General features: G+C 44.8%; 2 protein-coding genes across 2 annotated transcripts; both read left to right on the top strand.

Annotated features, from left to right (window-relative positions):
• Positions 1-2,884: 2,884 nt before the first annotated feature.
• emilin1a (elastin microfibril interfacer 1a) lies at positions 2,885-18,104 on the top strand. The gene is made up of 11 exons (XM_083643167.1): positions 2,885-2,970; positions 5,753-5,961; positions 6,430-6,529; positions 7,092-7,200; positions 7,773-7,943; positions 10,192-11,478; positions 13,455-13,869; positions 15,078-15,203; positions 15,353-15,370; positions 15,475-15,609; positions 16,308-18,104. Exons 1-11 carry the CDS (start codon positions 2,897-2,899, stop codon positions 16,625-16,627), a joined length of 2,964 nt encoding a protein of 987 aa, XP_083499293.1. The 5' UTR covers positions 2,885-2,896; the 3' UTR covers positions 16,628-18,104.
• A 1,614-nt stretch (positions 18,105-19,718) lies between these two features.
• ankef1a (ankyrin repeat and EF-hand domain containing 1a) lies at positions 19,719-32,748 on the top strand (the record flags this gene model as incomplete). The annotated part of the gene is made up of 10 exons (XM_083642970.1): positions 19,719-19,908; positions 20,383-20,544; positions 23,067-23,266; positions 23,719-23,868; positions 24,609-24,732; positions 27,005-27,830; positions 28,397-28,623; positions 29,828-29,988; positions 31,559-31,711; positions 32,584-32,748. The coding sequence occupies 10 exons, from the start codon at positions 19,719-19,721 to the stop codon at positions 32,746-32,748; spliced, it is 2,358 nt and encodes a 785-aa protein (XP_083499096.1).
• Positions 32,749-71,557: the final 38,809 nt, after the last annotated feature.

The following is a 71,557-nucleotide window of genomic DNA, read 5'->3' on the forward strand; positions in this document are numbered from 1 at the left end:
GCGAGTTTGCCCGGAAGGGAAACCAAATCATTATGGGGTTCATAGTTGAGTGTAACACCGCCAGTATCCGCCATCAAAGACATTTATTCGGGTCAGGAGTCGTGAAGATGACTTAATTGACAAAAATGCCATTTCCTCCGCTTTCTGGTCAGAGACTGCTGTTTTTGGTGAAAACGACCTACTGTACATTCAGGTGTCGATAACTAAAGAACGGAACTTTTTTTCCCTATGAAAGTAGAGACTCTCTTCCTTCTTTTGGGATATTCAATCTTTACGTAGTCATAGAAGAAAATATTCTGTGGGTCTTGGAAGATTAATGAAAATTATCAAAAACCCTGGAGGTGGCTAGTGACTTATTCTCAAAACATCTGGCGAGGAATGAGTTAAATGAGGAAATGGCATTTCCTTGAGTGGCACTCCCCGTACTGTTTTGTATTGTATTGTATGTGACCGATCGCTAATAACAGTGGATACGTGCTGGTCACGTCACGTCCGCGTCGACGCTGCAGAGTCACATTTTTGACGAGCTGCACGTCCTCTTCCGCCGAGCTGCGCCGAGGGGTGCGCCGCAGCTGGCTGGCCTATCGGCGCATAAATCAGCTTTTAGTTTCTTAGTTAAAAGTGGACTTTTTGGGGGCGCTCACCTGGTAGAGCGCATACCATAAAGGCTTAGTCCCTCCTGGGGCAGGCCCGGGTTCAAATCCGACCCAGGGCCCTTTGCTGCATGTCATCCTCTCTCTCTCTCTCTATATTTCCTGTCAATGGCCTGTCCGTGTCAATAAAGATGAAAAATGCCCCACGTTTTTTTTTTTTTTTTAACTTTTTGGAGGTTTTCACCCAACAACAGCGATCTGCGAGTCTCTGTTTTCCTGTCTTATCTGTATACTGTATGTGCACATGTATATTTGATATAAAGATAGAAACAGGGAGACACACAGAAAGAGAGGAAGTGCCAGAGACATATACTCATTTCAATAAGAATATTGAATGTATGAATTGTTGTGCTTCTGAAACACAGTCATGCCAAAAAAAAGAGAGAGACTGACAGACATGCAGGCAGAGAGAGAGAGAGAGAGAGAGGTAAGTCGCTGATTGACTTTCCAGCATGAAGGAACTCCTTGTGCGCTCCAACTCTTGAGTCCTGAAGCCTCCACAGTTCTGCTCAGCCGGGTCTCACAGTGACACTAATTGGCCGTAATAAGCAGCAGGGAAACAGTGGTGGAGGGGATTCTGCAGTAATTCAGCGATATGAAAATGATGATGGAAGGCGACTGTCTTGTCCAGGCTAAGACAAGAGGACGCCTGTGTCCTCACGTCTATCTGGAGTGTTATCAAGGAGGTAACTCTGGGGGTCAAGGGGGGTCGGGAGGATGAGGACAAATAGAGCAGCACGCAGACTCTCTCTCTCTGTGTGTGTGTGTGTGTGTGTGTGTGTGTGTGTGTGTGTGTGTGTGTGTCCTTGTACCTCTGCCCCTTTGATTTTCAGATTTAGATCTTCAGAGTCAGGCCATTTTTTGTCAGGTGAAACATTTTTGTCCGGCCTTCACTTCTTCTTCAAAGGGTTTAGGGTTTAGAGTTCAGATTAGTATTCGGATAAGGTAACAGTAAGGTTAAGGTGAAGGGTTAATTTAGGGTTAGGAATCTGGTTTAGGGTTACGTTAGAAGTAGGATTAGGTGTGGGTAAGGGTTAAAGTTAAGGTACATTTAGGGTTAAGGGTTAGAATAAGGATTACATTCACGCAAGGGAAATGGTTATGGATATACATACATAGTGTTGACAGTTAAACACTACTTGTTTATCCGTTTCCTTTAGCTGAATGTAATCCTATTTCTCAAACTAATCCTTAACATGCCAGTAATTCCTTACAAAGACTCTGGTTTCCAGTCTCTAAGTGTAGTTTATTGTCGGTCGAGTAAACAGAAGGAACAGTGACATGAAATCAAACATATTTGAGAATCTAAAATTTTTATTTGAAATGGAAGAGTGTGTGTGTGTGTGTCAAATTTGGCCACCGGTATGTAAGGGGTTAAGGAATGAATGTTATCGATGTAAGGTCCTCTTGAGAATCATTGACTGTAATATACGGACAACACATCTCCACTTCCTACCGCTATGCAAAAGTGAAGCCAAAATGTCTATTTTCAGCGAGCTGCCATCTTGCTTATGTGATGTCAATTGGGACCTGAGTCTGCGCAGTGTAGCCCCTCAGCCGTGCCGCCGTCTGACGGAGGTTTGAGAGTGGCTGTCACAGCTGTCAATCAGCCCTTTTTATATCATCAAATAACTCACTAAAAACAAACTTATCAGAAAAATGAGAACTTGATCATACATCAGCGTGATAAGCACTAGCTAAAATGTCAGAAACCAGCTTTGGGAAAAATGTATTCAGAATCAGAATCAGAATCAGAAAGACTTTAATGATCCCCGGGGGGGAAATTGGGAAGTCATTTGACATGTACTTAGATTTTTTTTTGTTATTTTTGTTATGTCCCATAAGCTAACATGGAGGGACTTATGACCTATACTGGGACCGGCCACAAAGGGGCGATCGAGATGTTTTGGCTTTACTTTTTTGGAGCTGTCATGACATCCATATTTTACACAGTCTATGTTGAGAATATACTGTAAGTACAAAGATGTGCGTGCGTGTGTGTGTGGGCTGCTACCGTATGTTTGTGTCCACGTCTGACTCTCAACTTACAGCTAAACTGCCAATAGCAATACACTGACTCATCTGTCATTGCCCTCTCTCTGTACTGTGTGCGTGTGTGTGTGTGTGTGTGTGTGTGTGTGTGTGTGTGTGTGTGTGTGTGTGTGTGTGTGCGCGCGCATGCATGTGTGTGATTTGCCAGGAATTGGTGTGCTTATGTGGTAACACGCACCGTTAGCTGTGTGATGGAGGACGGGGTGGAGACGTACGTCAAGCCGGACTACCACCGCTGTGCCTGGGGCCAGTGTCCTAGAGTGGCGTGAGTATCTCTCTTTCTCTTTCTCTCTCCCTCTCCCTCCCCTCTCTCTCTCTCTCTCTCTTGTCCTCTCTTCTATAGTACTTCGAACGTCCACACTGACTCACTCTATCTTTCGCTCGAATCCAATCTGAACCCCGACTTCTTCCCTCCAACTTTCTGTCTTCAGATAGGCAGAAGTTGATATTCTCCATTCTCCCTCCCTCCCCTCTCCTTTTCTTTGACCTCTTTTCCTTCTCTCTCTCTCTCACTCTCCTTCCTCTCCTCCTCCTTTCTGGGCCATGGTTCTGGGTGGGCTGCTGTACGGCACAACATCCTCCCGACTGCCTCTCCAGAACAGAAGCATTCATCTTAAACCTTGGCATGGTCACAGACACACCTACTCTGGTGGAGCTGCAGTTTGCCGTGTCATTAAAGTACCGGAACACATTTAGATTGATTGATTTGCCCAAAAGTGTATCGTGCGGGAAGGAGAGATTAATCAAACGCTCCCACGCACGTTTTCTTTGTTTTGTTCTTTCTTTTGAAGTCCTCGCCATCCTGTTTGACCCGTCAGGTCTGGCTGCCTGATCCCCGTGCCCGCCTACAGCAGAGCAGAGCAGAGCAGAGCAGAGCAGAGCAGAGCGGGGGCCTTGGCCTAAGCCTAGGATATGCTAAGAATGAAGCCCACGGGTTCCAGGCACCGCAGTCTAGCCGTGCTGCCCTGTAAAAACAACTTCTTCTTCTTCTTCTCCTCTCTCTCGCTCTCTCTCTCTCTCTCTCTCTGTCTCTCGCTCTTTCTTTATGACTGTCTGTCTTCCCTTATTTCTCCAACTCCAGCTTTACCCCAGCAGCTCCGCCTCCCGCTTCTCCCTCTCCTCTCTCTCCTCCCTCTCCTCTCTCTCCTCTCTCCATGCCTTGTTTTCGTTCCCCCCCTCTCTCTCTCTCTGAGAGTACGTCGGCTCCCCTTTTCTCACGCTCTCAGCACCGAGCGGCGAGCTGGAAGCCAAAGTCTTTTCTATGGCACAGAGAAAGGTCCACGGTGCCTACAGAGATGTTTGCGGGCTGGCATGATGGAGCGTCAGCAACCTGCTGAAGGTTCACAGGCGAAGCTTGTTAACGTGCCCGTGTGACGCTGCTGCCATAATAAATCTTCACGGAGCCTTTCCGGCCTAGCTCTATTCATTACATTGTTACTGTGAGACATCAGTCTCTTCGGGCCACAGAGCCGAATAACAGGACAAAGTTGCAGAAGCCTTTGCCAAATAAAACAGTCGTGTTTTTGATAGAAGAGTTAGTTCTGTGGATAATTCCTCTTAAAATAAGATTTAGTGCTGGCATGGCTTTTGGAAACTGGACCAGGAATGACATTTTAAAGTATAAGCAGCGCTCGCAATCTCACCCGTAGATGATCCCATAGATCAGTGGATGATTTTCAACTATTTCCCAACATCTACTGCAGATTCACTGCACAGTATACCGACAGTATACAAGGCTGTTATTCAGTATGTTTCAGGGAACACTAGGCGTCCTTCAATCAATCCCTAACAACAACATAGGCTACTGAACAGTTTCAATGTAACGCTATAGTGCCATTTAGTTATCACAATAAATCCCCAAATCTTCTTAGATGGGGGTGCCACGGAAATATCTTAGTCATTCACAGAATGGCAACCTACGCTGTATCCATCACTGTACTGTATAACTATACAGCATGGCAATGAGCAATGACCCTGTCAGGGTTAAGGGTCTTCCCACTGGGGCCACCCATGTTACAAAATATCTTCATGGTACTACAGAAACCACAAACGCTACGGATTAGCCTCCGTAAAGCTGTATAAAGATCGGCGCGGCCTGGGGTCCTTCAGGCTAGAGCGAGGTGCTCGCCGCAGGCGAATGACGTGCAGCGCACAGGCCTCCTAGAGGCGTCCTCTTTGTCTATGGTGCGGCATAGTAGGATTGCCTTTTGGAGGTCTGGTGAGACGAAGGAGGAGCGTGGCCGGGAGAAACCCACAGAGCCTTAGCCCTCCATGCACCGAAGGGTCTTTCAATGCTGCAGTGTAGCACTAGCTCTATTGCAGCGGATTGGGCATGATCAACCCTTCCGCGGGCAACGCTGCAGACAGAGTAGGAAGGCTGATCCGTGAGCGGCTGCTTCTGGGACGCGAGTCGGGGTCTTAATCGGCCTCGGCTGGGTCTACTGGGCGAGGGTGTATGATGTTCGATAGACCCGAAACACCTTACGACCCCAGGTAACATCACTGATGACGCGTCCCAGCGCATGCTGAAGCATTGTATTTTGAACTGTATATAAGGTGTTTTGGTAAAGAGCACCCACCAAATGCTACATGTTATCTAATTACCTCCGGTACCTGCTGTTCCTGGAATGATCTGTTCTTTTTGATAACTGTATCACTCCATCTTGCCACAGTGGATAATTTGTTTTAATTTAGCAAGAACATGGGCAGATAAATGAATGTTTGTGAGCAATTGTTTTTGCAGCAAACGTACAAAACAAACTGCTCAGCACACCAATTGTACAGTGTGCAAGTGTCAGTAATACGTAATAACAGACAATTTCAATTGTGTTGAGTGCTACAAAATTCCCCTTACGTTGACATTTATAGTCGCAGCATCAGTTTCAGCAACTTCAGCTATAAACAGTCCTAACTACTACTCTTACTTTATCATAAAATCAACCTCTGTTATATATTATTGGTATTTTCCTCTGTGTGTGCATTGCATTGCATTGAGGGATCGGTCATCAGTCTATCAGCAATCAGTCATCTTGCCATTTCACCCCCAGTTACCGGACATACAGGAGGCCAAGGTATAAGGTAGCCTACAAGATGGTGACAGAGATGGAGTGGAAGTGTTGCCACGGTTACTCGGGCGAGGACTGCTTCGACGGGCCTAAGGTGGTGACGGACACTCGGGTAAACACAGGGAGGCCACGCATCACGCAGACCGGCTACAACCCCGGCGGCGGACAGAGGGGCGGAGACAGTAGAGATGGTATGAAGGCTGAAGAAAATGCTGTGCGTTCAGTTTTACATACATAATCGAGATGCGCTTAATTTAGCGTGTGGAAACACGGATCACTATGGATCACGTTCAAGATCAAGTAAATTATGTTGTTGTTTTTGTTTGTTTTTTCACAAGTGCTCTGAATGAGCCTAGGTCTGCCTTGTGACTCCTTCATTCCTTATGAATGAATGAATGGATGGATGAATGAATTAACGGACGGGACAATTTCTTGACCTACCATTCCATGCAAAATGATACATTTAAATATAGTGCATATTTAACAGCCATAATAGTATCGTATGGTTGCTTTTTCTATCGACCTCTTTAATTGGGTGTAGCTGCTTTACCACTTTGATACTGTGACTGGAGAGAAACTAGGAGGTATGTTAAGAGAGTAAAAACAAAGTTGTAATGTCCTCATTCATAATGGCGATGCTGACAGTGTGCTGTTTGCAGGTGACAGTGAGAAGATAAGACAACTGGAGGAGAAGCTCCGGGGTCTCACCAAAGACCTGCACACCATGCAGTCCACCGTGGATGGCCTGAACCAGAGACTGTACGTGCACATTTCCTTCATTACATCATCTGCCTGTCATGTTTCTCAATGGGTGCGTTTACTCGCACACTAAAATCCTATCATCATTCAGGAAACCCATTATGCTAGCTGGGTTGTATTGATCTACTGAAGGATGTATATACCATCTACTGAAGGATGTATATACAGTACCATCTACTGGAGGATGTATATGCCACTTCCTGTTTAATGTTGATTTGTATGGTCTGGCTGAGGTCAGTTTCCACAAGAGAATATTCTGTTTATTCATGTATACAGGGAGAGGGAGATGTATATAAATAGATCTTGTTCAGCTGTATTCCTGAATTCTGCATAAAAACACTTTGTCAGTGTGTCTTGCGACTTTAACTGTGTACTGTACGTCAAAGCAGGATAGATATTGGGTAAATCTTTTATATTTCAAATGCCCTCCAAAGCCTTTTCCCTGTGTTTAAGATAGGCCTACATTTTGTGGCCACATATGATTAACCACATCCCCATTTGAGGTAAAAACACTTAAGGCTATGCTCCTTCACTCCCTCTCAACTCTCCCCCCTCTGTTTAGGCCTGGTCTAAACGGAGCTGGCGTCCCTGCAGACGCAGCCCAGCCACAGATGAAGGAAACCATCCACAACATCCAGACCAGACTGGACCAGCTGTACAACAGGACTCAGGTAAACTGTCTGTCTGTCTCTGTCTGTCTGTCTGTCTGTCTGTCTGTCTGTCTGTCTGTCTGTCTGTCTGTCTGGATACTTATATTTTAACCCTTTGAACTCTGATTTCTCTTTACAATTCCCCTTCCAAGTTAGAAAAAAGATCATACTGTACCACAATATTATATACATAGTCTGCATCTGCTAGTTTCATTAAAGATATATCGCACATAATTGAGTGAATATTCGATCCCAAGATGTACATTTTTATGGCTGCACCATGACATCAAATGGAAAAAATCTAGATTCCTTGTGCATCATTTTAAACACATTTCCATGTAATTCAACCTGACATATTGAAACCTTGGGATCTTGACTAGAATGTAAAAGAAAGTTATGTGCGTTTGAACTTTGAACAAAGCTTGGCCGCACAACATGTGTTTGTTTGTAATGATGGTCCCACACTGGACCGTAGGGTTTGCAGAAAAACACAATTAGACCATATTCATTCAATCATTCATTCATTCATTCATGCATTCATTCATTCGTTCGCTCGCTCGCTCGCTCACTCGCTCACTCACTCACTCATTCAGGTCCATGACCAGAACCTGCTGCACATCAACAACCACCTGGTGAATGGGAATGGAGGGGGGAATGAGTTGGATGGAGTAGCCAGGGGAGGAGGGAACCAGCTGAATACTCTGAAGGAAGAGATCCTGACGGAGCTGGAGAGAAGAGTGTCTCTGTCCTGCTCCACCTGCCAGGTGAGCCTCAATATCTCAGATAGACTTTTCACTAGTGTTGTTGCTTTATTGTGTTGTACCCAGCGTGACAGAGAGACCAGTAGAGATGCAGCGTGACAGAGAGACCAGTAGAGATGCAGCGTGACAGAGAGACCAGTAGAGACGCAGCGTGACAGAGAGACCAGTAGAGATGCAGCGTGACAGAGAGACCAGTAGAGATGCAGCGTGACAGAGAGACCAGTAGAGACGCAGTGTGACAGAGAGACCAGTAGAGACGCAGTGTGACAGAGAGACCAGTAGAGATGCAGCGTGACAGAGAGACCAGTAGAGACGCAGCGTGACAGAGAGACCAGTAGAGACGCAGCGTGACAGAGAGACCAGTAGAGACGCAGCGTGACAGAGAGACCAGTAGAGATGCAGCGTGACAGAGAGACCAGTAGAGACGCAGCGTGACAGAGAGACCAGTAGAGACGCAGTGTGACAGAGAGACCAGTAGAGACGCAGTGTGACAGAGAGACCAGTAGAGACGCAGCGTGACAGAGAGACCAGTAGAGATGCAGCGTGACAGAGAGACCAGTAGAGACGCAGCGTGACAGAGAGACCAGTAGAGACGCAGTGTGACAGAGAGACCAGTAGAGACGCAGCGTGACAGAGAGACCAGTAGAGACGCAGCGTGACAGAGAGACCAGTAGAGACGCAGCGTGACAGATAGACCAGTAGAGACTCAGCGTGACAGAGAGACCAGTAGAGAGTGAGCTGGATTCAAACCAGGGTCAGGCAAAAAAAGAAGAAGCCCCGGTGATTAGGAGGAGTATACGCTCTGTTGCATCTCACTCTATTCACATTTTATTTGCTGAGTTGTCAAATTATTCATGTGTACCATGTGGGCCACCATAAGTGATTTGCGGGAGCCTTAAGACCAGGGGGGATTATTTCCAGTGCGTTCTGGATGAGAAAAAGTGAGCATTTCTGATCAGAAAACAAGCCAGGCAGCCTGAAGCCATAGAAAATGTTGGCAACACGACACCAGCAGTAGAAGCAAATGCCAAACCACTGCATAAAAAGAAGAAGAAGAAACAATCAGTATTCCACCCAACAATTGGGTGGAACATGGACAGCACTGTTCTGTGTTTAAGGCCTGCTGCTAGTTTCCAGCAATGGGAAAGAAGTGTGAGACAAATTTTTGCGGTACAAATGGAAAAAAATAATAACCTGGCCAGGCAGCTGGATTTGCGTGAGATCATCAGATCACGATCACATGACAAATCCATCTTGTCACGCTCCAATCTATTGGTTTGAATCTGAACCACCAGTGGTTCGCACCAATCAGCGTCCAGAGGCAGCTACGGGTGGAATTTGGCGTGACGCCAGAGAGAACGAGCCTGTGATAGACGTGATAGACAGATGGTTCATCCAATCACTTATTTCCTGCCCTATGAAAAGGTTGCCCGAGTGACTCGTTCCCAGATACTTATGTGAAAACAAACTATCTGGCACCATCACATTATGAAAAAATGCCATTTGAAAGAAAATTGTATTTCTTACACTGATTCAGAACGACCAATTTGCTGGTACATGCAATTTGCTGGTGTGTGCCTTAGTCCACTGGGCCACAACAACACCCTAACTTCTTAAGACAAAGATGGCAAGGTACAGTTCATTTTCAAATCAAACAAGTCAGTTGTAAAGAACGAGAGCACACACCCAATGTTCCTGGTAGCTGCTGGCTGACTGGGATCAACTCATAAAGAGTGGGAATGGGAATGTGAGGCTTTCCAAATCAAACAATTGAGGAAGTTGTCAAAAATCTTGGCATGAGGAAGCTGACAAATCAATAACTAATTGATGAGTGCTATATTATTGGCAAATAAATCCCAATCCTCCTCTGCATCCTACATCGACACATGCAAACGTTCCATGAATCAGAGCATTATAGTTGGAGGCCAAAGTGTTGGAACGGTGAGATTAAAGGGACATGCCATGTAGGAACTATTTTCTATTTTCGACCGAACTACACCCGCTAGCTACTAGCTAGTGGGTCATGATTTCTGGAAAGAGACATTGCTGTTGAGTTTTTCAAATGTATTCTTTTGGTGCTTTGACCACCACAAGCCGAGTGCCATTCAGTTCCATTGTATTCGAGAGAAGGGAGAGAATATGTCCAAAACCCAGCAGGCAACTAACACAAACCATGTATTTAGTATTTTAGGGTGAGCTGTTCCTTTAAGTTCTTCTACATGGATTTACCACTAACCCGTGTTCCCTCCAGGCAGGTGTGGAGGACCTGAGGCGTCAGCAGCAGGAGGACAGGGACAGGATCCGAGCTCTGGAGAAGCTTCTCAGCTCCATGGACCAGAACCTGAGACAGAGCCTGGAGATCACCCGCAGGGAGACAGAGCGCTCGCAGGCCTGCTGCAACACCGTCACCGAGCTGGAGAAGAGGCTGGCCACCCTGGAGGTCCACGTCACCTCCACAGCTAACAGTTATGACGTCATCAAAGGGCGCCTGGATAAGGAGCTGGCCGGGACAGGCGGTGGAGGAGGAGGGAAGGGAAGAGTGACAGAGGACAGGTTGAATGGCAGACTGAGAGAAGTGGAGAAGAGGTTGAACAACACGGTGAGGAAGACGGAGCAGAGGTGCACCAACACCGGGAACAACGTGAAGGACAACGTGCAGAGAGAGGTCACTCAGATACGCAACATGGTGATCAGTCGACTGGACGACCATGGCTTCAAGATTGGTAAGATAGAGCTGGACGTGGCTGTTCTTGGAGACACGGTCACGGACCACAGCAGACGTCTAGGCCAGCTGGAGAATATAACAACCTTCATGGACAAAAGACTAACGGCGACCACAAAACTGTGCGCTGAGGCCTGCGGGCCCAACGGAAATAACCGTAAGACCGAAGACACAGTCAAAACCATAGAGTGGAGGGTCGTGGCCAACGAAGAGGACATCCAGAAGTTTGACACCAGGTTAAAGGACCTGTCCGTGTCAGGAGACTCGCTGATTGACAGAGTCATCGACTTGGCAGAAGATATCAAAAAGATAAAGGCTGTGACCGGAGAGGACGGCGAGCACTTCAACCGGATTGTCACGGAGGTTGAAACATTGGGTCGCGATGTTGATGATTGCTATGTTTGCAGCACCGTAGAAGAAGACCTGCGGTCATTCACCAACACCACCAACAGTGCCCTCGGCAGGTGCCAAGGCGAACTGACGGATCTGCGGAGAAGAATGGACTCGGAGGAGTCCACTTGCTCTCAGGTGTGCTCCAACCTTCAAGAGGAGGTGGGGAGACTCAGAGAGGAAGTGGAGGAGTGTACCGGACAGTGTAAAACCAACATAAACGATCTGAAGAAACGGCTGGAAGGTCATGGTGTCCACAGTGGAAGATTGGGAGGAGAACTGAAGTCCCTCCAAGGAGAGCTGGCTGGGGTCATGGTCACGTTCAACTCCATTAATGACACATTGAAGGGCCTGGGAAGGACCGTCCAGAGACATGGGGACAGTCTGACTGATCTGACCAACACCAATGATGACATCATGACTGAGGTAAGATCGTGTGAATGATGCTGCTAGTAATACTACTATTGCTCCTGCTACTACGCCTAATCAAAATCTATTTTGTGTATCACTTTTGAAAACCTTTACAGTTCACTTTGCAATTTAAGGAAGGCCTTTCTGATTTTCAACTCGTTTTGTATAATTACAATCTCTGTAATATAAAGTAGATGGACAGTGCTTACCTTGTGTATATTTTCTGCATCGAGTAATCCACGTTTGACTGCCTGCAGAAACTCCGCCGCCGCCAGCTGGTATGGGTCATTAAGTAAGGGATCATGTATAGACCAAATCACCGTGACGTCACCATGTAAACAAATTTACTTCCGGGTACCACTTGGGGAAGGCGGCAGGTTTAAATGTGCGTGTTGTCAAATAAATGCTGTCAAACCCTCTCGTTGTTTTCGGCCGACTACTTTCAATTTAAATGGTTAAACGGTTGGTAAACATGCTTGTCCGACGTATCTAGCCTTTCTTCTGTGTTTGTTTTATGTAGTGTTAGCTAGCTAATAACGTTTGTTTGTCTGTCAAACTCGCTGTTTTTTTACGTTACAGACAGAGTAACCTCGCGTCACCAGGCTCTTCTCGGCGAGAAAGAGCCTGGTACAGACAGAGCTACTGACGCCACGTCAATTTAATTTAGCTTCAAGTCTACTCTAGTCTGGTCCAACAGGTAAATTAGCTAGTCTGGTCTCCACTAACGTTAGTGAAAGTGTTGTTATGAATGATATTAAACAACAACACAACACGGACGAACCATTTTTGTCTTCTTTGTCTGTTTTTGTCTTCAACACGTCAGTTTGTGCCGTCCACCGCCATTATAATGTGTGGACCTCAGGGGTACCCGGAAGTAAATGTAAACATCCCGCTGATTTGGTCTATACTGAGCCGGTGATTACTGTGGAAATAATGACCGACAGGTGAGATTGAGCCCGACGCGCAGCGGAGGGCTTAATCATTCACCTGAAGGTCATTATTTCCAGTAATCACCGGCTCAGTATACATTATCCCGCTTAGAACACGGCCTACAACTAAATCATTCAATAATCTTACAAAAATAATTATTCAAATAGATTTTTTAATAGCGTTTTCAACACAAAGTGGTTTCATTCGTAATTGGCACACAAGACACCACAGCTGCAACTGGTTGGCCTAATTAGTAGTGTCTGCAGACAAAATGCTCTTATCAACTGATTAATCCAGGTGTGGCAGAGCAGCGGTCGGTTGTCGAGAAATAATGACCGGTGAATATTGTTGATTGACCAATCAGAATCGAGTATTCGAGAGAGCCGTGTTCTAACGCTCGTTAAGGCTCTCGGAGATGTGCGCATACAGAGAAAATAAAAAGAAACAATAACAGCTGCCTTCGAGCAACATCTGTTCACTTCCTGTACACAGAATGATGCGTTTTGCATCATGCTGGACACGGAAGTGCTGTAATAAACTGCAGAGCTCTCGGTGCAGGAAAACATGAAGACAAGGTAAAGGCTGCCCAGCTGCATGACTGACATTGTAATGATACAAAGCGGGTGGAAAATCGGCAAAGCCTCCCTTTAACTAAACAGACAAAATCATTACCTCTGTGATGATGATGATGATGATGATGCTGAAAACAGTAGACGGTAAAGAAGAATGCCTTTATAGTACTTAAAAAACATTTAAAAACCAACATGATATTAATCATGTTATGCATATTTATCTTGGCTGCAATGTTTTCATACAATGTTATTATAGTTATGAAAATATTTGAACATATTACATACACTTTACTATGCTTGACGGACATGGACTGGATAATAGTGCTTACATAGTTTTATATCTATGAGAAATCAGACAAAAACAAATAGTAACAATGATGGAAAATATGTTTTCATTATAGAAGTTATACATTATGTCAGAATGAATACCGTACTTTACATTCTAAATGCATGCATTTACAAGCATCTAAAATCCATGTTGCCTTAAAGGTGGACAAGGTGCAGAATGAGCTGACGGAGCATGTTGATGACTCTAAGCTTCGATTCGGCGGCCTGGACAAAGAGCTCCAAATCATCACAAGCAACTATGTGACGGAGGTGGGCGAGTGCCGGCGGGCCAGCGACGGCCTGGAGAAGAGACTCTCCAAGATGGAGGGGGTGTGCGGACGCCTGGACTCCTTCTCCGACAGCCTGCAGAGGATCAAGGAGGGCCTGAACCGCCATGTGTCCGGGCTGTGGAACTGCGTTAATGGACTCAACGTCACGGTAGCGTCTCACGGCGACGTTATCGACAATATCCAGAATGTGCAGCTGGAGAACGTCCACGCCAAGATACACAGGCTGAACTCTTCCATCCTGAACTTGGCCGAAGAGTTCTACAGTTTCACAGAGCAAGACTTCACGGGTGAGTCACAGTGGACGGACAGAGGGCATGGGATCCCACTTTAGGACAAGAGATATCGCTCAATGGAAAGGAGGAAAGGTCAGAGGTCGAGGAAAACATAGTCCAAAGAAAGAATCCAGCCTGTCTTTCATGATAAACCATCTTCCTGAGTAGCATTCATTTAAAGAGACAGTTCACCCCAACATTAACATTCTGACATAATCTACTCACCCTTATGACAGTTGAAACACAGGTGAAGTTTGTTCATATTATAACACATAGGAAGGTTACCAGGCCAGCACAACTCGAGATAAAACCAGTCACCATTGACTTCAGTAGGCCTACTGAAGTACTAAGTAAGCCAGGTACTTCTCGAGTTGTGCTGGCAACGTTCCCTATGTGTTAAATGTGTAACCTGCATCCCCCACCACAGCTGGGGATTGAACCGGGAACCTCGGGATGGGAGGCGGACGCTCTAGCGAGGAGGCTAAAGCCCATAGAGACAGTCCGCATGTCTGGGAACGCCCACAAAATGTTAAACGGCTGGCGTGCGAGTGGGGTAAAACCGCCCATATATCTCATGGGCTGACTCACCAAAAGACGGTGCTGCTGCTCTAAACTACAGGTTTGGGGGTTCTAGAGCAGAACACAAGACGTCTGCTCAGATGTGCGTTTACTGCGGTGGTTAAATCCCCGATCGTGTCTGCCTGGGCTGAGCTATCAGCTAAATTCTAACTTGCTGAATGGATAGAACGGGGGTTTTTACCCCACCCTGACCACGCCCCCAGCCAGGCTGAGCCAGCTAAACCAGCGTCTATGACGAGACGTGGCCTCAACCTATGAGCTCTAACATCTGTTGCCAGAGCATCTCTTGAGGTCTCGGAGAGTGAGGTTTTACTTTCAGCACAGCGCTACCTACTGGCCACGTTACACTCAACCCCCTAAAGCTGTGTTTCAACTGGCATGAGGGGGAGTAGATGATGACAGAATTTTCTTGTTTTGGGTGAACTGTTCCTTTAAGTGGCTGTTAAGTCCATGTGTCTGAATGAGGAGTTTGAGTGCATTGTGAGGGTGAAGGGCACATCCTAAGTCACAGCAGCTTAAATCTCTTTGATTTCCTGACTTGCTGTTTATGATTTTGGCCTACTTTAGTGGGTATCCTTCACGCTGCTAAATAGGACTCGGGTGTTTCCCAGCTGTGCTGTCTCACCAAACATTTTGATTCCCAGGTCCGCCAGGTCTAACCGGCCCACGTGGAGAGAGAGGCGAGCGCGGTCCCCAGGGTCTGAAGGGGCTCCCAGGGATAGGAGGCCCTCAAGGCAGAGAGGGCAAGCAGGGACCAGTAGGACCCCCAGGTAAAGACATTGTTTTATTTAATTACAATCTCATTTACAAGCGTTATCTCTGATCTACAGTACGAAAGGAAAAATAAATAAACAGGAAAGAGTTATTTTTTCAGGATAAAAAAAACCTCAACCTTCTTATCTTTCATCTCATATTTCAGGTCTCAGAGGCGAGCAGGGTACGTGTTGTTATTACTAAACCAAAAGATGAAAGCAGTGATTACTGTTTAATCTCGGCTGCCTTTATTTCAAAGTAACTTCTGCTTTCCTTCCCCACCATTAGGTCCTGCAGGGTCAGATGCCGACGTGCCGCGCCTTTCTTTCTCTGCCGCTCTCACTCGGCCCATGGGCAGCGCAGGAACCATCGTCTTCAACGAGGTGTTTGTCAATGAAGATAACGTCTACGATCCAAAAACAGGTGAGTTTTTACAGTAGTCCCAATGAAATCGCTACATGTGCTTTTGTGTGTGTAAGTCCACTTGATCTCAAGGGTCTCGTAATATAAGTGCTTTTCTGACCACCTCGATGAAATGTGACCCAGAAAAACTTTGTCCATATAAAATCTATGAATGATTAAAAATAATGTCTTTTCCATGCTTACAGTATTACTTCTGAATGGGGTCCAACAGGCTTAGATTGGTGAGACCTCAATCCCAAATTCCATTGGATAAGCCATCGGATAGAGACACTTAACTACAGCCTGGGTATTTTTATAATCCAGAGATGTATTATGTGGAGTTGAAGACTCACAAGTTATTTGTGTTCGGGGAACTTGAGGAATGATCCTCCAAAGAAATGTTGGTTTTGCTACATATTACGGCTGCCAGATAAAATCCTCTATATCCACTAAGTCAATTTTAAATGAACCAAAGGAATCCTTTTTCTTTGTTTTTGAATCATAATTTTTCAGATTGATGACCATGAAATTGCACAATGTGTTTGAATGGGGATCATTGATCCAAGGGTCGTGAAAGTTACTCAGCAGACAAGGATCCAAGCCAACATATTTTTCCCTTCATGAGAAAAACACCTAAACTAGAATGATGAGTTTTTTCCATGCAACAGCAAACATAGTGTAAAACACTAACGTCCTCCTGATCTGTATCTACCCGCCAGGATATTTCACAGCCCCAGTCAGTGGAAAGTACTTCTTCAGTGCCACGCTGACTGGCCACAAGAACGTGAAGATCGAGGCGGTGCTGTCCAAGTCCAACACCGGTGTGGCCCGAGGAGACTCAGCCGGTTATCAGCCTGAAGGCCTGGAGAAGCCCATGGCAGAGGCCAAACAGACTCCTGGAGCTCTGGCCGTCTTCAACATCATCCTGCCCATGGAAGTAGGCGACACGGTCTGCATCGACCTCGTCACCGGCAAGCTGGCCCACTCCTCCGAACCCTTGACCATCTTCAGTGGGATGCTTCTGTACGAGACCATCTGATCGCATGTAGTCACGTTACGATTGGTCCATCTGGTGTGAGACTTTCGGCACGAGAGCCTCCGATTGGTCTGTAAAAGACAGAACTGTTGACCGGCCAGCTGGAGAAACAGAACGTGTTTTCTCTGAGAGCAAGACTGGATGAATTCAGTAAGAAGCAAGAGACTTCATATTTTACTTTTCGTGCTAAGAAGGAAAACATTTGTCTCTTTTCAGCCACAGTGATTTGTTTTGCGTTTCACAGCTTTAAAGAAGAGATTAATTGGTGCAAAGAGACATTTTATCCTTTGACATTTGAAGAAATGCCACCATTGCAGGGTTATCGTATAATTCACCCATTTTCTGCCACACTATAAACTTGAATGTTGTAGTAATTATTGCAAGGTACCTTCAGGTCTCACTTATATTAAGCATAAAAGTGTTTGGAAGGATCATAAAATAATGAGGATGTTTGTTTTGTTTTGCCTTATAATACACCCACAACATACTGTATGGAATGAATGGAGGTTATCGCACACTTTGGTTTTATATGTGTACTTTTCTAATGTAGCCTCATTTCATGTTACTCACAGTTTCATTCTGAAAGCACATTCTGTTGACCACAAGCAAATTGCCAGAAACGTAATGCGGACTGAAGCCAAGTTCCTTGCAGTGGGAGGGCGGAGAGGAAGGAAACGCAGTCCAAACCACTATTCTTTCAAGAAAATGCACAATGAAAGTCAATGGCAGTCAAAGATAAACCACAGGATTTTATAAATCATACAACAACAAAAAGGTCATTTTAGGACGTTCCATTAGCTGTGCTCAGGAACAGGGAGGAGGAGGAAACGGGATCGGTTTCAGATTCAAACCAGGGTCATCTAAACGTGGTGGAGGATCAAGCATGTCAAGATATGAAGCTTTTACTATCGGTTTGTCTGATGGGAATTCATAGTTAGAGCTACAGATAAGTATTGAAGCACATACCCGGCCTACACATACCCCCTTGTTCCTGTGCTAAGGAACACACATTCTCTCTCTCTCAAGCAAACACACACACACCCCTAGACACACAAACACACGGAGGTCTAATTAAAATGCTTCAAACATACCTGCTATTTGCATGATCTGCAGTTTATATATATTCTTCAATTGATTTGAAAAGGATCATTGCATATTTTATGCTTTGTATCGCTCTGTTGATGCAGCAGTTTGGGCCATAATATTGCATTATATTCATATTTGACTGTGCCAGAGAGACAACCTCTTTCCCCCCATTGGCTTATTATCTTATTGTCCTTCAACCTTGAACCTTGTTCAGTGTGGGAATGCAATTTTGTACTACTTTTCTGTTTGTTGTACAACTTCAAAAGAATGTAAATATTGTTAATCAGTTTTGCCCTAATAAGATTTTTACGACTTACCACTTCACATTTCTGGTCAGGTACTGTATGTGTTTTGTATGTTTTGCCACGTGTGCCTCAAATACAGATACCAAGTTTTACACAATTGATGTCAGCAGTCTCGGTTTCATTTGGATTTTATGCCTCTGTCATGTGAATATTTGCCACTTATTGGAACTATGTAGCATGTTTGTGACATTTAACAAATACACACAGTGGCTGGATTGCCTTTCAGTAGAAGATTTCAGAGAGTTAAAAAACATATCTTGTGCTGCACTGCAGTGACATCTTGTGTCCAGTGTTATTATCCCACCTTGCTGTGAGGCAGAGCCTTGAAGATTTTAAGATGACCTGTGAACGGCAGGGTATCAAATTTGTCTTCCCTTCGTTGTACATTCATTACTTGTCAATGGGAATTACGGGCCTCTTGATAACCCGCTCTCAATAGCTGTCACTCCAATGTCACTCAGGCAAACAAAGTCATCCCCAAGACCATGTAAGTTGATCTGGCACTGCCGGTCAAGGGCGAACAACTGGTAATTCTACCTACTTAAGAATATAAAGAGCACATAATGAGATAGGCTGTTGCTACACAGACTAGCATCTAGTGTACATATGGGAATTGTGAGTTGAACTTGGACGACCCAGCTAAGTGGTAAATATATGACTAGGAAAGTTGGGATTTTTTTATGATACCCATCCACATTGGCAAAATGTGCCTGCCCTGATGTTAAAATTATTTTTTGTTTTTATTCACTGAATTAAAACATTTATTATATGCCGTATGCACATTTTTACTCGTTACTATATATGACAAAGGCAAAGTATGTCTATGCAGCATATCGAAAACAAAACAACAGCCATCAAAAAGTACATTTCCCAGAGGGTCAATTAAGACCCATAAGTACAAGTTTACGAGGAGCACCTGAATGCCGCATCTGATACTTCCTCAAAGGAAAACGCTCGCTCCTGGGATTTCACACGCGTTCCGTTGCTATGGAGACGACTTTGTTCTGCTGAAACAAAGTGACAGGTTGTGTTGAAGAAGATAAAGTAGCTTGTTACTTGCTAAATGTGCCTGTCCTCGCTGTCCAGACGACCTGTTTGTGTTGATAAATACAGTCGGGATTTGGGCTACTCGCAAGAACTTTTGAAGTTTTTCGAGCAGGGTAAGTGAAGCGCGCAAATAATACACAACAACAGACAGGAAGGCTGTCTCTAGCTGCAGGATTTGATGCGGTTTTGAATCTAGTTTGGGTCTAAAAGTTCATTTAACGTTACTGTTAGCCTATGTTCCTTCCTTTAGCGTAGGCTACATGTCAATGGAAGCTATCGCCGTTTTTTAGGCGCATTCACTCTCGAGTAAATTGAATTCAAACATTGATGCCATGATGAGTAGCCTACAATTTCCCCCAAAGGTTTTGCCACATAGCTAAATGTGTGGCATCCAGTAGTCTGCACAACAGTTTGCCTGGGGACCAGAGTAAAGACAGAGTTGTTTCTCACACTCATTTAGGAAAAAAGGCTAGAAATGCTCTCATTTTGCCCAGCTGCCTGGGGACTAAAATGGCCATTAACATTGTGGCACAGACAGTCCCAATTCTGTCAGGAAGTTACAATACTCCTTTGTCCCTTTTACATTTCTTTTTTTTTCTTTACTTTTCTTTTCTTTCTGGAAGTCCATCATCAACCTCTGCCCCTTCTTCCCCAGAATGGGGGGCAGACTGGCAGAGGGCCGTCTGCAGGTCCTGCAGGTGTACCGGCTGCTGCAGTACGTGCATGACGCAGACACGGTGCAGATAGAGAAGATGGTGACGCTCGGGGTGGAAGACCTCATCAATCTGAGTGAGCCGCAGGACGGCAGGGGAGTGCTTCACCTGGCAGCCACAGCCAACAACCTGGGTAAGGGGCCGGTCCACCGTAAGAGTTCACTTTCTCAATGCAATGAATACTCGGTCACTTCAATGTAACAAAATACATTTTACTGTAACAAAAAGATTATATCTAAAGATTATATTATGCACAGCAGAAAGGAACTCCATTTGTCTGCTGTGGGAAGCTGATTTGTTACTTTTCAGTCAAACCTGACACTGGCATGTGTGAATATTAATATTCAAAAAGGCGTATTACTGATTTTCATATACATTTGATTAAAGTGACTGAAGATATGGGCAAGTTACCTTTGAAAGCAATGGCTAATATTGCCTTCAGCAGGGATGGGGAATGACAGACACTATGTGAATATAGACAGTGGGCTATAAATATGGGAAAGTACAATAACTGTTGGTCCTGATCCCCTTCACTTAAATCTATTGGCTGTGTTTTCTGCTCTACTAAACGGACTGGACCTGCTATAACTGCCTGGCTCCACCCCAGACCTGGTCAGCTTCCTTTTGTCCCAGGGGGCCCAACCCAATGTCCAGGACAAGAGGGGCCACACCCCGGTCATGTTAGCCGCTGAGCTGGGCCACGATGAGATGGTGGCCCTGCTGGCCCAGAACCAGGCCAACCTGAGGCTGCTGGACGCTGAGGGCAAAGGTGAGAAAGCACAGATTTACCCTATAGTGCAGGCAGATGGCTTCTGGAGAGATGGAATATATACACAGAGGGCAGAACAGAGTGTAGTAGATTATTTAATTGATTCAGTCCTTTATTTAATCAGGTAGTTTTCATAAGAGACACAAGAAAACATTCATTCAAAAAAATGACAGGCAAGTACAGTGCAGTCACTTCAGATTCTCTGGAATCTTCAGAAGGACTTAGGACCGAAATGTTATTCTTTCTGTTAAATCAAACTTTTTGCATTTGGAAACAGTGTGCGGGAGTTATTTTCTTTTGATTCAGTCGGGTTTTCCTTCCTCTGACGCACCTGTCACTTTTAGGTGTGCAGAAGCGTTGCTCCTTCAGGAACTGAAGCTTTAAAATCAGGCTATAGTGAAATAATTAGAGGAATCAGAAAGTAATCCTTGGCAAATCATTCCATTTATAAGGTGCAGAGTAACAGAGACAGGAGATCAATCACAGAAGAGTAAAGAAGAGAAGAGATCAGAAAGCAGTAGGGCACAGAGTGACCTATGCTCAGGCAATTGATGGGTTTTGGAGAGAGATGGACAAATACAGTTAGAGTCTAAATAAGATATTTAAGAAAGTCATTTCACTGAATCAGGCACAGACAGTGGCACAGTGGTAGCCCAATGGGGAGGGTGTCTCCCCATGCCTTTGGTGCCTAGTGCCCAGATGGGCTATCTCATGAAAAGGGCCTTTCTGTGTGAAGTTGCATGTTCTTCCCGTGCTCACCTGGGGTTTCCTCCACATAAAAACCCCCTCACTAAAAACATGCAAGAAGATTGTCATGTGACCAGCGACGGTTGGAAGGACGGTTCCCGGGCGCTGCACTGCAGCTGCCCACCACCGCTCCTGGCCTGAACCATGGAGGAGGACGAGCCAGGATGTGACAAATGCGGAGGACAAATGCGGAGGACACATTTGACGGCGCCTCTGGACGTAAATGGAAGCTTGCAGGCCAGACTGGAGTGCAGCGGAGACAGGCACGCTCCCTGGCTCACTCTGTGGTTTTAATGCACCATAATCATGTGAGGTAGTGGAACAACACATCTCCGCGTCACCTCTCCCACTAACATATTCTAATGTGTGTTGAGTGTTGATCTCTCTTGTGTGCTGCTCGAGGCGATATGAGGAGAAGGTTCAGTCCATCTCAAGCTGCGCCAGTGGGTTTGTACTGAATGCCTTGGCTTGTCTTGCAGCTCATGAAAATGCATGCTGTCTCTGTTTAGATATTGATGAGGCGGTCGTATGCCGGCCAGCTCCACTCAACCGGCCCAAAGTTCTTCTTCACGACCCTTTTAAGCCAACTATGATAATTGCCTCAATTACAGCGTGACCGGGGCTTCAATTACAGCAAATGGCACTCATTTGAGAGTGACTGAACATGAGAGAGAGATAGTGTGTGTGTGTGTGTGTGTGTGTGTGTGTGTGTGTGTGTGTGTGTGTGTGTGTGTGTGTGTGTGTGTGTGTGTGTGTGTGTGTGTGTGTGTGTGTGTGTGTGTGTGTGTGTGTGTGTGTGTGTGTGTGTGTGTGTGTGTGTGTGCATGAATGCATTCTTTTGTGTATGCGTATGTGCATGATTGTGTATGTGTGTGTATTTGTGTGCGCGCACGCCTTTGTGTATTTGGGGTAGGTCATGGCGTGGGTACATCTAATTACAGATCAACCCCTGATGTGATCCGCTCCTGTGAAAAGTGTGGGGTAACCTGATATCCTGCCCTCTCTGCAGACATTTGGCCCAGTCTCAATACTCACATCAAGGTGTTTTCCCCTGTAGTCGTTTCAATTCACACACAAGCCTGCCAGTACCTGGCAGGTGAGCCAGGTACCCCTCCCCCCCCCCTTCCGTTCCGTTTGAAAGTTTGACGCCAACCACTTCAATTGTTTTGGATAATTATGCAATTCCGTTTCGTGTACCAAAAAAAAAAACGTCACCCGCTCTTCCATCATACAGCATACAGACACTGCATGAAATAGGCCACGCCCATCACGGGGGAAAGCTCTCCGTTCACTTCCACACACACCAGCGTCATTTTCCTTGAATTAAACATAGCTAAAAGCTGTTGTGTGGTGGGCTGCGCAGACAACAAATGTAAAAAACCGCCAGTTACAATTTTTTTTGTACTCCTGAGGAAAACAAGGAAGCCATTGAGAATTGGCGAGAATAAAAATGTGGATGTTGCTGTCAATGAAGTAAGTTGGAGTGTTCATCTTCCGTATATATGATCTTTGTGTGCAACACCCGACCATGCACGCGACATAGGAGACTGCCAGGATTGGACGGGAGTTTGTGTTTTCCCCCGTTTTGGGCGTGGTTTCTGAATGATGACGCGCTCATGGGGGAGAGTACTACTAGATAATAAGCCATAAGATGATAATGGGTGAACTTATCTCCCCTTTGTCTCTCTCCCCCTCTTTCTGTCTTCCTTCTTTCTAATTATCTCCCCATCTTCTTCTGTCCTGTCCTTCCCTACTCTTCTCACTTTATACTGTAGGTGTACTGTTCTACTGTATCTACCCCACCAAGCGCCATGGCCGCTGCCTGCAGGTGGCGCTGAAGTGCCAGGCAGACGTCAACAACGTGTCAGCAGAGGGGATGCATGTCTTCCAGCTGATGTGTGAAAAAGCCCAGGACTGCGCTCCAATGTGCCTCAGTGTGCTGGAGGGAGGGGCGGACCCCAACGCAACCAATCAGGTTAAAGATTGGGCAGACGCTAAGGCTGACTTTACGCAATGCAACTTCCTTGCAATTAGTTGCAGGTTGCAAAAGAAACTTTTTATGTTGCCGTCACCAAACTCTGAATACCTGAAAAGCCCACTTCATGATTTTCATTGGATGGTTCTATTACGGAACTTCAACATTAAAATTGCACAGAATTGAGGTTACATTCCAGTTGCACTGTGTAAAGCCAGCCTAACACAGGGATTAGTGGGCAGTGACGAGCAAGATTGCGGTTGGATAATAGGAATTGAGGTTCGCGTAAGAAAGGAATGGCCTGGATTAGATCATGGGAACAATTTAATTAGGGCCCTCTGAGTACGGAATGTGATGCTGTGATGCTTCCTGCTAGGACACCATTCATGCTATGTTTGTTTAGCCTAAAACAGAGACAAGATCTCTCCTCTCCTCTCCTCTCCACTCTGCAGAGAACCGGTGTTACAGCGTTGATGGAGGCAGCTAAGGCAGGCTGTCTGCAGCTGGTTAGGGCCATTCTCAAGAGAGGAGGAAACCCCAACGCCCTGGACACCAAGCGCCTCGGGGCAGTCCACTATGCCGCTATGGGGGGCTTCTTTGAGGTACTGCAAAACACAAAAACACCCTATCTGACTTTCTGAGCATTGGTTGATATAATAAAGAATTATGTTAGAGTGGTACTGAAATAGTGAAAGATATGATTTTTTTTTTTTTTTTTTTTTTTTTTCCCCTTCCGAATTTCCCCTCCATTTACTCCTTAATTGTACTTGGCTAATACTACTAGATAGAGTACTGCAGGGATGACATATTTGTGTAGAGTCTAGAGACCAACCCGGAAGTTAGCATCGCTCTGGTTCCCTCGTCTGGAAATCAATGGGATTTTGGTATGGGGATTTTGCTTAAATGCCTGAAATAAGGTCTGTGGTTAACAAAAGTTTATGAAACTGTGATCTTTGTGTTCAGCAAGATCATCAAAATGAGGACCACTTTGATGATTTTTGAAGCATTTTTGCATTTACGCTTCAAAAATCATCAAAGTGGTCCTCATTTTGTGAAGATTATCTGGCTGAACACAAAGATCGCAGTTTCATAAACTTTTGTTAACCACAGACCTTATTTCAGGCATTTAAGCAAAATCCCCGTACAAAAATTGCATTGACTTTGACTGCATTTATCTTTCTCTGTCTGATTAATTTCGCTCTTTCCTTTCTCATGACTTAAATCTCTGCATTTTGCTTGACACTGGAAGTCATTTATACGCAGTTCAAGTTATTTTTCATATAAAAGCCATGGTCTGTCAGTGTCCTGACTGTTGCCCTGTGCTGCTTTGTGTCTGAGCCAGGTGCTTCAGGTGCTGTCTGCATACTCAGCAGATGTGGGAGTGATCAGCTCTGAGGACAGCACAGCACTGCACTATGCTGCGGCCACAGGCCACGCCAACTGCTGCAAGTTCCTGGCACAGAGAGGTACAGTATGAACACTATCATGGATGTGTGTGTCAACGAATGGATCCTTTGCGCGGACACACACACATCCCACACACAGACACACACACACACACACACACACACACACACACACACACACACACACACACACCCCGGACACACACACACTGGGCTGTCCTATAATCACTCTATTGATTAGAATATGGGCTGTCCTGTAAATATCAATAACACTGACAGACACAGAGAGGTACAGTATGAACACTGACAGACAGAGATCCTCAACAGTTACCAAGACACAGATAAGACACGGATAACTCCTTCATAACTACTCCTATCAGGGGGGCAAAACAGGCCCCCTAATGGTCCATTGATTTGTGGAATTTTATCAAAATGTATATTTCTGAGAGGTTGATCAAGGTCAAGAGAGTTGCCATGCCTGAGGCCTGTACTAAAGCCAGTTTAGTGGTTTAGCGAGGTAACTTCAGGTTTAAACCTGGTTTGGCCGTACTACAAAGCAAGTTAACTTCTTACCGACATATATTTCCATAGCAACTTATGCTTCACACTTAACCTGGTCCGTAGCAGGTTAAGTTGCAAGGATAAGATTAGACCTTAAATCCACCGCCCACGAACCAATCGAATCAGCAGTTTGGAAAAATGGCCAACCCCTTTCTGGATGAGTTTCCCGAAGGAGCACGAATTGTAATGTTGAATGAGTAATGGTAATCAATGTTAATGTTAATCAAGGACTAAAGCCTTGCACTTGTTGGCTATTTTAATTAAGCCCTATACCACTTTGGAATATGTTTTTATATATTAATTTTTGTGCTCTCAAGTAGCCTAGATACGTTGTTTGATCCCGCTGATCGATTGCAGCTGAATAGTGAGTGGAGAAATATCACTAAACCGGCATAAAAATGTTACATAAACGTCTCCAAAGCGCACGGTGCCGTGTGCGCAATGGAGCTGAGACTGACGTTGGGTTGGAATTGAAATAGTCATAGCTTACATGCTGGCCTACTACATCTAAGCAATTTAATATGGGATCACCTGCACACAGGCGATCCCATATTAAGATGATTCATATCTAGCCTACTCCTGCATTTTGCAGCTGCAAGTGTTGCTTTTGGCCTGTATGATGTGATTGAACTTCATATTTCCAGCATCATTATATGAAATATGGAGATATGCGACTCTGCTGACAATATATGTGACCACAAAATAGGCTATTTTTTATAAATGAAATATATGCCCGCACATACCGTGTCGTTCAGAAGCCTCTTTTAATTTTATTATCATTCTTTTTTTTATTGATAGCCTATATGAATTATTCAATCAGTGCGACTAAACATGACATCATTATTATTCGTTGAGCCTAAATGGTCTACGGATTTTGGACTGAGACATTAGGCTACACATTGCTTCCACTCGCAGTTTATTGAGAGGGTGAATTCAGCTGCTGTAGGATACGTGGAGGCAGAAACCGCTCTTCAAATAAATGACTGATGTGAATAAAAGTGGTAACTTTAGACAGTCATTCGGGAACAGACTAAAAATATCCAATGCGGATTTTGATTCTGACATAGTAGTCGATGGCTTTGATGAATGAGGAAATAGGCGTGTCTGGCGCTGTAAAAGCTACGGTTCTGAGCTGAGCGGTCCATATTGCATTGTGATTGGCTAGTTGTTAAAAACCACGCCTCTTTTGCGGGCACGAGCTCGTGTGCACGGGCATTTTCATGTGCACGCGCAGTCAACTTGATTAGAAAAACCTGGTTCGAGTTAACGACTGGCAAACGAGGTTCGTAGTACAAGTTAACTACAATCGAGCTGATCTGGTTTAGACAAACCAGATCAAGGGACAGATCCTGGATCTTCTTATCCAACATTCGTAGTACAGGCTACTGGTCTCCTTAGTTTTGCAGGCAGGATGGTATGGTTAAGCTAAGGTTAAGCTAAGATGGCTTTAAGTCATCAAAAGTCAGCCCAAAATGAACCGCCGCAAAAAAAAGAAAATCCAAAATGGCACCACGATTTATTGTTGTTGTTGTTGTTGTTGTTGTTGTTGTTGTTGTTGTTGTTGTTGTTGTTGTTGTTGTTATTATTATTATTATTTTCTTTTTTAGTGCAAAGGAGTTCATGGTCAAATGTTAAATGAAAAATAAACAAATAAAATAAGGGAGTGTTGGAGGATTGCAGACAAACACGGTCCCAAATCAGATTTGAACATTCCACTATGTGTCAAACACGTTTTGTTCATATCTGTCGTGAATTTGTGCTCAAATTGTAGGTTGTAACTCCAAACTGAAGAACCGTGAGGGCTTGCTGCCACGTCAGATTGCCAAAGACTCTGGTTACAAAGCAGCAGCCAAGGAGCTGAGGAAGGCGGAGAGGCTGCAGGGCGTGAAGGTCAGCAAAGCCACGGGCGTGAGCCTCAGCTCGGCTCCCTGGGCCCTGACCCTCCACGACTGGTCGCACGAGCACGAGGACGCTCTCCGCCAAGCCTTTGGCAACCACTCAGACAGAGTTTCCACAGAGACCTTTATGTCGGTGCTAGAGAGCCTCAAAGCACCAGTTGAACTGGGCCAGCTCCATGCGGTGATCTTAGCCCACGACAGGAGGAGAGATGGGTTTGTCAATATTACAGAGTTTGTCAGAGGAGTCAAGTACATCAAGAAGCCGTTCCTCCTCTCCTCCTACAGCCCTAAGAAGAAGAAGGGGAGCAAGGGAGGGAAACAGGGTAAGAAGAAGGCTAAATTCACCCTTCCCATGCCCATCTGCACCGTCCCGTCAGAGCTCATCCACCGGCGAGAGGACGGCGGCCCGCCCCACTTCCTGATCGAGATGTACCGCAGCCGCACCGACGTCAGCCGCTTCGACCGCGATCACCCGCCAGAACATCCCATCGTGGACGACTCGCCGTGGTACCTGGACAAGCCGGAGAAGGTCTTCGTCAATATCAACTACTGCGTGAAGAGTGGAGATCTGGAGTCTCTGGACCTGGCCTTCAGTCAGGGAGTTCCTGTGGATGTTAAAGATCGGTTTTACAAGACTCCGCTGATGGTGGCCTGCTCCAGCGGGAACTATGAGGTGGTGCAGTACCTGCTCAGTCTGGGGTGAGAAAGAGCATCGCTTTGTTTGGCTTTTAACATCTATTTTCCAAAAGTGTCAAAAGAGTCAGTCACTCTGGCTTATTTCCTGTCTGTCCCAACTTCACAAAATCATCACTTTGATTTCATGATGGATGAAACTGGATTAAAACAAATTAAATTTGGATCCCTTTTTTTTTATATCTCTGGTATAAAGCACATTTGAGAAACCCTGACCATTTGTATGAATACACATCAAACATAATTACCAAAGGGTAATTAATTATGTTTGATTTTCAGCATTTTATCACGACTATGAAACAGTAAATTTACAAATCTGAGCTATTACCGTAGTTCAAATGTTATGTTCCGTCATGACTATTCAAACTGGAATTACCAGTCTTTTCATTGCACATGTGCAAAACCACTGAACCTGAAATTTGAGTGAAAAGCAAAGCTGCAAGTTCACAAAACGTAATTTAAGTAGCTCTACAATTTATGTTTGTATGCTAATTTGAAGCATGTTTTAACGAGGGGAATGCCCTGACTATGAAATCCTGAAATCACCCTGTGTCTATACCTGTTTATAACAGGTCGGATGTGAATGTGTGTGACCAGTTCCGATGGACGCCCCTCCACCATGCTGCCCACGCCGGCCAAGTGGACATTGTTGAACTTCTTCTGAAGGCGGGCGCCGTCCTAGACGCCCGGGCGCTCAACGGAGCCACGCCCCTTATGAGGGCCATCGAGAGCGCCCGACCCTCCTGTGTGGACTTCCTCATCAAGGCGGGAGCCAATGTCAAAGCGGAGAACAAGAAAGGTTTGACTAAACTGAATATATATATATCGATTTCCTCAATTATGAAGATAAATCTGAATTACTCCATAAGATCTTTGTTTTTTAATGTAAAAAAACATGTATTCAACTCCTTTGTCTACAACTCTTTGCCCATGAGAGCAGCAGATACGGTAATGACTTGGCAATGACTGAAAGGAATATGGCTGCCAGAGCAGCTGATTGGTACCATTTTTGCAATGGCTCGAATTCTAAAAATATATATAGCAAATTTGGTGATTTTATGCAAATCTGAAAGATTTGGCAAATTTGATATGCATGTAAGCACACTCACTGATTGTAATAACTAGAATTCCGGGCGCTACGCGCACTCAGTTTTAGGGTGGAGACTGGAGACGATGAACCGAGGTTCGCACGCTCAATTCTAGAACAAAGCACTGTTTGGACGGAGTTTGTTCTTTGTGCTGGCTCATGCTCACAGTCACCTTTATAACATCACTGATGATGTCACAATGTCTATGACCTCAATTCTGAGTCATCAGTGATGCCATCAGTGTTGTCACAATGTCTATGACCCTCAATTGTGATGTCATGTCACAATGTCGTTAGCCATTGGGACATAATGTGTCTACATTAGCATATAAGGTCTATGACATCATCTCTTCAGTGCTTTATGACAGCACTGCTATGATGCATCTGTGGCCCTCCACAATCATCGCCATACGTATTTTCTGCCTTCACCACAGTGACATCACTGATGATAGGGATGCATATCGGTATCGGTATCAGGTCCGATACAGTGCTCATTTCCTGTACTCACACTCGCCCGATACTGACACAACCATGCCTGATTCCACTCAGCATGCAACGTGATGTTAACCTGAAAGCAGCAACAGGTTCATAGCTGATAATGTGTTGCAGAGAAGCTTGGCTGTTTTTTACATGGAGAAAGCTCTGCCTGCAATGGTGCGTGCGCCTTGCAACTCCGGGCATCCGGACACACAGCTCTCCAATTATAGTAGTAGGATAAGTTAAACATTTCAATGGCCGAATTTGAGCACTACCAATAATAACCACAGACAACAAAGTAATTACTTTATAAATTCCCGTCCCCCTGACAAGTGTATGAGGAATATAATAATAGACTTGAAGCCAGTTCTTTAAGCCAATCTGTTAGCATCGTTTATTGCTACTGTTATTTGACTAAGCTCATTTAATTTCCCCACAGAGCAAAGCTGCCTGGATGTGGCCAGAGCATATGCTGACTTCAGGATAATCGACTTGATCACAGACAAGATGGCTTCTCTGCCTAAACCCAAGGAGGCAAAGAGAGTAAAGGGTGGCAAAGCTCAGCCGCCGAAACGCACAGCAGCCACTGCTAAAGAGAAAGTACTGAACTCACTCCACTAAAATCACATTCTTTCTTTATTTTTATTTATTTATTTACTTTTCTGATTTTCCACCCATTTTCTCCCCAATTGTACTTGGCCAATTTCCCCCTGCTGCCCCGGTCACTGCTCCACCCTCTACCGATCTGGGGAGAGCCGCAGACTAGCACCATGCTTCCTCCGACACATGCGCAGATGCCAGCCGGCAGCCGCTTCTTTTTCACCTGACGGCGGTGAGCTTCACGGGCAGGACGTAGCACGTGGGAGGATCACGATTTTCCACCAGTTCCCTTCCGCCCCGAACAGGTGCCCCGACCGACCAGAGGAGTCGCTAGTGCGGCACGCAGGACGCGTACATAGGCTACCCCTAATCCGGCTTCCCACCTGCAGACACAGCCAATCGTGGCTGTATGGATGCCCGACTAAGCCACCGGTAACACGGGGGCGCGAACCTGCTGCAACCCTCGTGTTGGTAGGCAGGGAATCTACCGCTACACTACTAAAATCACATTATTAATAGTCACACTACAATCGTGTGTGTGTGAGTGAAAAATCTAAATTTCACATGGATCTTGATTCTTTATGCACTATTAAGATTCATATAATGAGTTTTCTGTCCATGGAACCAATTCAAACCCACTGTTTAATTACAAAAATGCACGTCTGTCACCCGGAGAATAGAAGCTTTATTTCTTTCTCTAAATTAAATTATATTAACATGAAACAATGCGAAAGGGGGGTTTCATCTAGCAGCAGACTTGTATCACACTAATCAAAAAAGAATATAAGCTCCAAATGATGCCACAGCAAAACAAACTAACATTTGACTGGATGTAATCTCCATCCCCCACTTTTTATTGGTTCTCCATCTCCTTTCAACATGAGGGAAACCCAAGCTGGTAAAGGGATAGCTCTGGTTACTTAAAGCCAGTAACTTGTCAGCAAATTAGATGTGTTGTGTTACAACTAGGCAGCAGGTTGTGTGAGGTATATCAATAACCACATAGATACAGGTAAAATCTCTCATTACTGTACACTCTCATGGCACGGAGATGATCTTTAGACCAAATTACTGTAATGATCAATTTGAGCATGATCTCAGCTCTCTGGCTCCCTAGTTGATCAGCTGCCTCAGTCTCATCTATGGAGAATACGTGACAACTTTAAGAGTTAATTATCTCCGAAACAAAAGTAGATTTAAAAAATCTTGTAGACTTGTAGAGCTGGTCCATCGATGCTACAGACCGATTTTGGTGATGATTGGTCAAACGGTGTGTTTTTCAAAAACTTTCAGGGTGGACCTTGAGGGCCCATTACAAATTTGTAGACTATGGTCACCTGGACAGCAGTTCGAGCCCCTAACAAACAGAAAGCTCATAACGTTAATCTTATAAATGACACATTTTACATTTGCACTTTGAAGGCAACGTGGACTAAATCTGGGTATTATTCTTGCTGTCTCTGGCTAGCGTGTAAAGTAGAGGGCTCAAATGCGACTAATGTGAATTTGGATTGTGACACTGGTTCTCTGCTGTGTTTCTCACTTTGTGTTATGGTGATTTCCTTTACAGGGCAGCACTTTGGACACCCCGGTGTCCACCAACACAGCGGGGGCAGCAGGGAAGACCCCCTCGCAGAAGGGCCCGGAGAGCGTCATCCTGCACAACACCAGGATCACTGCAGGGAAAACCAACGCTGTGGATATCAGCTTTGTGCCAAAAACCGTAGGCTTCATTGTTTTCACAGTAAGTTGCTGTAATCGAGGAGAGACTTGAAGTGGGGGGGGGGGCGGGATGGCATCCGCTTATTGAGAGCCAAAGTGGAACGTCACTTCCTGCTTCAGCACTGTACCAGAGATTTTCATCCGCCATTTATTTTCCCATCGACATTTTGTAAAATGCTTATAAAAATTGTTTTACTGGTTCAAACCAAACGGTACAGATATATTTAGAAACAGGGGAGATCGCATAACATTTCACTCGGGCCAAAATGTAAAAAAATGCGGGTTTGAAGAAAATATTTAAGTTTCGGTCCGAGTGAAATGTTCTATGGTATCTCCCGATTATAGCGTTAGCTGAAAGTTTGGTTTGAACCAGTAAAACTATTTGTATAAGCATTTTACGAAATGTCTATGGGAAAATAAATGGCTGAAGTGCTGAAGCAGGAAGTAGGCGATCACTTTGCCTCTATAGCACAAATTATAGCACAAAATCTGTATCCATGGAGTATGCTATTCATTTGCACACCCCGTCTATGGATACAGATTTTAAATCAATTTGAGGTCTAATGTACATATTAGAGTCTGTATACTATATACTGTAACAAAAATTAACTAACAATATTGTGAAAATTATTCTGGTGCTCCCTATATTGTATATACCTATGGCAAGTTGAGCAATCTTTAGTTTACCTGTAGATTTATGTTAAAACTTTTGTTCTGGTCGTCATATTTTACTGTTACTGTAATTTATTTGAAACCATAGAGGTCATGTCAATTTGGTTGTTGAATCAATGTGTGTGTGTGTGTGTCTGTGTGTGTGTGTGTGTGTGTGTGTGTGTGTGTGTGTGTGTGTGTCTCCCTCCCTCCCTGTCTCAGGTGTGGGGGAAGCCGCCCACCACCAGCCAGCTGTTGTCAAAGCTGGAGAGACGGAGGCGGCGCTCCTCCTTCGACATCTTGGACGTGGACTTGGAAGACTACATGATGCCTTTCAGTCAGAACATCCAGAGGAAGTCGCTGGAGCTGGCAAAAAGCACCGAGTAGACTGGAAGGACAGGTGGAGAGAGACGCTCTGACATTTTCCAATCATACTTTTCTTTTCTGGCCACTTGTCACAATTGTGGAAACTGGATTTAGTATCTGTCTCCAGGGAACCAGAATTCATATAGCCTCATCCTAAATATAAGGCTTAAAAAGTAAATACAGTGTACATTAATTAGAGGTCTTACATTTTTTTACATTTTGATGCAACTATAAAATTAGATCTATTGTTTTATGGCAAGATTATTCACATTCAGTTATATTTAGGGTCAATAGGCTACAGTATGCCAAACATGCTTTCTTTTAATTTAATTTGCTTTAATAAACACAGTGGGACATCATGTCGCTAAACCTCTAATTTCCTGGTGTTCGTTTTCTTATGCTGATCATTTATCCTTTCATCCTTTTTTTATTTATTTATTGTTTTTACCAGCGTTTTTCTATATACCGGTCGATAAATTGGTCTTAATTTGTAATGCTACTTAGAATTATTTATTGATTTAAAAATATTATATATGACTGAAACCCTGATTATTATTATTATTTTTTTTACATCTGTGAAAACTGCTAGCTGCCAGTGTTAGCTTGAGCTAGATTGTAGCTAGCTAGTGTATATATATATACCCATATTTAATTAGAAATTCTAACAATACCTTTTTTTTTTACTAAACTCAAGTACAGTATCAATACTATCAGTTTTCCTCCATATTGTGACAAGTGTCTGGGGAAGGAAAACAGACTATCATAAATGGTAACACATCTGTTTAACAAACTATTTATCTACACCTCATCATGCTAACATAGAGTGACCATGGGGGATGGCTTATACAAACCACCAAAGCATGCCAAGTTAATATGAATAAGATAGAAAGAGATGGATTCTGGATTAGAATATGCGATACAGTAGTTGATAGTTTTGAGCCATGAATCCTCTGCTTCCCAGTGCTGCATGGCCATGAAAGTTAAATATTTTATCTGATAGACCAACTCCAATTAGGCTGAGTCATGAGTTCATCAACCATTACCCTCACTCTGTGCAAATTAATAAAATATGCCAAGCAGCTAATAGGGTCAATTATAATTATACATTAATTTAGAATTCATCACCTTTGTGGAAATTAAGTAACCCAGGAAAAGCAGTTATCAGAATCAGAAATACATTATTGATTCCTGAGGGGAAATTAGATAATGCTGCAGCTGTTCACGTTCAAGAAGGGAAATAATATAAACATAGAGAAATTATAAGGCTAGAAATAAGACAATTATAATAAGAGTATATAAATAAAGTGTCAAATATGTGCATTGTCTTACAATCTTAACAAAGTACAATCAAATAAAAACTGAGAAAATATGTAAGGTACATAATACTATAATATATACAGCAGTGTGAATGATGAATCGTAATAATAGTAAAGTGCGATAAGTTACACTTGCTGAATTGCACATCAGTGGAGACAGAGTCGTTACACATGGATTATTGCACAAATTGTGATAGTATTGAATATTTATCGCACATTGAGTTATTTATTGTACAGTTCAGGTGTACAATATAAAATGTGGTTTTTGAGTTGCTGATGGGTGGAGTAAGTCCAAGGCTATTCTTAGTGTGGCAGCCTGCCCTTGAACCAACCAAACATGGAGTAGATCTGGCAGGACTTGCAGGGAAACACAGACACTGTGTAGTTTACAAGCAGGCCCTCTTCTCTGCACTGGAGCGTCTGGGCCCGCAGAGAGAGAAATGAGCACAGACAGGAGGTCCTTGTTGGTGCCAGCTCTTCTTGTCCCTGTTCCCGTCTGTCAGGCTCGCTGGGTAGCAAGCCACTCCTCAGGTCCATCCAGCCAAACACATACCGTAGCTATTAGAAGAGCTCTCTCTCTCTCTCTCTCTCTCTCTCTCTCTCTCTCTCTTTCTTTCTTTCTTTCTTTCTTTCTTTCTTTCTTTCTTTCTTTCTTTCTCACACACACACACACACACACACACACACACAGACACCCACACACACACACACACACACACACACACACACACACACACACACACACACACACACACACACACACACACACACATACACACACACAAATAGGCCTGTGAGTGCCACCATGCTTCTTTGATGCTGGGGAGTCCTCCATGCTTCTGGAACCGACTGCAAAATATCACGCTGCTGCCAGAAATTGAGCTGCTGCTCTCTCTCATCCAGACGCAGTTCCATCTTGAAACCTGTGTGTGGCGCTGTTTGGCAAACTTAGCAATGCAGGGATTTGGTTGTTTATGTCGAAAGCTGGGTGAACAGAAAACTTAGAGGGAGCTCCTGCATGTCTTTCTAGCACAGAAATACATCAAAATGGCACCTGTGTGTATTTACTGTTTTCACATGAGGCGTTTGTGATCTAATTCACATAATCAGGAGTTTGCAGGTTGATTCGCCGCCACTATATCCATGATCACATCCTTAAAAGATGGTCGAGAAATCGCATCAATCGCACCCATCGATGCCTTCAGAGCAGGGAGTTCCCCAAACTTTTGAGTAGCCAGTCAGATTCAAAAAGTAGCCGGATCATGTTCGCGGCTTTTGTTCCGGTGGTCCTTTTCCCAATTAATAAACAAACCTCAAATATGTATCCATGAGTGTGACAATTGAAATAATACAAATACACATTCTTATAAAGGCCCAATGCTCAATTTAATTATAAATAAAACAATATCCATATTGCAAAACACAAACAGGCAATGTATATTTTTAAGAACAAAGAAAATACTAATAACTGTATGTTTCCCACAGGATTTGGAGAGATTGTGGTGGGTAGACCTTGCTTGGACCCTCTTGGGGGGTTCGGGGGGCCATGCCCCCTGTAAGAAAAATGTGTACATTTTAAACTAAAATGCATGAATCTGGTTCACTTTGAGAACCAATTTAAGAGGCTAGATCAGGGGTGGGCAATTATTTCTCATGGGGGGCCACATGAGAAACCCAGATTGTTGCCGGGGGCCGAACAAATATTGTGTCATGCCGTAACCCAGGAACTTTGATGATAGAGAGGACCACAAAAAAATGTCCTTGCCACCAGAGGGCCAGATTTTGCTGAGGGTTGGGGGCCGAACGGCACTGGCGTGGAAACTTTTGGGGCATTTGAAGTCAGGTTTAGAGGAATAACTCATTTTAAATTAACAGTTGTGATGTCATTATTCAGTCTTAAACACCAATATTTGATCCTTTTCTCACTCACTCCTATGTCACCACTTGCTCTCCCTGCAGGGCTTGAAATTAACTTTTTTGACCACCTGCCAATATGGCTGCTAGAAGTTACCAGCCAATTAGAATGTCCACTAGCCAAAATGTTTTTCTTGAAATAAACCAGTATATGAGTGGGTTAATTTAAGCATAAGTATCAGTAAGTGGCCCGGGATCCTCAAAGCCTGTGTTGGGGATCACACGAACAAAAATGCACTCTTGAAGCTAAATAAATCCAAAACCAACAAGTTAATTATTTACATTTTTACTTCAATGTAGAACAGTCATTTCTTACACATGAGATTACTTTTAGCCTTTTAGTCATAAAGATTATTGAAAGATTCCATATTCCAGACTGAAATGTTATAACAGAAGTGGAGTATGGCCAGAATTACATGAACATTTGGACACTTATTCAGCGGGTATCTTGCATGTTGAGTTCAGGTGCACTGTAATCTTTTTTTTTTTTTTTTTTTTACAGTGTATAAGTAACCGGTAGGCCAGAGGCCAGTAGGCGGAGAAATCGCCGGCTGCCGGGGCTTGGGGAACTCCCTGCTTCAGAGTAGCTGATCTAATGTTGGCCCGTGGTTTTAGTTCCGAGAAGACAGATGTCCTTTTCCTGTGTTAAACATCTCACCGCCGCACTGATGCACACTCTCATCATCACCACCATCACCATCACCAGATAAAATTAGATTGCCATGTCCTCAAGGTCCACGGGGACGCAGTTATATAATCAAATATACAGAGGGGGGTGGGACGTTTTGTAATACAGGCCCTGGATTGTTTAAATATACATAGCCACAATACCACTGATGACAGGGAGACGAAGAGAGAGAGAGGCAGTGGATGAGATAACAGCAGAGAGAGAGAAGGCCGAGTAGGGGAAGAGGTAGGCTACATGTAATGATATCCAGACAAATGGACTAATGGAGAGAGAGAGAGAGAGAGCACGGAAAAACAACCCCACGAGAGATGAGAGCAAAGAGGACTGACAATGAGGGAAGGGGAGGTGAAAGGACAAGAAGAGATTGGGGGGGGTTATGGAGAGAGAGCAGGGGAGGGTGACTCAGAGGGTGGGGGAGGGAGCACGACGACGATGGAGGGATGAGGGGAGAGGAGGAGTGTGTGTGGGAGGAGAAGATGAGGGCTTTTCTAGCATCAGTGGCACGCAGGTTAGAGGGAGTAAACAAGGCCACTGGCTGGGCCTGTGGGTCGCCTCGTGACGCAGTGTGTCTGTCAGGGCGTGGGCCCAGGCTTATATGGTCATGCAGTATGTGTGTGTGTGTGTGTGTGTGTGCACGTGCGTGCCTGTCTGATTGTATCTGTTATGTGAGTGTGTATTATGGTTGTTAATTTTTGCTGTGATTCTGGGTGTTTGGATTTTTACTGTGTGTGTGAGAGGAGGCATTCAACACGATAGCTTTGCAGAAATGCTGTGTGTGTGTGTGTGTGTGTGTGTGTGTGAAGTGTACGTGTGAAGTGCTAATGTGAGCGTAGGTACATGCTAATACTGATCATAAATATGGGTGTTTTCTCCGTTTTTAGAGCCATCATTACCTTTTCTACTACCATCCGGCTTTCCTCTTGTTCCTTCTTTTCCTCGCTCCTCCCTCTCTGCTCTGCTCTCCTCTCCTCTCCCTCTCCTCTCGTCTCCCCCTCTCCTCTCCCTCTCCTCTCCCTCTGCTCTCATCTCTCCCCCTCTCCTCTCCTCTCCCCCCCTCTCCTCTCTTCTCCCTCTCCTCTCATCTCTCCCCCTCTCCTCTCTCCCCTCTCCACTCCTCTCTCCCCCTCTCCTCTCCCTCTCCTCTCCTCTCCTCTCCCTCTCCTCTCCTCCCCCTCTCCTCTCCCCCCTTCTCCTCTCCTCTCCCTCTCCTCTCATCTCTCCCCCTCTCCTCTCCTCTCCCTCTCCTCTCATCTCTCCCCCTCTCCTCTTCTCTCCTGCCCTCTCCCCCTCCCCTCTCCTCTCTCCCCCTCTCCTCTCCATCCCCCCCCCCTCTCCTCTCCATCCCCCCTCTCCCCCTCTCCTCTCCATCCCCCCCCCTCTCCTCTCATCTCTCCCCCTCTCCTCTCCATCTCTCCTCTCATCTCTCCCCCTCTCCTCTCATCTCTGCCGCTCTCCTCTCCATCTCTCCTCTCATCTCTCCCCCTCTCCTCTCATCTCCTCTCCATCTCTCCTCTCATCTCTCCCCCTCTCCTCTCCTCTCCATCTCTCCTCTCATCTCTCCCCCTCTCCTCTCCTCTCTCTGCCTCTCCTCTCTCCCCCTCTCCTCTCCTCTCTCCCCCTCTCCTCTCCTCTCTCCGCCTCTCCCCCTCTCCTCGCCTCGCCTCTCCTCTCCTCTCCCCCCCTCTCCTCTCATCTCTCCCCCTCTCCTCTCGCCCCCTCTCCTCTCCTCTCTCCCCCTCTCCTCTCCTCTCTCCCCCGCTGTGTGGGTCTGACTCTGAGCTGAGATCAGTGTGTGTGTTGCTGCCAGCAGCACTGCAGTCTCCCGGGCACTCGTCCTGCACCGCTTACTCAGCACTCGGCGCTCCAACCCTTCACTTCCCAAAACAACCCACTGGGACAGCTCCCCCCCCACACACACACACACACACACACACACACACACACACACGCGCACACACACACACACACACACACACACACACACACACACACACACACACACAGTCTCCTTTAACAAGCACGACAATACATACACAGAGACATATATATTCATACACAACGTATTCTTTTTTGTTTTGTTTTTGTTTTTTGGATAAAAATAAATCTCGACCGACCAGAGGAGGCACTAGCTCTCACCAGGACTCATAACCCACCGGCTTCCCACCCGCAGACACGGCCAATTGTGTCTGTTCACACAATTCAAATCCCGGTAGTACCGCTGCCGGGATTTGAACTCGGGTCTCCATAGTGGCATGCGAGTGTTTTGACCTCTGTAGTCTGTGATAGAGATAATGACACACTGCTGTGTTTGCCAGTGAGTCTGTTCTCCAAAGAGGCAGCAACTGTAATCACAGTGACTGGCTGCAGTATGGAAGCAATCATTTTGAAAGTCAAACGGCCGCGTCACTTTCAATTCATTTGCGCGCTCATTTGCAATTCAATCAGTTGAATGACTGTCTGAATAGAGCACACATCCATATCGTAATAGAGTGGATGACAATACATTTCTTCACTGTTTGAGGTCTGGAGGAAATCCAGCCCCTGTATTGGCTGTGAAATGGATCCCGTCAAGGTGCAGCCAAAGAGACAAGAAGTGTAAACACAGTAGCAGAGCGTATGGAAATGATGCGTCTGGCCAAACAATACCAGCGTTGTACAGATCCTGGTTTAGCATCTATTATTGATGAGGGAGTCATGTTTCACGCTAGCTTGACTCACTGCATCTGACACAAGAGGGCTGTGTGTGTGTGTGTAGATGTGTGTGCATGTAGATGTGTGCGCGTGCATGAGTGTGTGTGTGTGTGTGTGTGTGTGCGTGTGTGTGTTTACATGTGATTATTATTTTTTGTCTGCATGTCTGTTGGTGTGTTCTCTAATGTCCGTGTGTGGGTGTGTCTGTGTGGGTGTTAGAATGTATTTCTGTGTGCGTGATTCATCATTCATTAGTGCAGCCGTGGCAGTGCCATAGATCTCTTTAGCTTTCCCAGCTATAGATTCCAATTTGCTGCGGGCCTGGGACTCTTATGATGAGGATATTGATTTGAATTTCATAGTGAGACCAATAACGCTTGGGTGGTAAACAGAGGACTGCAGGTCTTGGCTCAGCCAAACAGGCCAATACTTCATGAGAAAGAGACCAAAAAGAGGATAGCTTACAGCTGCCGATATTTCCCACGTAAAACAGAAAGAATTCAAGTTGGTGTTTCAGCTTTATGATTTCAAAAGGGCTTAACTGTCAAAGATCATCAGATAACTGCCAATCTGTTCCCAAATGGTTGGCTAATATCACTTATAGAAACATGCTATTACAGAAACTTAAATGCATCACTTTTTAGCTTAAGCCACTTTGATAAGAATGTTTGTAAGGGATACCTGCAGCAACTGCTTTCAGCAAGCAATATTGACATATTAAATGTCATACTTTTTTCTTGACGGTCGCGCTACAGTACTATGCTTTCATAGCACTGTCACGCAAATTTTATTCACGCTTTTGAAACATCACAAAAAATTAAATCCAAATTAGGTGTGCTTGCATCAGCCTAACGACCCAACCACCAGGCTCCTGCAAGACAGGGCCAGGAGAGTGGGAGGGTCATCACAGCGATATTGAATACATTTTATGAAATTTTGCCATTTCCAATCAGCTTTTCTAATTCAACTAGGGATCTCGCACGCTCAATTCCTAGGCTCTCCCACTATGCTATATATATATATATGTATATGTATATATATACCGTATGTTAACATAATAAAATGATGCACTAAAATTATGCACTTATCAAGCTATCCCTTGATTTACTGCAACAATTGCACATTATTTATTTATTTTATGTCAAGTGATTAACATTCAGAACACCAAGCTGCAATGACACAGAAAAGTTGGTCCCAGTCAAGCTGTTGTGTTGGCATTTGGCTCTGTTTTATAACTGCAGTATCAGCTGCTGCCTCCCCAAACTGCCTCCTTCAGTCCTTCAGAAGAAAAGGAGGAAAGATGGCCTCTCAGTCACACGCACGCACACACATGCACGCACACACAGACACACACACACACACACACACACACACACACACACACGCACGCACGCACACACATGCACGCACACACATGCACGCACTCACAGACACACACACACACACACACACACACACACACACACACCCACTCCCTGTTGACGAAGGCCTCCTCTGTGGCCAATCTCTCACCAGTAGTTGGAGTCCTGTGCAACAGAGACACTTTAATCAAACTTTAAGCAGGAATCACAATCATAAAATATGAATGTTATATAAGGAATTGTCGGCAGGCTTTTCTGATAAGCTTATAAATAATACAGACCGATGTTACGTAAAAGAGGAGGGCCATGACGAGGAGAGAGATCATCTTTTATAATCATCCTGCTGCACGTCGCGCATCGAAGACTGATTGCAAGTGAGTTATACTGCACAATGTTCATTTGTTTAATATCTAAAAAATAATAATAATAATTAAAGCCTATTTCAGGCCCGGATTAACACAAAGTTAAGGGTGACGTCACTTGAAGTGGCCCCCTTCCTCCACTTTGACGATCATATTTGTGTGTTTAATGTATAGATACTCTGTTTCACTTAAATTATCATGATACACTACTATGAATGAAATCAAATGCATGGGCTATCAAATCTATCAAATTATTCCCCATCTCTTCTCTTCTTCACTTCTCTCCACATTGATCGTAGCACTAATCTAAGGCAAATTCAAATTAACTGCAAGAACATGACTTATTATTCACTGCACTGTGGTCAGTGACTGATTTCCAGTCAGGATCTACAAAATGTGGTATCACAAATGATTTCAGAATGATTCATCTGCCAGCAGCAGAGCAATGTAAGTGTTTAGAGGAAGATACACGTACAGTATGTGTCAGATGAAAAAAGAAAAGGTCCACATTTCAGGAATAGATATTTAATACTGAATGGGCTGCATTTAAGGATAAAAATATCTCAGTGACATTCTGACGGTTGTCTCCTGTTTGTATGTTTTATAGCGCTGTCCTTTAGAATTCCTTGTTTTAAGGATTGGGTTGTATTTGTTATTTGGTTGTATCACTCAGTGACGCAGCAGCTTGGTCTGCAGAGCTACAGAATCACAATATTATTATCTTTCACCACAGTGAAAGGCACCGCAGCTGAAAAAGGGAACTGGTTAAAGCCATGAGCAGTTTGAGCTTCGGTTTTAGTTTCATTCTTAGCAAACTTTTCTCAAACCCATATATAGCCTACTAAATACATCTTCAGAATAATCTTCCATTTGTTTCCAAACTTGCGTATGTTGCTTAGCCTAATCTAAAAGAATATTAATAACAAATATAGCCGCAAGCGGCGATGCGGGGTCCAAGCTTCTGGTGATTTGGGGGTTATATGTCAGATAATATAGACACTGAATTGCACATTTAGTCAGAGTTGATATGTGCACAAGTGTACCAAGTTTGCAAGTAATATGTAGTAAGTAGCAGTGGTGGTGGTAAGCCAAATTATGGCTGTCAAAGAGGCTCACAGATTTGGCTTTTGGAGGTTTCATTCAGCAGGTTTCAAAGATAAGTTGAATTGGATGTTAAAAAACGTTCCCTCTATACTGCCAACTGTCTTGCACCATCGCCATTCATCAGTGATTCAGTGCACCTGGTACAGAGCCTGACCACAGCCCAACTCTGATTGGCTCAGAGTGATGTCAGTCACACTGCAGGATTACAAGCCCGCCAACTTCTGTTTCATGTAAAATACATTGGTGATACATTTTGCAGTGTAAACATTGGTGAACTGAGTTTACAATTATCAAATTATGTGTTCTTAAGTTAAAGCAACTCTGCTCAACATGTGGTAAAAAATCAGCCAGGATGAGCAGTTAATGAGTGTCACACCTATGAACAGGTGAGGGCAATGTGACCCCTCAGCACTGGACCCAGATAAAACCACAAGGAAAGATGGCAGGCACACAGCAGGACAAGGTGCAGGGTGATTTTATTTTCCCAACATCAAAAGTGACAGTGAGGCAATCAGCATGTTGTCTGTGGATAAGAACACAAACAGAATTATTTACCCAAATACACCATGTTAACAAGTAATCCAAATGACATCAAATTAGCAATAAACAAACAATGTAACAATCAATTAAAGCAACAATAAACAATATATTTTAACCATGCTAAAGAAAAAAACATATGCAATTCACCTTTAAGGTCAGCATGAGTTGGACTGGCTCACAGCACCTCTGTAGCAGCAGACTGGGGTTTGGGGCAAGTTTTGCACTTCTTTTATAGCCATAGCTCCACCCATCTCCCCACCCACGTGGCACAATCCACAAGTGAGTGAGTGAGGCACTCTGGGAGATGAAGTACACCAGTGGTGGCCATTTTAGTGTGCGTGTGTGTGTGTGCGTGTGCGTGTGCAAACAGACAAAATAGTCATAGGAAGTAGTATGTTTAGCAATAAAAAACAATATAACAATTAAACAAACAATAAACAATATATTTTAACCATGGCTAAAGAGAAAAACATATGCAATTCACCTTTAAGATCAGGATGGCTTGGAATGTCAATTCAACAATGGCTAACAAAACTACAACTTACTTAATAATGCATCTGAAGGGAGGATAAACACCAAAGGACTGAAACACCAACACAGCCTCTACTGCAGTAACGGACACACACTGAGTGTAGAGGCTGATTAGCGTCTTAAGTGCAGGTGTGTGGTGATCAGTCCAGAATTAGGTGCAGGTGTGGTGTATATGTGTGTGCGTGTGTGTACGTGTGTGTGTGTGCGCGTGTGTGTGTGTGTGCGCGTGTGCGTGTGTGTGTGTGTGTGTGTGTGTGTGTAGATCCGGTGACCTGACGGTTTCCAAGCAGTACTAGTAGTAGTAGTAGTAGCAGTAGTAGTAATAGTAGTAGTAGTAGTGTTGGTAGTAGTGGGAGTGGTAGCAATAGTAGCAGCCTAAGTACTAAGAATAGTAGTAGTAGTAGTAGCAGCAGCGGCAGTAGTAGTGGTGGTTGGCTGTTATAGCGCCACCATCTGGTGGATTGGTGTAATTTTTTTACTCTGAGTAGTGGGTGATGTCGTGAACCTGTGTGGAAAGTTTGGGTGATGGGGGGTGTATGGTTTCTGAGATCCACACACTTTTAGGGCAGGAAAAGAACAAAAGTAAATACACAAAAGTTTAAACATTTATCATTTCAAGACGGTTTCACGTATCCAAATTCTGTGTAAGAGTTTTGGTCAGGTAAGTCCAGAGATGCCACAGAAAAAGTTTGCGCTCATTCAGGCAAATGGCCTGGGAGGAGATAGCAAAAATAGGTTATTGACAAAGTCCAAGATGGCGGAAAATCTAGCAGACTTAAATGGGCGTGGTCTATATGGATAGATGCGTATTGATCCAGGGAATCCAGCAGATGTGGAATTTTGATTCTACGCCTCACGGTTCAGCAGTTATGGGTCAATACGCAAAAGGGTCTGTTATAGCACCACCATCTGGCCAATATGGCTAATTTTTTGTCTCTGAGTAGTGGGGCACATTTCCAACCTATGTGCAAAGTCTGGCTACTGGCGGCCTTATGGTTTCTGACGTGCATACTGTTTTAGCGGAGAATAAAAATAATAAATATAGCCGCAAGCGGCGATGCGGGGTCCAAGCTTCTGGTGACTTGGGGGGTGTATGTCAGATAATATAGACACTGAATTGCACATTTAATCAGAGTTGGTATGTGCACAAGTGCACAAAGTTTGGTTGAGATTTGGTGACCTGACCGGGTTCAAGCAGTAGTAGCAGTAGTAATAGTAGTGTTAGTGTATATGTGTGTAAGTGTGTATATGTGTGTGTGTATATATGTGTGTGTATATGTGTGAGTATATGTGTGTGTGTGTGTGTTTGTGTGTGTGTGTATATGTGTGTGGCAATGTGCACTGGAGCTAGCGGCTGAATTACACCAACTAAGGTACAACCTTGCTACAGTGAACATTTAAGCTAGAATCAGGGTGTAAATGACATTTTCAAGTCAACTTGGCATCTCAGGGCTTGTGGAGAGTTTGATTACACCAGCTGAGCAGTATGGAAGCATTCTATGTATTTGTTTTTTCTATGTTTTTGCTCATGGTCAACTTCACTCAGCAGACAGCTCTGTGCCTGTTGTGGTTAGAGTACAGTTCTATCTCTGTGTGTGATGCGTCCAGAGTGCTTTACCCAGTACACCGACTGCATGCAAGTACCGCATAGTACCCCACTTCAAATAAACCAAACTATACCTTTCACAAATCAACTCAATAAGTGTCAAACTAAATGAATGCCTGCTAAACTGTTTTCGGATGTGCGAGATGTGCAAAATAAATAAGCATTGTTTCGGTGGAGTGTCCCTTTAAGGCCAAAACTAACATCTCAGTTGGCTTTAATTAAAACACAAGATAGGAATACATTTCAAATCACAACACATTGCCGTCACTTCAAATTACCTTCATACCTCCCTTTACATAACATTGAAAATATATTTCAGATTGTGTAAACCTCCCTTTAAACTCACGGATTTGGCTTTTGGAGGTTTCATTCAGCAGGTTTCAAAGATAAGTTGAATTGGATGTTAAAAAACGTTCCCTCTATACTGCCAACTGTCTTGCACCATCTCCATTCATCAGTGATTCAGTGCACCTGGTACAGAGCCTGAACACAGCCCAACTCTGATTGGCTCAGATTGATGTCAGTCACACTGCAGAAGCCCGCCAACTTCTGTTTCATGTAAAATACATTGGTGATACATTTTGCAGTGTAAACATTGGTGAACTGGGTTTACAATTATCAAATTATGTGTTCTTAAGTTAAAGCAACTCTGCTCAACATGTGGTAAAATATCAGCCAGGATGAGCGGTTAATGCGTGTCACACCTATGAACAGGTGAGGGCAATGTGACCCCTCAGCACTGGACCCAGATAAAACCACAAGGAAAGATGGCAGGCACACAGCAGGACAAGGTGCAGGGTGATTTTATTTTCCCAACATCAAAAGTGACAGTGAGGCAATCAGCATGTTGTCTGTGGATAAGAACACAAACAGAATTATTTACCCAAATACACAATGTTAACAAGCAATCCAAATGACATCAAATTAGCAATAAACAAACAATGTAACAATCAATTAAAGCAACAATAAACAATATATCTTAACCATGCTAAAGAAAAAAACATATGCAATTCACCTTTAAGGTCAGCATGAGTTGGACTGGCTCACAGCACCTCTGTAGCAGCAGACTGGGGTTTGGGGCAAGTTTTGCACTTCTTTTATAGCCATAGCTCCACCCATCTCCCCACCCACATGGCACAATCCACAAGTGAGTGAGTGAAGCACTCTGGGAGATGAAGTACACCAGTGGTGGCCATTTTAGTGTGCGTGTGCGTGTGCGTGTGCGTGTGTGTGTGCGCGTGTGCGTGTGCGTGTGCAAACAGACAAAATAGTCATAGGAAGTAGTATGTTTAGCAATAAAAAACAATATAACAATCAAACAAACAATAAACAATATATTTTAACCATGGCTAAAGAGAAAAACATATGCAATTCACCTTTAAGATCAGGATGGCTTGGAATGGCAATTCAACAATGGCTAACAAAACTACAACTTACTTAATAATGCATCTGAAGGGAGGATAAACACCAACTGAAACACCAACACAGCCTCTACTGCAGTAACGGACACACACTGAGTGTAGAGGCTGATTAGCGTCTTAAGTGCAGGTGTGGTGATCAGTCCAGAATTAGGTGCAGGTGTGGTGTATATGTGTGTGCGTGTGTGTACGTGTGTGTGTGTGTGCGCGTGTGTGTGTGTGTGTGCGCGTGCGCGTGTGTGTGTGTGTGTGTGTGTGTGTGTGTGTGTGTGTGTAGATCCGGTGACCTGACGGTTTCCAAGCAGTACTAGTAGTAGTAGTAGTAGCAGTAGTAGTAATAGTAGTAGTAGTAGTGTTGGTAGTAGTGGGAGTGGTAGCAATAGTAGCAGCAGAAGTACTAAGAATAGTAGTAGTAGTAGTAGCAGCAGCGGCAGTAGTAGTGGTGGTTGGCTGTTATAGCGCCACCATCTGGTGGATTGGTGTAATTTTTTTACTCTGAGTAGTGGGTGATGTCGTGAACCTGTGTGGAAAGTTTGGGTGATGGGGGGTGTATGGTTTCTGAGATCCACACACTTTTAGGGCAGGAAAAGAACAAAAGTAAATACACAAAAGTTTAAACATTTATCATTTCAAGACGGTTTCACGTATCCAAATTCTGTGTAAGAGTTTTGGTCAGGTAAGTCCAGAGATGCCACAGAAAAAGTTTGCGCTCATTCAGGCAAATGGCCTGGGAGGAGATAGCAAAAATAGGTTATTGACAAAGTCCAAGATGGCGGAAAATCTAGCAGACTTAAATGGGCGTGGTCTATATGGATAGATGCGTATTGATCCAAGGAATCCAGTAGATGTGGAATTTTGATTCTACGCCTCACGGTTCAGCAGTTATGGGTCAATACGCAAAAGGGTCTGTTATAGCGCCACCATCTGGCCAATATGGCTAATTTTTTGTCTCTGAGTAGTGGGGCACATTTCCAACCTATGTGCAAGGTCTGGCTACTGTAGCCCTTACAGTTTTTGCCGTGCATACTGTTTTAGCGGAGAATAATAAAAATAATAATAAACGGAACAGATACAATAGGGATCCACGCACTTCGTGCTTGGACCCCTAAATATAGCCGCAAGCGGCGATGCGGGGTCCAAGCTTCCGGTGACTTGGGGGGTGTATGTCAGATAATAGACACTGAATTGCACATTTAATCAGAGTTGGTATGTGCACAAGTGCACAAAGTTTGGTTGAGATTTGGTGACCTGACCGGGTTCAAGCAGTAGTAGCAGTAGTAATAGTAGTGTTAGTGTATATGTGTGTAAGTGTGTATATGTGTGTGTGTATATATGCGTGTGTATATGTGTGAGTATATGTATGTGTGTGTGTGTGTGTGTGTGTGTGTGTGTGTGTGTGTGTATAGGTGTATATGTGTGTGGCAATGTGCACTGGAGCTAGCAGCTGAATTACACCAACTAAGGTACAACCTTGCTACAGTGAACATTTAAGCTAGAATCAGGGTGTAAATGACATTTTCAAGTCAACTTGGCATCTCAGGGCTTGTGGAGAGTTTGATTACACCAGGTGAGCAGTATGGAAGCATTCTATGTTTTTGCTCATGGTCAACTTCACTCAGCAGACAGCTCTGTGCCTGTTGTGGTTAGAGTACAGTTCTATCTCTGTGTGTGATGCGTCCAGAGTGCTTTACCCAGTACACCGACTGCATACAAGTATCGCATAGTACCCCACTTCAAATAAACCAAACTATACCTGTCACAAATCAACTCAATAAGTGTCAAACTAAATGAATGCCTGCTAAACTGTTTTCGGATGTGCGAGATGTGCAAAATAAATAAGCATTGTTTCCGTTTTCGGTGGAGTGTCAAGATTCAAGATTCAAGATTATTTTATTTATCCCAAGGGAAATTTGTCTTGGACATACATACGGCTGCTACATACAAAACAGTGCAAACCACAAGACAGTGCAAACATGTGCAAACATACAATTAAAGTGCAAGTGCATCATAGTTACAGTAGATGCTTATTATGACCCGAGTTTAGGAGACTAACTGATATGGGGATGAAAGAGTTCTTGTATCTGTTGAGGTATCGTTTTTTGTTTTTGATTGGGACTCTGTAGCGTCTACCAGATGGAAGCAGTTCGTATTCTATATGCAAAACATGGGAGGGGTCAGCAGTAATTTTCCTAGCTTGTCTAATTACAGTTTTCTCAAAAAGCATTTGGAGGGTGGGATGATTTCTCACCCCCATCACTTTCATTGCCGTGTTAACCAGTCTATTGATTTGTGATCTTGATTTAACTGATAAGTTGCCAAACCAAACAGAAATTCCATAACGTAAAATGCTCTCTATAACAGCAGAATAAAACAACAAAAGCACCCTCTGTCCGACCCCAAACACCCTGAGTCTCCGTAGAAAGTAGAGTCGCTGTTGAATCCTAGAGCATACAGAGTTCACATGGACATTCCACGACAAGTTGTCATAAATATGAAGACCCAGATATTTATATGAATGGACCTGGGCAATGTGGGCACCGTGGACCAGTGTAGGAGAATGGTCCCCCAGGAGAATGGTCCCTTTAAGGCCAAAACTAACATCTCAGTTGGCTTTAATTAAAACACGAGAGGAATACATTTCAAATCACAACACATTGCCGTCACTTCAAATTACCTTCATACCTCCCTTTACATAACATTGAAAATATATTTCAGTTTGTGTAAACCTCCCTTTAAACTCACGGATTTGGCTTTTGGAGGTTTCATTCAGCAGGTTTCAAAGATAAGTTGAATTGGATGTTAAAAAACGTTCCCTCTATACTGCCAACTGTCTTGCACCATCTCCATTCATCAGTGATTCAGTGCACCTGGTACAGAGCCTGACCACAGCCCAACTCTGATTGGCTCAGAGTGATGTCAGTCACACTGCAGGATTACAAGCCCGCCAACTTCTGTTTCATGTAAAATACATTGGTGATACATTTTGCAGTGTAAACATTGGTGAACTGGGTTTACAATTATCAAATTATGTGTTCTTAAGTTAAAGCAACTCTGCTCAACATGTGGTAAAAAATCAGCCAGGATGAGCGGTTAATGAGTGTCACACCTATGAACAGGTGAGGGCAATGTGACCCCTCAGCACTGGACCCAGATAAAACCACAAGGAAAGATGGCAGGCACACAGCAGGACAAGGTGCAGGGTGATTTTATTTTCCCAACATCAAAAGTGACAGTGAGGCAATCAGCATGTTGTCTGTGGATAAGAACACAAACAGAATTATTTACCCAAATACACAATGTTAACAAGCAATCCAAATGACATCAAATTAGCAATAAACAAACAATGTAACAATCAATTAAAGCAACAATAAACAATATATTTTAACCATGCTAAAGAAAAAAACATATGCAATTCACCTTTAAGGTCAGCATGAGTTGGACTGGCTCACAGCACCTCTGTAGCAGCAGACTGGGGTTTGGGGCAAGTTTTGCACTTCTTTTATAGCCATAGCTCCACCCATCTCCCCACCCACGTGGCACAATCCACAAGTGAGTGAGTGAGGCACTCTGGGAGATGAAGTACACCAGTGGTGGCCATTTTAGTGTGCGTGTGCGTGTGCGTGTGCAAACAGACAAAATAGTCATAGGAAGTAGTATGTTTAGCAATAAAAAACAATATAACAATCAAACAAACAATAAACAATATATTTTAACCATGGCCAAAGAGAAAAACATATGCAATTCACCTTTAAGATCAGGATGGCTTGGAATGGCAATTCAACAATGGCTAACAAAACTACAACTTACTTAATAATGCATCTGAAGGGAGGATAAACACCAAAGGACCGAAACACCAACACAGCCTCTACTGCAGTTACGGACACACACTGAGTGTAGAGGCTGATTAGCGTCTTAAGTGCAGGTGTGTGGTGATCAGTCCAGAATTAGGTGCAGGTGTGGTGTATATGTGTGTGCGTGTGTGTACGTGTGTGTGTGTGCGCGTGTGTGTGTGTGTGCGCGTGTGCGTGTGTGTGTGTGTGTGTGTGTAGATCCGGTGACCTGACGGTTTCCAAGCAGTACTAGTAGTAGTAGTAGTAGCAGTAGTAGTAATAGTAGTAGTAGTAGTGTTGGTAGTAGTGGGAGTGGTAGCAATAGTAGCAGCCTAAGTACTAAGAATAGTAGTAGTAGTAGTAGCAGCAGCGGCAGTAGTAGTGGTGGTTGGCTGTTATAGCGCCACCATCTGGTGGATTGGTGTAATTTTTTTACTCTGAGTAGTGGGTGATGTCGTGAACCTGTGTGGAAAGTTTGGGTGATGGGGGGTGTATGGTTTCTGAGATCCACACACTTTTAGGGCAGGAAAAGAACAAAAGTAAATACACAAAAGTTTAAACATTTATCATTTCAAGACGGTTTCACGTATCCAAATTCTGTGTAAGAGTTTTGGTCAGGTAAGTCCAGAGATGCCACAGAAAAAGTTTGCGCTCATTCAGGCAAATGGCCTGGGAGGAGATAGCAAGAATAGGTTATTGACAAAGTCCAAGATGGCGGAAAATCTAGCAGACTTAAATGGGCGTGGTCTATATGGATAGATGCGTATTGATCCAGGGAATCCAGCAGATGTGGAATTTTGATTCTACGCCTCACGGTTCAGCAGTTATGGGTCAATACGCAAAAGGGTCTGTTATAGCGCCACCATCTGGCCAATATGGCTAATTTTTTGTCTCTGAGTAGTGGGGCACATTTCCAACCTATGTGCAAAGTCTGGCTACTGGCGGCCTTATGGTTTCTGACGTGCATACTGTTTTAGCGGAGAATAAAAATAATAATAAACGGAACAGATACAATAGGGATCCACGCACTTCGTGCTTGGACCCCTAATAAACGGAACAGATACAATAGGGATCCACGCACTTCGTGCTTGGACCCCTAATAAACTACCCACCTTTGTGAGTTAGGAAACTAGAGTTAATTTCATAACAGTCTTCTTTCCTAACGGCCTAATTTGTCGACCCATGCTACATTTCCTACAGCATGCCTGTGGAAAGAGTGAGGTCAGGTGTGTGTTGGGAGGCAGAGAAAGAAGGGTACAGGATCTACTCTGCCTACAGATTCGGCTCGCCCTACCGGAAGTGCTCGGCTCGGGGTCCACAACGGGGTCTAACCCTAACCCTGATTCATATTTTCTATTGTCTATCATGTCTGACAACATCAGTAGCTTAGCGTTAGCTTGTTAGCTAATCTAAAGCTGCTGGCCCACGTTAATCCCATCAGGTGCCCTACGTACAGCCAATCACAATGTGTGCCCGAGCCAATCTTGTAGCCGACACCGGCCCTCCATCCCTCTATTTCACATTACACCCAAAGCAGCCATTTTGTGTCTAAAATGCAGTAAGTAACACGATATAGTAAAAATTAGACGTCTAACTTTTATATTGTGTTACTTCCTGCATTTTAGACACAAAATGGCTGCTTTGGGTGTAAAATAGGCGTATTATGTGTGTCTACGCCAGGGTGAGAATTACACACAGGCCTCTGTTGCCCCTCCCATTGGCCATGATGCCCTGAGAGATGCCTAAGGCCACCTTGGCAGTGCCCTGCTACCAGTCTGCTACTGTCAGTTGCTTTAAAAGCATCAGTGGTCTCAGTTTAATGTAGCCTATGCAAAGGATGTGTAATTGTCTCATTTTAAGACAGATTTCAGAAAAATTGCTTTTCACATCATCAGAGCAATGGCCTTTGTGCCCTGACATGTGGCCTCGGGCCCTAAAAAAACAAGATGCTTGAACTGCACCTACTGTACATACCAATTACGATTCTTTCTCTTTATGCATATTGTTTTTTTGTGTGTCAATCAATGTTAATTTTTGCTGCGTCTGCATTTCCCCCCAGAGAGTAGGCCTAATATATAAAGAAAATATGACAGAGCGTATAAAGGTATAATTGTGGTTTGAATGTGTGGTGACCCCCATCCCACAAGGCAAATTGGCTGGTGCCCCCAGGCACTCGCCCCAATATGATATATGGATAATCCGGCCCAGGTGTTACTGTTTCATAAGATAATATCTCAACATAAGTAATAACTCCAACAATCATACAATCTCTAGTTTTATTTAAATGTCAGTATTCACATGTTTCAAATGATGGACATCTCATCTAGGAAAGTATCACTCTCGTTTCTCTCTTTCTGTTTCTCTCATTGATGCATTTATCTTCCGTCTGAATGAAAGAATATCGTGGGGCCAAACGAGGACTCTGAAGAAGAGCCTGCATGGGCCTATCCTTCCGCTCTCCTCCCTCCTTTTATTTGTCACGTGTGATTTTATTTCTCATTAACATTATTTCCCCCAAAGCTGTGCACGTCACATCCATCATTCTTACTGTATACTGTATCTTCCACTGTGTGCTAATGATGCTGCGGCTGCACAGAATAGCGGCGCTGCAGCCAGAATAGAAATGAGGCAAATAATATCCATTACTGTAACTGAACACCAAGCAGCCTCAACATTCAGATGCTCCTGATGGAGTCAAGCAGCCCATCATCGGTTGATTGTCAAGGTGGTTAAAAGTGACCGATGTTTACGAATGCAACCTCTTGCGGTTGTGTGAGTAAGCAGAGATGGGCAGTATTTTAGATTCATGTATTTAAAATACGTATTTCAAATACTTTTTTGTATTTGGTAATTTGTATTTGGCTGAACTGAGAAAAATAAGATGTAATTTGTATCAAAATACTTTCAGACCTTCTATTTTATGTATTTTAAATATATAAAATAATGTTTTCATTCTATGTCCTTTTATTCCCAAATTGACACATTTGAAACATTGACAGGTTTAAACTGTGTGTGTGTGTGTGTGTGGGGGGGGGGGGGTGGGGCGCAATTTGAGATGTCACTTCTACTCCCCCTCTGATTGGCTTACCCTCAGAACAAACTCAACCACAAATCAGAGGCAGAGTAGGGTGGGTCTTGAGTCAGACTTCACGTCACCTCCTCGTGTTGGTGGACATTCCCCCAGAGATAAAGTACTAATCTATTCACCTTATGTTCCAACACAGGCCTATCTGCAAGTGAAACTGCTTACTTACTGTAACTGGAAGAATTAGGACATTTCTCCTCAAAGAAATGACTCAACAATGACTCAATCAATGTTTGGCAATGCATCGATGAATTGACTAATCGTTGCAGCTCTTTATCAGTTTTTATAAAAATTTATTTTTATGCCTTTTCAAAATACAAAATATGTATTTGTATTTCAAATACATTTTTCAGATGAGTATTTGTAATTTGTATCAAAATACTTTTTGATGTATTTTTGCCCATCTCTGTGAGTAAGTGCATGCATGCGGTGCATACGCCAGAGGTCAGGAGCTGTATAACAGGAAGTAGCGATGACCTCTTGAAGATTGAAATAGCTTGCTGACACGTAAGGATGAAGGGGTGGGATTGGCGGACCATAACTTCCCCGTCTTTCAACTTCCTCATCGAGAGAGACCCGGGTCGCCTCCCGACATTTTTTTTAAAATCTGTATTGTGGTGCTGGCAGGATCCTATTTCATAGTACACACTACCTGCACCTGCTGCTGGTGTGGAGAAATAAGGCTTGCTTCTTGGTGTGAATGGGCCAACTGTGACTCACACGCACTGCAAATTGCTTAATTGGCCACTATGTCGCGTCGTGTTGGGCCAAGCGTTGACTTGCTACAGGTAAAGACAGCATTGGCAGAGTGCTGTTGAACTACAACATGATGTACGTGCAGCTAAAGTGTCCGTATTGGTGCTGCAGCAGTGCAGGAATGGTTCCACACAGGACAAAACGAGTGACAATTAGTGATGGTGCTTGTTATATACCATATATGTATATGTATATATATATATATATATATATATATATATATATATATATATATATATATGTTAACACCCACATATGTTAACATAATAAAATGATGCACTAAGATTATGCACTTATCAAGCTATCCCTTGATTTACTGCAACAATTGCACATTATTTATTTTATATCAATGATTAACATTCAGAAGGCATTTAGCTCTGTTTTATACTGCAGTATCAATAGTATCAATACGCACAGGATGTTTTACAGTTGCCTAAACATAACCAACGTTTACATATAGACATTTTCAAATTCACCAACGCGAGGCGTATCACACCTGCATGCATCGTTTTGCATATACCGTATGTATGAGTCATTGGAAATCGACTTATTCTGTTGTTTCGGTATGAGGACGTGCTGGCATGGAGGTAGACGCTGCAAAGTGAAGAAGAGAAACTGTGATTTGTGTCTGTGGTTTGGTCGAGGATAGAGAGGAGCTGAAGTGAAGAAAGCAGCAGGAGGAGGAGAGAGTGAGGTGACTAAAAAAGAGGGAAGATCCGCATGGGGGTCGGCGAGGTCGGCAGACACAAAGGGGAAAGGATTAATGTGAGAAAGACAGCAGCACCAGAAAGAGAGGGAGGGAAGGAGGAAGGGAAGAGGTTTGGGTTTAAAGACAAAAAGACATACTGTACATGTAATTATGTTTCCTCTTACCTGTAGTGCTATTCATCCATCTAGATAGTTTTGGTGTGAGTTGTCGAGTTTTTCGGCCGTAGAGATGTCTGCCTTTTGATGGCACTCGGCTTGTGGTGCTCAAAGCGCCAGAAACATACATGAAAAACTCAACAGTAATGTCTCTCGAGACAATCCAGACCTTGTAGGCTAGGAACTAACTATTAGAGCTAGTGGGTGTAGATTGGTCGAAAAGAAAATAGTTCCTGCATGAAACTGTTCACAACCAGTGGTTATCTGAGTAACCGGGGTTATGATATATGGAAAGAGATTGAAAGACATTGATGATCTAGATGGATAAATAGCACAAAAAATATGTATTTTGGATTTGCGGTTGAACTGTCCCTTTTAAGGTGAAGAAGGGAGAGAGTTGGAGTCCGAGGTGAGGGAGTGGGATTGTGTATAATACTGTGGCTATGTGAGAGAGAAAGATAAAGCAGCCGATCGATCGATTGATCGATTGAGAGATAGATAGATAGATGGATATATGCTGAAAATGATGTGCAGAAGGGGGTCTTAAGAAAAATGGGCAATACAAATAGAGAAAGAGAGAGAATGGAGAATGTGAGGGAAGGATGGATGGATGATGGAAAGGGGTGACAGGGACATGCTGGTTTTGATGAAGAGATGAAGGAGGAGGGGTGGGAGGAGTGAAAAAAGAGGGGTGTTTCCCAAACCCAGGCAGCCACTGCAGAGCCTGAGGAGGAATTTTGGGCTGCTGCACCACATAATTGATCCAGAGGAGAGGGGAGGGGAGGGGAGTCAGACTTTTGGGTACAGGTGCTCCGTTTCACTGCAGTGGATATACTCTCTGCCCTTCCCCCTTCTTTCAATTCTTATACCCCATCTCTCTCTCTCTCTCTCTCTCTCTCTCTCTCCCTTTCTCACCAGAGTCTGCTCAGTCTGTGTGCTTGCTTATCCTTCTCTCTGTCTGTCTTTGCTTGACTCTCTGTCTGTCTGTCTCTCGCTCTCTCATTATCCTGATTCTCTCCTCCAGGCTGGCACTCTGTCTCCTGGTACCTGGCGCCCCGCGGGCCAAGTTGTTTCAGAGCGTTCTTGTTGTTCTCAGGCGTCCCCCAGCTAGCCGACACCTCCCTTATTCGCTGAATCAGCGTCCGCCGAGTAGTAACTTGCCACAACCAGGCACCAGGCTTCTTCTTGAGTTTGTCTGCGATGCATTATGGTGTGTGTGTGTGTGGGTGTGTGTGTGTGGGTGTGGGTGTGGGTGGGTGTGTGTGTGCTGTATAGGGGTGGTGGACTCTTGCTCCTGCATTGTACTAGCCACGAATTGTGCCATGTCACACCTGCTGGCTGCCGATATGCGGGTCGCTGTCCGCAGCAGCCCCAGTGACGATGACAAATCGATGTCCCTTTTTGCTATGTGGGCACTCTGTTTCTCATCGCCAATTCATAAGGAGTGACACATTCATTAATTCATTCATCAAAGACCAGAGACCAGCAACACTGTATCCCTGCATACTACGTGATCCATGTGTTTCAAATGGATTTCATGTTTGATTTGTGTTACAGTATTTACTTTTATTTCTTGTTCGCTTCGAAGAGCTACAAGTATGCACCACAGTGCAAGTGATCCTTAGTTGTCATGATTGTGACGATTTATTTCTAGCTTATTCCTACATTGGAGCTCAAATTGTCTTTTTAATTTGTTCAATCTTCAGAGGACATTAGGGCCTTGATATTTAGAATATAGAAAGGCGAGAGACAGTGAATCAGGGTGAGAGAGGGAGGGAGTGAGAGAGAGGGGGGGGGGGGGAGAGGAGCAGGAAACCAGACCAAATATGGGCACAGGTGACGCAGAGAGGATACCCAGTTTCCATAGCAACAGGCAGGTGCAAGGCACAGGCAGCTAATCTAGTGTTCGATCGGCTGAGATGAAACATTTACATGCACATGGTGCTGTGACTGAGCACGCATGCACGCGCACATACACACCAAGACAGAGGTACCGACACATACACACGTGAGGAACCACACAGATAAACGGTGGGAAACCCCCACAAATGTTAAGATGTTAACCATAGGGCTGAGCAATGTACCATGGCAAACACACAGTAATAAAAGACATGATTGGCCAACCGGAACTGTGACCTCGCTGACCCTGGGAAAGGTGTGTGTGTGTGTGTGTGTGTGTGTGCATATGTGTGAGTATGTGTGAGTATGTGTGTGGGTGTGTCTGTACCTTGGGGGCGTAAGTAACACATGATGCGTAGAGAGGGAAATGATGGAGGAGATGGAGGGGGAGGGATTGCAAGGGGAGAGATGGGGAGAAACCAAGCGGCAACCTCCGTCTTGGAAAAATGAAGCCAACACGGGTCGCGGGAGTGCCAAAAACTGCAGTTCCTCGAATGGCCACTTGAGGCTGGCTCCAAAAGTGAATCATTCCCCATAGACCCCCATATTAAAATGTCCAACTTTACAGCAGAAATAAACATGTTTTCAGCCTGCTACAATCTTCACCATTCATGACAACTGTTTGGGGGTGCATTTTGATCTAACACACCTGTTTAGATGTAGTTTATGACCGCAAAAAAGAAGTCAAATTGTATAGACGTCTATGGGGAAATTATCCTATTTCCGCAGTAAACACTTTCCTAATGAGTTTATGGTCTCAATCGCTAGTCTCAAGTCTTCTTCAACAACATGATGTTCATTGTGTAAATTATGGTCCCATTTAGAGTAAAATAGACGATAAAACATGTTTTTGGGGTGTGATTGACAGGTCACCTGTCCAGTGATCACGCAGCTTGCCAATTACAGACCAATAGCAGGCGATGACGGTCACAATACCAAACTCAAGGCTTCAAAACGGGAGTCCACAAACCAATGGGTGAGGTCACGGTGGTTGACCAATGTCAGTTTGTTTTGGCCCTCCATGGTTTTGAAAGGAAGAAAATCGCGGCCAATATTACAGTCTTTCAGAGGCTGTGGCAAGTTCATTTTTAAAACTAGCTTGATGATACTTTTACCAAAGGAAACTAGAAGACCTATTTTAGATTTAGAATGTAAATTGTCTATAAAATAATGTAATTTAATGTAATCTACATAACATCGACATAACATCCACCCAGATTAAGTTTGGGCCCTTCATAGGAAAGAATTTGGGCACCTAGGGGAAGGGGGGGAGGAAAGTAGGGCAGTGGTTTGAAGAGGAGGGGAAGGGAAGGGGACACGGTAAGGGAGGAGGAAGAATGGAGGTAGAGTAGCTAAGCTAAGCAGCACAGGAGGATGGGGGATTTAAGATGAGAGTCAGATCAAAGGGACAGGAGAGAGGAGACACTTACAGTTTCCAGAGTTACATTACAGTTTACAGCAGCGGATCTCAAAGTGGGGTCCGGGGACCCCCAGGGGTCCTTGAGGGGGTTACAGAGGAAGGGTAATAATTTATTTTCACTAGAATTCCAACCATAAGTAACACAATGACAGAATGTATGACTATTTTGGACATGGGTTTCATACACTCTAAAATATCAAATATCTAAAAGTGTGAACCCTCCCACTTTCCTGGCCCTGGTTATTTTCCCCTTAGTTTTAGTGTCCTCTAGAGAGAGAGTGGCGTCAGCGGAGGACCAAAATGCGAGACTCATTAGCCAATGAACAGCCAGGAATGGGTCTCGCGCTACTTTTGCATGCTAAAATAAAGCTGATAATGTACTATTTGATTCAAGGGGGGAAAAAAACGTTCAGAGTACAACACAAACTGTCTATTTTACTCGACAGTGTTGCTTAATCCAAGACCTTACTTCCTGGAACTCTTGAGAGTAAAAAACTGGTCCATTGGAGTGAATGGAGATGTCACAACTCTTCTTACACGGCTCTGGTTTTAGTTAATACATTTTTGTTTTAACTTTTACTTATGGTGTATGACCCTAACCCTAATATGTTAAACAACCCGGGGTCAAGGAAGTAACAAATGAGGGGAGAGCTAAGTCATACATCAAAGTAAAAGTTAAAACAATAATAACTCCAGAGTCTCCACCCTAGAAATTGAGCACACTGGGGGGAAAAAGCATACTGTACACCTGCAAACAGAAGCAGAATTAGTTTCTGTCTATCGCTTTATTTAACTGATTCATTCACCTTCGATTACAGTATTTACCGTACTTCTGCATTCTAGCAATAGAGTAACAGTCTCTAGTGTGCGCAAATTATCATAAAAGATCAAACTTCTTTTTTCTTGATAGAGAACTCATTGTATTTCTCTGTTCAGTGGGCAAATCAGACCTAGTCATGCAGCAGGGCAATCTCAGCTGTTCAAACAGGCTCTATCTCTCTCAATCTCACACACACACACACACACACACACACACACACACTTATGTACAATGCTCATACCGTATGCACATATGGGAGACTGAGAATATGCACATTTTGTGTTCATTCGGCAGTAATGTGCTACTTCCTATCAGCCAGGAGGGACGTTGGATTCTGGGGCAGTGCGTCCTTACAACTCCGGTTCTTAGCGTCTGGTCTGGTCTGGACTGGACTGGACTGTTTTGGTCTGATGTGTCCTGACCATAGATGGTATAACAATAATGGGAGTAGCCACCGTGATGTCACCAGGCCCGGTTCTACGGGGGTGCAAAAGCACGCATTGCACCCTTATTTTAATTGTCTGCATGCTCAGTTGAAAAGTAAAAATCTTTTTTTTTTTTTTTTATAAATGCTGCACACTTACTGTTTAAACTTGAATTATAATTGTTGTTTTTCTTTGTTCTTTGATGTGAATTTATGCCTTTTTGGCACCTATATGTAACCTTTTAAGGTTGAGATAATTGTATTATCATTATATTGTCCAAATATTTCAGTAAAGCACTTGAAATATTCTTGCTTGGGTGGTATCATTCTACTTGAAATGATGGTAAAATGCATTATTTTTAGTAAAATAACATGTCTTCGGCCGGGCATCTGCACCCCTTCCTATCTAGGATGCATCCCTAGTCATCTTGTTCTGGAACCGGCCCTGGATGTCACCCATTGGTTTGTGGATGCCTGCCTTGAAGCCTTGAAGTTTGGCACACTGTAAATACAGTAAAGTGGATGTCATATCAGCTCCCAAAAAGTGAAACCAAAAGATCTTGTTCGCCCCCTGGTGGCTGGCTGCAGTGTAGGTCATAAATCCCGCCCCCTCTATGTTAGTGGACAGGACATGAGCCAAACTAAACAAAGTATACGCCAAATAGATTTTTCCCAAAGATCGTTTCTGTCATTTTAGGTAGTTCTTATCACGCTGATAAGTTTGTTTTTAAATCTTTATTTGACTATATAAAAACGGCTAATTGACAGCTGTGACAGCCACTCCGTCAGAGGCATGGCTGAGGGGGCTCAGCCCAACTCTACTGCGCAGACTGCAGTTGGAAAGGACGTCAAACACGCAAGATGGCTGCTCCCAGAAACAAGATATTTTGGCTTCATTTTTGCATAGTGGTATAAGTGGAGATGTGTTTTTTTTATTTACAGTCAGTGGCATTTTGCCAGTCGGTAGCTTGGTTCTTTGGAGCCAGAAGTGACTATTTGGACGAGTGTGGGGAGGAGCTGATGCCTAGCAGACAGCGACTAGCCACCTAGTGGATAGAGACCATTGACACACTGCGGAGCACGTCACAGTTGGAAAGCCACGCCCACTGTTGGGGAAACCTGGATCGCTAGTTCACAGGCAAAAGCGGCCTTCGGGAGGAAATCTGAACAGATATGGACAGTCTGACAAGGTTTTTCCTGTTTTCAAGCTGGAAAATCTGTCAACTAATTATTTCACCACACTGCCTCTGTCAGAGAGGAGAATGTATATTGGGGGAAAAAAACTTAAAGGAGAATTTCGTTTTTTTTTAACCTGGAGCCATTTCCTGGCATTAATTATGATTTGGCCACTCACCTAGCGATGTCTGCAGCGTTTCTGGGCGTCCTAGCGTTGTTTTGAGATCAATATCGTCCAAGTCAGTCGTAAAATGGAGTTGATTTGGGGCCAAGTGGTAGCCTGTATTTCCTGCATCTAAATAGCTATTTTTCTTCCCGTTTTCGCCACATATCGCCGTAATCAGATCCGTCAACATCCAGCCGAGTGTTATTTCACCCCAGGCTGTTTCCTGGACTGCACAGGGATCAAATTACCTCAAACGTGATCTAGGTCACCAAGTCTCGTGAAGTCCCGCGATACTTTCCTGTCGACTGGCCAAATACAGGCAGGACGCTTTGCGGTCGTGGTTTTAGCGTAACCTATGTGGGGTTTGGCGTAACCTATGTGGGATTCGAAATAACGAAGGTTATGCCAAACCCCACATAGGTTACGCCAAACCCCACATAGGTTACGCTAAAACCACGACCGCAAAGCGTCCTGCCTGTATTTGGCCAGTCGACAGGAAAGTATCGCGGGACTTCACGAGACTTGGTGACCTAGATCACGTTTGAGGTAATTTGATCCCTGTGCAGTCCAGGAAACAGCCTGGGGTGAAATAACACTCGGCTGGATGTTGACGGATCAGATTACGGCGATATTTGGCGAAAAAGGGAAGAAAAATAGCTATTTAGATGCAGGAAATACAGGCTCACACTTGGCCCCAAATCAACTCCACTTTACGACTGACTTGGACGCTATTGATATCAAAACAACGCTAGGACGCCCAGATACGCCGCGGGGATCGCCTGGTGAGTGGACAAATCATAATTAATGGCAGGAGATGGCTCCAGGTTCGAAAAAACCGAAATTCTCCTTTAATGGCATCCATCAATGTCCTTTCATTAATGTTACTCCAATAAAGCTGGATATAAATGATCCCACACAGTGGCCTGATATGAAATACTTCGACATTTAGCAGTAACGTTACTTGATTTAATCACCAGGTAAGATAATATTGATATTTAATAATTACACTTCACATTTAAACATCTGAGATACAGTTGTGCTTTTCAGGCTAGTTTGAGTGACTGACGTGAGATTGCTGTTAAAGTGGATTGATGCGAAGTTAACTATCATATCATTAGATAACAAGTGAGATTTCGCATTCATTTTGCACCCTGTGTAGCCTACTGGCAGTCAATACAGAGCAAAACATCCTGAGACCCATCACACATGAATGCAACTCATCTGTTTTATAGAGAGGAACTGGCTCAGTCCTCTCTCTTTGCAGCTTAGATCCACATTTTTCTTCTCAACGGCTTCCTTGTTTTGCTCGGGAGTACAAAAACACTTTAATTGGTGATTTTCTACATTTGTTGTCTGTGCAGCCCACCACACAACCACTTTTACCCATGTTTAATTCAAGGTAAATGACGCTGGTGTATGGAAGTGAATGGAGCGCTTTCCCCAACGACGGGCGTGGCCTATTTCATGCACTAGTCATAGCCACTAGTCACTCAAAGCGGCCACGCCTCTAAGTATGTATGCATAAATTTAAGCCTTAATCAAATCTAAACGGGTGAGTTATACAGCTTGCGGAGTTACATCACGCTGTGTTGCATGTTGGGACGGGGGTGCAATTTTTTAAGGCCAGGCTTGATTTTTTTCACGGTTTTCTTTTGACTGGAAGTTGGTTAAATCATCGTCATTTAGAAAGGAAAAGAGAAAGAAAATGCACCCCACCAGAAGAAATTGAATCTCAATGCCAAGCAAACTAACCACAATTTACAACATAGATCGATATGACTTGGCAGCACAAGACTGGATTACAGACCCCGATGCACTAACGTTACCTCAGTCCACTCACATACCCAGACATCGTAAACGATCTGGTTTTTGGACTGAGTGTATAGACTTTTGGTGTGAAGAAACAAGCTGATGTTTCAAAGCGTCACAGATTGAAAAGAGGACACGGAAACAGCAGGCATTGTCATATTGGTTTGCTGCTGGAGCAAGGCATGGGTGGTGCTAGGGCGGGGCTAGGTGGGGCTTGAGCCCTACCAAGAATTGTCTTAGCCCTACCGTGGAAATTACCGAGCTGAATAATAATTACAAACTTGTGCTCCGTCACTGTCATTTCCAACAATGCATGAAGCAGTGAAGGCATCATCTGGGTGGGATTGATCAGATCACGGCCCGCCCTTCAGAGCTGTCAATCACTGCTCTCATTGTATTCAACGTAAGACCTGTCAATCAATCACTGTCTTAGATCATTGCAGAAGTGTTACTGCACGTGTGTGAGCTGAGCAGGCATGGCCACCCTCATTTATGCTTGCGAGACAGACAGGACACAACACAACGAACAGTCCTGGCATCTTAAAGGGATACGCCAACATTTTTGGAGATTCACCTATTTGTCATATTCCCGATACGGGAAACGGTCATTTTCAAAGTAAATCCAGAGGGACAATTAACTTTGGTTAGAGAGGGAACCCTCTTTGTTAGTTCTCGCTCTTGATCAGTCTGACGACTAATATGTCTCTGGGACAGATGGCTGATATGTCGGGGGTTTCCGCTGTAGAGCAGACGTCCTGCCCCTTCCGTCAAGGGAAACCCTGACATTATGGGCTGTCTGTTCCTGCATGTATGTCTGTATGTTGTTGTCATATTAGTTGACTCGTCAGACTTATAGACTCTGGGTTCCCAGATTGCTGCATGTGTGTCTCTGTTTCTCTGTCTGTTATCTGTGAAGACCTCTTGTCTGTAAATAACACTCCTTTAAGTGCTAAGCTCCTGTCCCCGTGTTGGCTCTCAACTCCTCACCACACAACCACCACCATGACACAAATAGTAACAGCAGGAAAGAAATGAAAACAGTGTAGAAAGGAAGAAGAGAAGAAAAGAAACCAAGAAAAAAAAGTAAAGCAAAGAAGAAAGGGGAAAAAAGGAGTCCAGTGAGGTGTAGAGTCACAGATCGATGCGGGTCGATTCTCCCTCTGACAACCATCCGCACCATCGGATACAAGACCTTCAGTCTCACACTTATCAACGTCGCCGCTCACGGCCGATCTATCAATACCTCAATGATCAGATTGGATAGCACTCTCCCAGAGCTGTTCTTCTTGCACTGCTGCTGATGCACATTCACTCACAGCTCAGTGCCTCTGACTGCAAAGACAAAACAACACAGACGCTAAAAGCTACCAGAACCAATGGAACGCAGAATGCTATACAAGGAGGGAATGCAGGGAATTGTTGCACATGTGAGTCACCTTGTTTGACCAAAATAGATGTTGCAAGTGTTTACAGGTACACCAGTAAACTGATGTTATTCAGGATATCCAAGTATTACATTGTGAAAGTGGTGCATGTAAACCACCTATTACAATACTCTTTCAATACTCTTATTCTAGGTCTAAGAAACCCAAACAAGACATTTCTGAGGTATATAATAGTTCATTGAGATACTAAGGCACATGCTTTACTGTTGCTGTTGCAGTATGGGAAAGCAGTTTCCACACATCATGGCTTATCTGGAATATTGTATTTAGCCATGTTTGCTGTGATAATTGTGAGCAGAAAGCAAAAGATAAGCACAGCTTTTTCTGAATGAGACCTTTACTTTATGTAGAAAAAACATTTAAAGAACACGTCAAAAGTACGTGGAAGCTTAAGCAGACTGAATGTTGATCTTAACGAGACCCTTTCAACATGACAGCCTAATCACATAGGATGCTGTGTCGTGACAAGCTTTCCCCAGATTCCCAGTGATGAGAATAGTCTGTTTGGTCTGTTTGGAGAGAGAGAGAGAGAGAGAGAGAGAGAGAGAGAGACTATTTGGTAGGATGACTAAGGGCTACTAGAGAGAGAGAGGGGGGGGGTTTAGTGCTGAGTCACTGCTGCAGCACCCTCCCCCACACAGAGCTGCATCTCTCATCCTGCCCTCTCTCTCTCTCTCTCTCTCTCACACACACACACACACACACACTCGTCAATCTTTCACACCTTTTTTCCCCCCTCAGTTTCGTCACTGTTTCACACGCGCGCACGCACACGCACGCACACACACACACACACACACACACACACACACACACACACACACACACACACACACACACACACACACACACACACACACACACCCCAGCGCTCTGCCTGCGTCCCTGCAGCCTGCCACCTTCCCTGTAAAGTTTAATTAGGAGTGAAATCAGTCATAGTGAGAGAGAGAGATCAGAGAGAGTGAGAGAGAGAGATCAGAGTGCAGCGGCTTGTCTCGTACACAGTTGATAATGCTGCAGCTAATCTTCTCCTCCACTTGCTGTGTGTTGCTCTTTGACCGTGAGACGAAGCAGCACTAAGTCAAGCTCTCAAGATGCTACACGCACGCGTGCGAGCGCACGCACACACACACACACACACACACACACACACACACACACACACACACACACACACACACACACACACACACACACACACACACACACAGACAGACACACAGACAAACACACGGCCTCCCCACAAATACCACTCTGACTTCAAAGGTCTCTTGTGAAAAGTTACACTGTAAGGCATTCTTTTTAAAGCTCTGTGAAATGTGAAATTACGTGCATAAAAAGAAAAGGCGAGAAAGAAAGAAAAGTAAAGAAAGGATAAAGCTGGACAAGGATAAGTTGGACGGTATAAGTCCTCTTTGTTTCTCCCCCGCTGTCTTCATTATGATCAGAATGGTCAACACATAAAATGCTAAATGAGTGATGTGCTCTGTGTCAACTGCCAACACACTCAAACAGTGTACTTGGACTGCCACTCAGTTTAATAATTCAAACTCTTTTTTGGTATAAGTAAGTATTATTTGGAAGCATGAGAAATTCACTCCAACAGCCTGGAGAACTAAATCTTGAATCTGAAGTATTAAGATGTCATCAGTCTGGTGCTGCTCTGTGGAGAATGAATTTGGAAAGCTGACTATAGCAAAAGTGACTCATGCACTTAGGGGGGGTTTCTGGCAACATCGCCTGCTTCAGACAACCGATAGCCCTGCCAGAGAATTACAAGTATTCATTCATATACATATTCTCAAATAGGAATACAAGGAACAACGAATGGGATTAACATGAATATTTCTTCTCACATTCAGTAATGTTGTCTGTGAAGGCTGGGTCTTCTAGCCGGATGAAGGGAACAGCAGATTTTTTTTGTGCCGAGTCACAGGAGGACATCAGCGATACAGTAAAACAAACATGCATTAAAAATGAATGCAGTTGAACCATCCTATACAGCAGGGCTATTCAACTAAATTGTTCAGGGGGCCACATTGTCAGAAACCTAAGGGGCCAGGGGCCGTCCCCCCCCCGCACCCCCCCCCCCCCCCGTACCCCCCCCCCCGTTCCCCGAGCCATTATATGTACACTTGACACCACCACATTTTCGAAACTTTTATTTCACTACATTGCAAAAGTACCTTAATTTTCATTTAAAAGTGCTTGAATTCTGTGCAACAAAAGCTGTGTTAAAGCCCCAAAAGTAAACACATTTGAAACAAATCTAAGTATTCTACAACACGTCAGCTATTTGAAATATAATTTTGTCAATTCTGTCATCTCTTAGCTACACTATAGCATTGTAAACATTTATAGTGCATCAGGAAAGGAAAACAACTGTAAACATTCTTTCTTGTTTAGAACCTAGCACAGTATTAAATACTGAGTATCTCATGAAAAACTATTAATATTGCATCTTTTGAGTGCAGCCTTCGATACCGTGAGCCACGCCATCCTGCTGTCCAGACTTGAGGCTCTCGGTATCGAAGGCACCGCACTCAGGTGGCTCCACTCCTACCCCTCCAACCGCTCCCACTTCATCTCCCTCCACAACCACTCCTCCGCCCCCTCCAAAGTCTCAATCCAATCCAATCCAACTTTATTTATAAAGCGCTTTAAAACAACCAGAGGAGGACCAAAGTGCTGTACAGAGTACTGAAGAGCAATCAGCTAAAAACAAGAAATCAATAAAATCAGATAAAATCAATGAAATTAATAAACATAATAAAAGACGTTACGTAAAATATATAAAAGCAAAATCAATAAAATGCATAAAAACAAAATAACAAGTATAAAATAATAGAATGCATAAAAACATAAAAGCAACTCATGGGTCATAAAATCAGCATCCTACATGGCAGTGAAGGCCAAGGAGAAAAAGTGCATTTTGAGGAGGCCTTTAAAGTGGGACAGTGAGGAGGACAGTCTCACACGGTGTCCCCCAAGGCTCCGTTCTCAGCCCACTCCTCTTCCTCATCTACATCCTCCCCCTTGGTAAGATCCTCCGCCACTTCAACCTCAACTTCCACTGCTACGCCGACAACACCCAGATCTACTTCAGCACTAAATCCCCTCAGAACCCACCCCTCTCCCATATCGACTCCTGCCTGTGCAATAAAAGTCTGGATGCAACACAACTTCCTTCAACTAAACAGCAATACAACTGAACTCCTCATCGGCTCCAAATCCACCCTCAGCAAACTCAACAACCCCTCACTCACCATCGACTGCACCACTGTTTCCCCATCTCCTCAGGCACGCAACCTTGGCGTAATCTTTGACCCCACCCTCTCCCTTGAGCCCCACATCCACCATATTGTCAAAACCTCCTTCTACCATCTCCGCAACATTGCTAAGATCCGGTCCTCCCTCTCACACCCCGCTGCTGAAACACTCATTCACGCCTTCATCTCCTCTCGTCTGGACTACTGCAACTCACTCCTCTATGGCACCAACACCACCCTCATCATTAGACTCCATCTCCTCACCCACACCAAATCCTGGCACCACATCACACCAACTCCACTGGCTTCCCATCTCCTCCCGGATCACCTACAAAATCCTCGTCATCACATACAAAGCTCTCCACCAACTGGCCCCACCATACCTCACCAACCACCTCTCCCCCTACCAACCCTCCCATTCCCTCTATTAGGGATATTCTCAAGGTTCCCAAGCGGGGTCGTTGATGGGAGGGAAACACAGCGGGACTGGGACTGAGACACAACTGACACACAGACAGGTGGATAAGTTTAAGTGCACAGTAACACTGTAATTTATTATAAAACAAGCAGACATGAATGATAATATTAATGCAATGGATTTAAGTGGTACAAGACAGAACACAATTGAATGAACTCAGCGATACAATTACCCAGAGTGGATAGTATGTGTAGTTCTCTCCAGCTTTCAACGATCGTCGCAGCAGTGACCAACTATCTCAGAGCAAGTGAAAGCTTAGAGAGAGATGGGTACTGAATGAAGTTCGCAATCAGCTTTTCTTGTGAGTTGGGTCTTCTGTGATTGGTTATTCTTCTGATAGGTCCACGTAGGCTTTTGGGGTGGAGAGTTAGGAGGAGCCTTAAGGAGCAGCCAAGCAGCCAAGCAGGCAAGGCCCCCTCCGTCCCTTACTCCATTTCCCAGCAGCCTCTAGTGGGCGTATCCCGACAGTGGCATGTCCTCCGAGGACAGGTGCTCAAGAAGGGAGGGGGGCCGGTGGTGTGCGTTTCTGCCAGCTCAGCAGTCAGGTGACGCATTTCCCAGACATCATGAAACAATAGGCCGTTATGAGTTCTGATGAGAACTTACTCCCTTCTACGTGTTTACAGATAACACAGCCAGCTGCAAGGTCGGGATACGTGGGATGCAACGTCCCGTCCCGGAATCATTGCTACCTTGTGAGAAAGCCTTTGTTCTGGCTGGGGCATGTTACATAACTCTGTACGTCAACAGCTTTGGTGGGAACCGACCCCTCTCATGGCCACCACCAACTGCCGCACCAGCACACACACACAGCAAAAGCCAGGGATGACCCCACCAACCCCACCGATCAGCACACCGATAATGCCCACGAACCGGGGATGTGCCCGCGACGCAATGATGATGTCAGAGTTCCCCCTGTGAGGTCATCGGTGATGTCAGGGTTCCCCCTGTGAGGTCATCGGTGATGTCAGACGGTCTAGGCTGTCTGATGTCAGACGTGACCTTGTGAGGTCATCAATGATGTCATACCTCGAATGTGTGGGGTATAAAACCGATGTTCTTTTCTATTCCCTCTCTACTACCCCTTCCTGTATGTTGCTTCTGCCTGATACTTCTGCCTGAACCCAGACCAAACTACAGAGAGTCTTAGAGAGATCCTAACGATCGAAGCCATAATGGCGCAGGGCTACGCTAGGATGAAGGCCCTCGAGGAAGAAATGAAATCTGCAAGGTCCCGATTGGCTGGTCACCAGTCTAGTCCGGGCAGCGACCGGAGTCACCATGGCGCATCGCGACACAGCAGCACCGGCTCACCAACCGTACGCTCAACCGCCTCTGCCCACTCTCTCTCCTCAGCCCGATCGGCAGCCTACGAAGAGAGGGTGGCACTGTTGAAGACTGAGAGCCTTCGCTGCCAAATCGCAGAGGAGGATGAAGCTGAGGACAACCGGCTAAATGAGCAAATCAGAGCGGCTCAGCAGGCCCAAGCAGATGCCAAACGGGTCCAAGCTGAGGCTCAGCGGGCCCAAGAAGCAGCCCAGCAGCTCCAGGCAAAGGCCCTCCAAGATAGAGAGCAGGTCACCCGCCGCCTGGATAGGCACCGACGCCTGCGGCAATCTGATGGGGCACGTCCGGCGACAGAGGTCGCCGACCCTGAGCAGGCAGTAAACTGCACCTGGCATGGCCCCGCCGAGCCCGCCACCGGGGGATACCACATCCAGTTAGGCATGGCGAACATTTGGACCAACAGCACGGGGCACGGTCAGTCGGCCGGCATCAACCATTCCCACGGAATAGCCGGACACGAGCGCTGGGACCTCCCCAGAGGGCAGGACCAGCCATCCCGATGGCCTATTCCCGGAATTCCTGACTTCAGCTGCCCTGACCCGCAGGAATTCACAAGCATGAAGTACGCGCTGGAGAGTGTCATAGGTGGGGATGCCTCCGAGCGCTATAAATTCCAGATACTGACCGAGCATCTGAAGTTCGGCAATGCTCGGCTCGTGGCGGAGGCCTACACTGGCTCCCCCCAGCCCTTTACCGACACCATGGCGGCCCTGAACGAAGAATACGGGCAGCCATACCAGCTGGTTATGCGGTGGCTCACACAGATCGAGAAGGGGCCCAATATCAGCGGTAGGGCCCCCGAGGCATTCAGGAACTTCTCCCTGACCATAAGAGCGTTGGTGGCCCAGCTAGAGCTGGCGGGCAAAGAAGGCCAGGGAGAACTGGGCTGTGGATCCACTGTTCACCGCCTGGTGGGGAAACTCCCCCCGAGCTATGCTCCAGCTTTCGACGCTTTGCTGACGCGCGCAATGAACCGAACCCTAAACTGCAGGATCTGCGGGACTGGTTGGTAGCCGAGGCTCGGGTCCAGAAAGACTTATGGTATGATGTCGCCCGGAGAGAGCTCGCCCGACAGAGCAGAGAGACGCACCGAGACTCCCGGTCCACTTCCCATACTTCTGTCTTGATGGCCAGTGAACACCCTGAAGCCGCAAGGAAACCCACCAGAGACGCGGCTGCCTATCCAGCCAAGAGGTTCTGCCCCTACTGTGATAGCCACGAGCACTCGCTCAATAACTGCGACAACTTCAAGTCACTTGGTGTCAACCAGAAGCGTACATGGATGCAGGCCAAGGCTAGGTGTTGGCGCTGCGGTAGGGATCACCGCGCACCGGAGTGCGATCTGATATTGCGCTGTACTACCTGCAAGGGTCAACACCTCCTGGCCCTGCACGAGCTCATTGAGACAACTCCAGCCAAGGCCACTAGGAATGCCAAGAAGTCGGAGCGGAGGAAGCCAAGAACGGCCCCCAAGCCCGCTCCCCCAGAAGGAAGAGGCCACCCCGCTCCCCCGGATGGATCAAGCCACCCTGCTCCCCCAGGGGGAACAGAGGAGCGCCATGGGGAAACCGCTGTGTGTGTGTGTGTGTGTGTTAAGGTCTGCAAAGTGGTGACTCAACACGGGGACCAGAGGCTGGACACATACACCATAATGGAAGACGGTTCAGAGCGGACCTTGCTCCTACACTCAGCGGCACAGCAGCTGGGCCTTACAGGCCAGCCAGAGGACCTGCCCTTGCGGACGGTGAGGCAGGAGCTCCAGATGCTTCACGGGGCGGCCGTCTCCCTCACCGTATAGCCAGCGAGTTTCCCAGAGCAGACCTATCACATCAAGAGAGCCTTTATGGAACCGAACCTTGGCCTGGGTGAGCAAACTTACCCCATCACCGCCCTGCAGCAGATTGTATTATGGACCAACTCGACCACCGTCCTCACCTGGCTGCAGTCAGAATCATGCCGCTACAAAGTGTTTGTGGGCACTAGAGTGACGGAAATCCAGGAGCTCACGGCGGCGACTGGCGCTACGTGGACACCGCCCAGGATCCAGGGGGATGACATTACACGGGGAAAGCACCTTTCCGCACTCACAACCAATAGCCGTTGGGGTGGCGGACCCCCCTTCTTCCTTCTCAGCCCCAGATCGCTGGCCAGAGCCACCCCAACTCCACACAACCTCGGATCATAGTGAGGAGTTGAGGAAGCCAACCTACTGTGGCCTCACGTCGGCTCCCCCCATGCTGGATGAGTTTGCGGCCTTCGGTGCCCTCATCGAGGATACCGCGCAGGCGTTGCATGGGGCGGCCAACGAGGCACTAACGGCTGAAGACTATAGTAAGGCCGAGACTTCCTTCCTCCAACGAGTGCAGCACGACTGCTTCCCCGCTGACCTCACGCAGTTGAGTTTCCTCAACTCGAAATTCAATCCACCAGATGCCCCTCACTTCGGCGGTTGCTGGGAGCGAGAGATTCGCTCAGTGAAGCAGGCCTTGGGGCACAGCTGGTTATGGAGGA

Source organism: Poromitra crassiceps (assembly GCF_964638095.1).
Source record: "Poromitra crassiceps genome assembly, chromosome: 9".
Lineage (NCBI taxonomy): Eukaryota > Metazoa > Chordata > Actinopteri > Beryciformes > Melamphaidae > Poromitra > Poromitra crassiceps.

What these genes read in the sequence shown, in the direction of transcription:
- emilin1a (XM_083643167.1), top strand. Translation starts at nt 2,897, where the DNA reads ATGGAGGACGGGGTGGAGACGTACGTCAAGCCGGACTACCACCGCTGT. An exon ending in GATGGCCTGAACCAGAGACT is followed by an intron (nt 6,530 to 7,091) that starts GTACGTGCACAT and finishes CCCTCTGTTTAG; the next exon opens with GCCTGGTCTAAACGGAGCTG. An exon ending in CGTCTACGATCCAAAAACAG is followed by an intron (nt 15,610 to 16,307) that starts GTGAGTTTTTAC and finishes TCTACCCGCCAG; the next exon opens with GATATTTCACAGCCCCAGTC.